At 37.9% G+C, this 71,438-nt stretch overlaps 6 protein-coding genes, 1 long non-coding RNA gene and 1 pseudogene across 12 annotated transcripts; 3 read left to right on the top strand and 5 right to left on the bottom strand.

The window, feature by feature from the left end:
- The first annotated feature begins 17,791 nt into the window (after positions 1-17,791).
- Positions 17,792-20,387, top strand: LOC137250483 (selenoprotein BthD-like; annotated as a pseudogene).
- Positions 20,388-20,408: 21 nt separating this feature from the next.
- betaTub65B (beta-Tubulin at 65B) lies at positions 20,409-25,327 on the top strand. Of its 2 annotated transcripts, none has more exons than XM_067783368.1 (2): positions 20,409-20,536; positions 23,556-25,327. In XM_067783368.1, exons 1-2 carry the CDS (start codon positions 20,534-20,536, stop codon positions 24,849-24,851), a joined length of 1,299 nt encoding a protein of 432 aa, XP_067639469.1. In that variant the 5' UTR covers positions 20,409-20,533; the 3' UTR covers positions 24,852-25,327. The 2 variants fall into 2 exon arrangements, with proteins under 2 accessions (XP_067639469.1, XP_067639468.1); XM_067783367.1 differs by having other exon boundaries at positions 20,495-20,969.
- A 102-nt stretch (positions 25,328-25,429) lies between these two features.
- Spase25 (Signal peptidase complex subunit Spase25) lies at positions 25,430-26,580 on the bottom strand. The gene is made up of 2 exons (XM_067783369.1): positions 26,428-26,580; positions 25,430-26,280 (listed from the first exon to the last, which is right to left on the bottom strand). Exons 1-2 carry the CDS (start codon positions 26,464-26,466, stop codon positions 25,741-25,743), a joined length of 579 nt encoding a protein of 192 aa, XP_067639470.1. The 5' UTR covers positions 26,467-26,580; the 3' UTR covers positions 25,430-25,740.
- A 12,663-nt stretch (positions 26,581-39,243) lies between these two features.
- Positions 39,244-44,418, bottom strand: LOC137248241 (uncharacterized). 3 transcript variants are annotated; one of them, XR_010952138.1, is made up of 4 exons: positions 43,770-44,418; positions 42,875-43,219; positions 40,536-40,920; positions 39,244-40,476 (listed from the first exon to the last, which is right to left on the bottom strand). It is a non-coding gene; the product is annotated as an uncharacterized lncRNA (long non-coding RNA). The 3 variants fall into 3 exon arrangements; XR_010952139.1 differs by having other exon boundaries at positions 39,246-40,476; positions 42,875-43,085; XR_010952137.1 differs by having other exon boundaries at positions 39,248-40,476; positions 42,875-44,418.
- Positions 44,419-45,502: 1,084 nt separating this feature from the next.
- On the bottom strand, positions 45,503-47,622 carry LOC137248240 (tRNA (guanine(26)-N(2))-dimethyltransferase-like). The gene is made up of 4 exons (XM_067779116.1): positions 46,785-47,622; positions 46,288-46,728; positions 45,842-46,219; positions 45,503-45,771 (listed from the first exon to the last, which is right to left on the bottom strand). The coding sequence occupies exons 2-3, from the start codon at positions 46,338-46,340 to the stop codon at positions 45,940-45,942; spliced, it is 333 nt and encodes a 110-aa protein (XP_067635217.1). The 5' UTR covers positions 46,341-46,728; positions 46,785-47,622; the 3' UTR covers positions 45,503-45,771; positions 45,842-45,939.
- Positions 47,623-48,273: 651 nt separating this feature from the next.
- LOC137250478 (uncharacterized) lies at positions 48,274-51,119 on the bottom strand. The gene is made up of 4 exons (XM_067783360.1): positions 50,911-51,119; positions 50,600-50,812; positions 50,386-50,542; positions 48,274-50,323 (listed from the first exon to the last, which is right to left on the bottom strand). The coding sequence occupies exons 1-4, from the start codon at positions 50,980-50,982 to the stop codon at positions 50,199-50,201; spliced, it is 567 nt and encodes a 188-aa protein (XP_067639461.1). The 5' UTR covers positions 50,983-51,119; the 3' UTR covers positions 48,274-50,198.
- Positions 51,120-55,358: 4,239 nt separating this feature from the next.
- On the top strand, positions 55,359-60,692 carry LOC137248239 (uncharacterized). Of its 3 annotated transcripts, none has more exons than XR_010952135.1 (4): positions 55,359-55,477; positions 59,616-59,816; positions 59,874-60,030; positions 60,093-60,692. XR_010952135.1 is itself a non-coding variant. In XM_067779115.1 (4 exons), exons 1-4 carry the CDS (start codon positions 59,446-59,448, stop codon positions 60,215-60,217), a joined length of 555 nt encoding a protein of 184 aa, XP_067635216.1. In that variant the 5' UTR covers positions 59,099-59,445; the 3' UTR covers positions 60,218-60,692. The 3 variants fall into 3 exon arrangements, 1 of the variants encoding a protein (XP_067635216.1); XR_010952136.1 differs by lacking the exon at positions 55,359-55,477 and adding an exon at positions 56,351-56,471; XM_067779115.1 differs by lacking the exon at positions 55,359-55,477 and adding an exon at positions 59,099-59,517.
- A 2,848-nt stretch (positions 60,693-63,540) lies between these two features.
- On the bottom strand, positions 63,541-65,173 carry Uba5 (Ubiquitin-like activating enzyme 5). Its single transcript, XM_067779114.1, has 2 exons — positions 64,822-65,173; positions 63,541-64,759 (listed from the first exon to the last, which is right to left on the bottom strand). The coding sequence occupies exons 1-2, from the start codon at positions 65,076-65,078 to the stop codon at positions 63,829-63,831; spliced, it is 1,188 nt and encodes a 395-aa protein (XP_067635215.1). The 5' UTR covers positions 65,079-65,173; the 3' UTR covers positions 63,541-63,828.
- Between the last annotated feature and the right edge of the window lie 6,265 nt (positions 65,174-71,438).

Raw genomic sequence — 71,438 nt, 5'->3', positions numbered from 1 at the left:
TTACCAGTTCTAGTAAGTGGTAACGCTGTCATCACCAAGAAACTCACCAGTGTCTGTGGAGAAACTTGAATGGTAGTTTTCTTCGCTTTCACGGTTGCCACTTTGGTCCATTTGGACCAAAAATGGTCCCTTCCAACCCCATTTGGTCCGCTGGTCCCTTTTCTTCAATTTTGGTCTGTTTTAGGCAGTAGCCACGATTGGTACTTTTCTTTCTTTTTCCTCAGGTAAAAATTCACAGTATTGCCCAAAAATTCGCCACACTTTCGTTAGCCCCCATAAAATTTTGAATTTACTTCAATGGATCTCTCACCATAAAAAATTGCTCAGTCAGTAAAATGTACCAGAACAATAAAATTTAACCTAGGATATAATTAAGCCAGGAATTAAAAAGAAAAGTGTTGGCAAACACATTGTCGTTAATTGTTGATGAAATAACCGACTAATCAAAAAAAAAACTCTTGTTTTAAAATAATATTAATAACGGCTAGATATTTCGATCGGTTATACAACACTATGTAAAATATATGAAAATAAAAATTTCTTCTCGCCTAGTATACTTTCAAACTTATACAAAGAAATTCGATGCATTACTTCTCGTTTGGAAGTTTGATATTTAAATCTTTCTCACCCAGCTCAATGAGTTCAAGGAATTCCAGGACTATTGTGGTGTTAAGCCACACAAGGTAATTGAAAACTAAGTATCTTCGAACAAGAAATATTTTAACTCGAAGACAGAAGGAAGTAAATGTAAAAGAGATTTGATTGATTTCCTTCCGAAATGTTTTGTATAAAATTATTCCCGTAGGTGCTAGCAGAATCCCTGACTCCTGGGATCAAAACTCACACTTACTGAATCTAGGATCTGATACTAAGTTTATACGCTAAGAGAAAAGGTAAGCATCTATAAAAATAGCACCAACAAAATTGCCTAGTTTCATTTATGATTTACTGAGTTTTCCACATACATAGTTCGGCAACACCAGAACGCAAATTTTGAACCGTTTCTTACTAAAACCTAACTGCACCATACATTTTATTTCATTGCCATCAACAACATAATGCTGGAACCAAGAGCTTTTTGACCAAAACGAGGTTCACAACGTTTGGTTGGAGAAAGCCATAGACTTATCCTATGTCAAAATATAGTACCATTTTTGGTTGCATGCCCATATATTTGTTTGTTCAGCTTGAATTAAAGGAAAGTTAATACAATTTTATATAGAAACATCCTAAAATTTTGTATTTTATACTAATAAAATAGAACAAAAATTTGTTTTTTTTTCGATGAATTTTGGTCCCAAATGAAAATATGGTGTGGCAACCGTGTTCACTTTACCGAAAATGTTTCACTTGTAGATACCGAATAAACGGGACGATGTGTATATGCATATTATGCATGTTAGTTTTCTACATAGGTATATTGTAATTTATTCTGTGAAAGTACATAATGTAAACAAATATGTATAGCAAGAGGCAACACTTTTTTACTATTATCTTTACTTATTTGCGCTTACAATTCTTTATTTCTCAGTTTTGCCCTTTTCTGAACAACAGCTGTTGTGTGGTTATTTCGATGTAACCACCTACTTTTGTGGGTAAACAATTATCCGGCTACTTTCGCAGGTAGAATACCAAAAGGGTGTAAAAGTTGCCACATGATTTCGTTACCGTGGCGAAGAATCCCTACAAGAAACGCTGATAGTTTTACTAATACACTCACACTTGTAATTGACAATGCTGATCCTGCAATGACGTAAACATTGATACTCAAATTTATGTATGTTCCTTTGTTCGCTTACGCATGTCCGCATGTTCCCAACGACAGCCTATAATCATGAAAAAGGACTCAAACTGTGAAAGCTTCGGACACCTGGTACAGAACAAAAGAACATACAGCAGATACCATTATGCATGTGAGACAGATACATAATTCTCAACGGAATTTTTTGTATGCGAGAACAGTTTATCCGATTTAATCAGGTTGTCACTTCTGACTGTCATATGACAATCAAATGATTATCACGGTTGTTTTGTTATTTTTTAAATTACGCCATTTTCAACCGACGAAAACCATATAAAAAATAAGTTTAAAAAATGAAAAAGAGAGCATTTCAAAGCTCCATGCTAAAAGAAAAAAAATCGAAAAATCGAAAATAATATTAAAAAATACCAAAAGCTGTCGGAATGTGTGGGGCGCATTCAAAAAATTGATACGCGAAAAATAATAGTGGTTAGTGGTGATTCATATAGCTTGAAATATTACGAGCAAAAGTAAGAGAAAAGAAAGGAACCCCCAACAGGACAAACTTAGCCAGACTTAAATATTCATATTAGATTTCGTTTTCAATTTCGGCCCAATAAAGTGGGAAACTGTTGGATCATTTTTTTTTCTCTCCCTTTATATGCTACACGCACTTACATACATTTTCATAGCGTAAATAGCTGCTCGTAGTTCAACATTTTTTTTTGTTCGGAAGTTGTCTTGGGACGATGCTATAAGCAGCCTTGTTTTGGCTTTGGAGCCTAGGCGGTAGCCCTGGTTAAGAAACCTGTACTACCGTAAAATTTTTTTTGTAGCATACATACGTTAATAATAATGAAATTTACCAAAAGCTGTCGGAATGTGTGGGGCGCATTCAAAAAATTGATACGCGAAAAATAATAGTGGTTAGTGGTGATTCATTTTTAAATGTGTTTCCGCATGAGGAAAGCGCTCTTCTGTTGTTTTGTTATTTTCTGAATTTAAATTGAACATTCTGAACTCGAATTCTTATAAAACTATTTATTTTAAACAAATAAAAAACACGTATGCTTTTATCACGTTCAAAATTAAAAACGTAATCAAATAAAGTAAATAAAAAGCAAAAAGCATTGTTTCATTTTTGGCGGAATATAACAATGGTCATTTATGATAGTATAACAGTCAAACCTGATATATACAGTAAACTATCATTTATGACACTTTTTGATAATTAGAGTGTCAGCACTGATCCAGGAAAAGGAATGAGAGTAAGCAGTACGGCTATATACTTAATCAGTAGGCCATGTTGGTGTATAAGAAGAAAACAAAAACTCACACGTACACAGTTGTTTACATCACATTTGCGCAAGTCCCCTTAAGTTCGTGATAGAAAGTTTGTATGAGGCGCTGATCGTTAGGTTGACATTGCTGACAATCAGATGATAGTCATATGATAGTCAGTATTCATGTATGGTTGCGCATTCACGAGTTCAAAATTCCTTCGTTCGGCACAACTACGTCACAGTTGACTCTTGAGCGAATGAAAAAAAGAGTGAGAAAAAAGAGAGCTAAAGGAAAAGGGACAGTTTATACGTCATAAAAAAAGGCGATCTAATGTTTACATGCGCATTGCGCAATCTTCTAGTGTGATTTGTGATTAAAGGCCTAATTAAACTTCCTTAACCGTAACGCCATAGTCGGAACCATACCCATATCCATAACCATCTCCAATGTGATCGATTAATGGTGCCTTAACCTAAAAATCGTGAAAATTTCATAAAAATGAAGAAAATACAAAAAATTACTAACATGTTCCACATAAAATAAGTCTCTTAATCATACTTTATCCAAAACAATGAATAAAATCTACAAAAAGTTATTAAATTCACCAACTCAAATATTTTTAAGTTATGGATATGTCACAAACCAAAAACCAATTGGTTGGCTATGATATGGTTATGGCGTTAGCCATAGTGTATCAGGCTAAACCAAGATGCCCACGAGGCGTAGCTTCATAGACGCGTACAATATATGATATGTAGCTACGATTTGTCTACGCTTCAAGATCTGCACACTGAGTTACTTTCGAGCGTCGCTACAAAAAGCAAACAATGTCCGTCCCCGAAACCAAAGGAAAATAGGTATTAAAAGTTGTTTGCATCCCCGTGCCTTTGTAAATTATGAAAGGTAACTTTACACCACCGCGGACTAGAGAAAAAAGTGATTTCTAGTTCCAACACTTTTTAGCCTTTTAATAGCTTCAACAATAGCAATAGCAAAATCCTGAGCCAGAAAAATAATTTTGCATGTAATTGCAACAACAACGATTTGAGCCAGATAAATCCAGATAGAAGTCTGGTTCAATTTGTGAGCCAGATAATTTGTTAATTAGTTCTTTTTAGTTTGGCAACGTTGCCTTTAATAAACCTACTTTTTCAAAAATAGATGTCGCTGCTTAGCCTTTCGCCGTATGAGTTAAATGAAAAACAGCGGTGGCATCTGCCTATCACATTTCACGTGAGCGAAAATTTTACGACATCTGTTTCCCAAGTCTCTCAATGATCCAGAGCATTCCCTGAGAATTGAGCGTGAGCCGGAGCTGTAAAACTCACTGGAAGACGGCAATTGTGTCAAGCTTTTATGGTGTTGAATATACTTTTTCGCTTTGGGCAAATACTTTTCACGCACTTTTATTAACTAAAATAATATTTTCTAACTAATAAATAAATAAAAATAAATGTAAGGAGCGATAACCGCCGAAGAGGTTTTAGGCCGAGCTTCTCTTCCAATTTGCGTCGTACTCCTTTTTAATTTTTCCTACAAATTGGCGGGACGGGACGTACTTGTTTTATGCCGACTCCGAACGGTATCTGCAAGACAGATGAGTTTTCACTGAGGGTTTTTCATGGCAGAAATACACTCGGAGTGCTTGCCAAACACTGCCGAGGGGCGAACCGGCTTAGAAAAATTTTCTTCAAATTGAAAAACGTTACTTCTAAAATTTTGATGGTGCTTTGCCCGGGGTGTGAACCAAGAGCATTCGGTGTGGTAGGTGGAGCACGCTACCATCACACCACGGTGGCCGCCACAAATTTGCATACAAAGAAATGCAAACAAACATCTTGTTCTTACTGTTTTTTACTGTTTGCTTAGCTACATCAGAGAATTTAAACACAATGAGAAGGCGTTTTTGCTAGATTCCAACTTTTTTGCATGTGAACACGTCTTGCACTTCACCACACACAATCCAATTTCAATGTTAACCAGTTAACAGCAGAAAATTCTCTGTCAACAGTTTCAGCTGGTGTATAAATTCTCTGGATTTTCTCTTAATATGATTTCTTTGTGGGAATATAGGTATTTAGTAGGATTAATTAAATTTAAATTTTATTACTTGTAGCAATATATTTGCTTGTTTTATGATTTAATATGAATTTTAACTTAATTGATATAATAATAGCAATATATTTGCTTGTTTTATGTTGATGCAAATTGCAGAAATTTTGCTTATTTCTTTACAAACAAAAACCTATTCATATACCCAAAATATGCCCTTTCATGAAATGTATGTAAATTAATCATACATTTATGAATTATCCCATCCCTTTTTGTTAATAAATTAAAATGTTAGGAAAATGTATGCAAATTGAAATATGCATGCAAATAGTGTTTTGCCGACGGCATTTGCACACTTGGAATTTCTGTGCACACGAAATCCATTGCATATTTATAAAACGTTAATTTGCATAAAATGTATGCATATTAACCATGAAGTATGAATTATTAATAAATTGAAAAATTGAAATAAAAAAATATTTGATAACAATTGAATAAATAAAAAAATATTTAGTTATTATTTGGACTATGGGTGGGAGGGGAGGTACCTATAAAGAAATTTCCTAAAGCATTTTATATGTGTTATTCAGTACAATGATGTAAGTACCTATGTACTTGAATATTTTCAAAGGCAGGTTTGATAAGCCAAGTCAAACTTAAATACATTTGACCTGCCTCAAATCAACCCTTAAATATGTAAATAAGACCAACAATACACAAAAGACATGTGCCTGTTGATCAGATGGTGAGCATTGTATCATTGAATATATATGTATGAAAATACCAGGCATGCTTAACCAACGAAACGATATCATTTCGTTACGATAATCAACGTTAATAAACGAAACGAAATGACTTCGTTTCGTTTATTAACGTTAAGATCGTCAAATTAACGAAATGATTTCGTTTCGTTTTCTGCCATATCAAAACGAAATCAAATCGTTTATGTTGATTATTAATTTCAAACTATGCTGGCAAAGCTGATTGATGGCGGAGTCATTAAAGGTGAAAGCATTAGCCAAGCTGATTGCAACTTTTCTCATGAATTTTGACAGTACGAACATTTCTCAGAGTATTTTTGACATTACCACCAACGAATTACACAAACAAATTACATAGAGTTTGTGTGTGTATGTGCGCTCGTTGTTGCCACCTTACGACTTCACCATTGCTATAGCATTGCCAGCACAATTCAAACATAAAGTATCACGTTTTTGTTAACGTTTTTAACGTTAACGAAAGCTTTTCGTTTCAGTTAAAAACGAGATACAATTTATTTTGATAATTTCTTTATCGATAATATTTCGAAGTGTTTCAACGGAAACGGTGGAAATTTTTTGATAAACGATTAGCTTAACGTTAAGGTGCATCCCTGGAAAATACAAACCAAAGCAAAAAAGTACAAATGTACATACATATATACATATTCAATAATACTCCAATTAAATGCAGACATGTATAAAAAGTTTGGTCGCTTTGATGCTGTGGCAGTGGCTTAAGTTATTAATAAAACAACTTGTCGCTTTCCGCGTTATGAAGCGACCAAATCAATTATGGCAATCCGCGTATACGGCCATGGATATGTAAATATCAATGCTCGTAGCAATTAGCCGACGAAATACAATAGGCACGAGCCAAATTATGTGTCGTCGGTGGTTAAAAGTGTTGCCGTTTATACCTTTAATAACTCACAGCTAAAAGGGGAATTTATTATAAAATTAAAATAAACGAATTTATTGCTCTTTTGCGAAATAATGTTATATTTCTTCGCAAAATTACTTTAATTTATTTCGCCGCTCCCATATATTAATTTTTATCTATGAAAATAATGTAAAATTCTTACTTTGTACTGACATGTGACAAACAAGTCAGCATATACAGTATGACGTCACAGTGCGGATTCGGGCCAGAAACGGGTAAAACACCACTCTTATGTAGCAACTGCAACACAGTTGCTGCAAATTTGGCTGCGTGACTGCGCGAACAATTTTTCGGCAGAATATGATAGGGGGTTTCAAATAGCAAATAAAAATGTCCATAAGCTGTGACAACTCGGCAATTCAGGATATGAGAAAATTATTTGCAATAATTTATATGAATAATGGATGGAAATTTTTAGATTATATTGCTAATATGTTAGTGGACATTTACTAGGCAATATCTGTGTATGTTTATTTGCATTTTTTACTACCATATTAGTACTTTCATACAGGCTTATAAATAGTTTGGTATTATTTCAAAGGAAAAGTGCGGGGTTATGAAAGTAGTTATGCTCGTCATAATGAATACCCCCAATATGCATCGAAGTTGGAATTTATAAAATCGCAAAAATTTGTCTTTTGACGATTTTATCAAATGCCATGTTGCCATCAATTTGGACAACTTAAGAAGAAGAATTTATGAATGAAAAATCAAGAGGAAGCTAGTTTTCAGGATTTTGTGCTTTACATACAAAACATGAGCATACATATGTAAATATGTATGTGTGCTTGTGCGTATGGTTGGATGGTTGAAGTGAATTTTGTTTTCTTTGTCAACATGCGAATATAAAAATATTTCTTAGCTTGCATATGAACATAGATGTGTACATATGCTTGTGCGTAAGAATAGTTTATGTTTAAAGTTTGTCTTTTATTTGAACATGTGAATGTACAAACATTTGTTAGCTTATGCATGGATATATTGGTATCAATGAAGTGGGTGGGAAATGGGGGTGTAGGCTGATCTTTAGTTTAGGAATATATGTGTGTACATATATACCAATCTAGGTTTGTTTATACCCACTCACCATTTAGGTGATTAAATTTTCAATTTCCCTACATATCAATATAATTTGATTACTCTTTCTGACAAAATAATGAGTTACCATACAATTGAACAAAAGAAATAATCAAATATGAATACTTTAGATGATCAAACACTGAATATATTTTTTCAACCACATTTTGGAATCATATTTGAATCAAATGTGTTTACTTTAGGAGATCAAAAATTTATAATAATTTTTAATTCAGCTTTCTGAATCTTTTTTGACTATATTTGTTGACTGAATAATGTATTTTATACTTGTCAAAATATTTCTTTACATCGGAGCTGCTCAACTCCTATACACTTGTAGCACTTTTGTTTTTGTTTTGCCCTGAATCATAGGCACAGATTCAAATTCACACTTTGAATATAAAAAAAAAAACAAGTAAGGACAGGACTGTCTTCGGCTGTGCCGAAGACTTCAACCTTCCAACCATCATAATTTATTTACAAAAAATCAGAGAATTCAAATTTCCAATATATTTGCTCTGATCAGAGATTTTTTGGTAACAGACGAACAGAGGAAATCGTTAAGAGAATTTTCTGTTACGTCTTGCACCCTGTTAAGTTAACATGAATTTGGGGAATAGTGGTGAAGTGCAAGACGTGACACATGCAAATGGATCGTAAGCAGTGGATGCCAAAATAACGCCTTCTCATTGTGTTTAAATTCTCTGGCTACATGAAGCTTTCATACTGTCGCTTTCATACAGCTTACGCCTCGTGTGCAGCTCTCCATTCAAGTACACGTGTTCGACATCAAAACGTACAGATTTCGTCTGCAGCATCTAATACGCGTCTATGACGCGTAGCCTCGTGTGCACCTTGCCTAAATGTGATATCTTCTGCATAGACGTCAAAATTCCAAAGTGATTGGATCACCTGATTTGTAATTGACTATCGCTGTCTCATTCTGTATCTCTTTCCATCACCCGCTGAAGATATCCGGCCCTGTGCGCCGCCATATTGAACAACCTATGCATCCCAATAACATCGCCACAACCACCCAGATGTTGCATATATAAATATGATGGAACTTCAGACTTGGCAATTGGCGTTTACTTCGCCTTTTTCATGCACACACAAATTTTCGCGCAGCACTGTTATACACATTTCCCTATACAACAAAAGCAGTTTTAATAAATGCGTTTTAATCAATCTTGTGCATTATGAGTAGACTGCCCATATTTTTATGGAGAACGGCAGATTGAGCCACACTGGTACCAAAGAGGATAAATATAATAAGAGACGTCACTCGTTACTTTGTATAATGTTTTCGTTATGGTAGTCGTAGGTTTTTTTTTGGGCGAGATGTGCTTAACTGTCTTTGTTACGGTCTGCTGTTATGGTATACGATTACGGTCCACTTGGGAGCGTTTTCGTGCGAACACACCTAGTGACTAGTGATGGGACCAAAAAGTTGCGATACAAATGTATCGAAAACAGGAAAGAAAAGATCTGCGATCACTATCGAAAAAATTGCCACGAGTTTCCAGCCGCAAGTAAAACGAAGAAGACGTGGAAAAAATGTAGGAAAAGAAAAGCAAAAAGATAGCACGTAACCCTAATTTTTGGCGGCCTTTCGATTATACAAAAGGATCGTATAACATATATTGACACAACTTCAGCAGCAAAGGCGTCAAGCACAGCTCCTGCTTCATTAACATTATTGCTTACATCAACTGCACATCCCCAACTATATTCAACTCATCGCAAAACACCCGCGTCATGCTGTGCACATATTCAAGCGAGTATTGTTGAAGAGCCAAAAGACTGCAACGAGGAATCGCAGGCCGATTCCTTAACCCAGCTACTAAAAGAACAAACGGGTGGATGCCCAGAAACTAGGAAGAGTCGATAGCGCAAAGTACCGACACAGTCCATTCCGACAAACCTCGTTTCTACTCGTCTATTTTGGGTGGTAATAAACCTTACAACGGTTGTATTGTGGTGACACAAGCTCCACGTATAGAATATCCAGTTGAATTAGGTCGGCGTTTCACAGTCACACCTAGTGAGGAAAGTTCTAGTGATTCCGATTCGGATTCGGACGGCACTAAACTAGTTGGTGATGAGAACCCTTGTTATCCGAAGATAAACCCCTTTCTCTAAGTTTACGAAGTACACTACCACCTTTGAAAAAGCGTCCCACACCACCTCCGCCTCCAGGGCCAGCAGCGTAATACAACGAACTCCAAAATTAGCACCAAGTCATCCAGATCGTAAAGGTCAACACGAAGTTTTATTGCCACCAGGTTCACTCGATCACCTCGGACCAGAGTGCAACAACCATCAACTGTACCACCACAGCGCGCCCAAGACCGCGCTCCACAATTAACAACAGTGACAAATTCGCCAGCAAAACAATATCGTCAGTAACCACGCCGGCAGAGGCCCACGGTACGTACTCTGACGGCTATGTAAGTACCAGCAATGTATAAACTTAGATATAATTAGTTAAGGAAACTTTAAGTAAAACTTAGAGAGTTTTATACAGCCCGGTTAAACTATTTCAAAAGGGTCGATTTTTTTATCTCGCTTCCGAGGATTGTTTTGAGAAAGTCTCGAAGTTTTGCGTTGGTTTCCAGTCACCTTTTTTTTTTTTTGTCCGTCGAGTTTTGCGGATGTTTGAAGTTTTGTTAGAAGAAAAAAAGAAGGGGGGGGGGCAATCAATGTTCGTTTTGAAATCCTTCGAAGAGTTAAATTGGCCAAGCTCAGAAACTGGTGACTTTTCCAAGTAAGACTGCGAGATTTTCGTAAAATTCTTTTTCCAAGCATTAGATTTTCGGTAATGGCTTCGACATGATTTGAAGATTTTCCTTTTCCGAAATTAAATGAAGTTTTTCTTTGAACACTGTCTAACTTCCAACGAAAATAAAATGAGGGGAGATAATAACCGGAAGATTTGGTATTAGTTTTCATTGCTATTTTCGTACCCACGGCTGTAAATAATTCAACGTTCTTTCCATTCAATTTAATGAATTTATGATAAATCTTTAAAATAGTATATTACATTATGTAATGCTTCAACACACGCAAGCGCATCACTAACTCAATTTTGATAAATGTAAATTATAGATAAAAATTTTACACATTTGAGTTTAGTAAGACTAAATTATATACATAATATTATTATCATTAGTTATTACAAGGGCATAAGTTACGTAAATGGTATAAGTACCAAGTAATAAATGTCTGTTGTGATCGTTAGGTTTTTTTTCTGAATTATCTAGCATGTCTTTAACAACTTTACTGACTATTTGTTAATTGTATCACACAACATTAGGCGTGGCAGTTACACCCGTACGCACATAAATGTAGAATTTTGAGACTGGTTACATATTAAGCTGTATTGTTTTTCCTACAAATCTTTTGGTGAGAGTTAAATCTAGGCATATATTTATTTCGCACTCTATTATCTTCAACATATACCCCAACCCATTTACATAAATACATTTCGATAAATGCACAAATTAACATAATTGTTATAACATGCACACGAATAAAGATGTTATGAATTAAACTAAATTTACCAAAATAAATATAAAATAAAATTAAAATTAAATGCAAATAAATTAAACTAAAATAAAACAAAATAAACTTAAATATAAAAACTGATTTTGATTAAAGAAATTGATATCAAAAATCCGAGCAAGCCTGCAAACTTGTAAATGGTTACGAAATCTCAAATACATATTAGTTTTAATTACATTATTACTACCTACTATTCCGTATTTTTCATACCTACGTTTTTTTATTTATTCTTAAAGACTCCTAAATTAAAAAAAAATTAATTCTTGCATAAATATATATGCTAATTATAACATATCTTAGATTAACTATTCAAAACCAGACGGTAAACTTTAAAACGAAATAATCAAATGTAATGAAAATATTGATGATAAGTTTTGATGAAAATTTGATGTTGACTTAGATGAAGAATTAAAAATTTAACAATTGTTTTTGTAATGCTCATGTTTTGTGTGTATTATGAGCGAAAAGAGATGGTCAAAGGAAATTATAAAAACCCAGATTTGAAATTAAAATTTGAAAATCCAGAAATTTAGTGTTTCCTTAATACGCTTTTTATTTAAGAGAACTAACGGCTTAAAAGCATTTGTTTTAATAAGTTTTGAAAGCAGGAAAGGTAAACGCTTGCGCTTACACTACAATATTCATTTACTTTCGCTTCATGATACACAAATATGCGCATACAACAGTGTAGCATGCTTTTATAAGGAAATAAATTCTGAATAAATATTGTAAAAAGGGGAATGCTGGCGTCGCCCTTTATTTAGAAGGCACTTAGGAAACAGGTGGGGGCCACCGAAATATAGGTGCGTCGGTAGCCATGGTTTTTGAGGGTGGGACCAAACACCGGGAGTCGCAACAACACCCGCGACGTCCCTATGTATATTCTACCCTTTTTGTTTTTACCCCTTTTATTTTTTTGAGCTTTTTTGTTTATTATTTTAATTTTTCAGCAATATAACCGGTCGTTTCCGGTTCGATTTTTTTGCGGTTAGATTTTGTTTTAAATTTTGAATGTTAACGGTCTGTCCGTGACATCCGGTTCGGCCGGATGTTGTTTCAGTTTGAATTTATAAGCGTTTTGAGTCGGTCTCTGCGCTTCTGTCGGTTTTTTTTGAATTTGACAGCTGCTAGTTTGATAGGCATGATATGACTTTTTTTTCTGATTATGGCGCAGGAACTGTAAGGTTGGCAAGGACCCGCCCCAGCCGACAATGACGCGCTTCCCAAGGCAGTCGGTTCTATGTACCGGAGCGACTCGGGATTTTTCCCGACCAAGGACTGTCATTTCAGTGTGACTCCATTTAATTTGTTTCGTCCCTCCCACAAATTGTCATCCTCCCAGCAGCTCCTTGCAGCAGGACTGCTCCATACTCTCTTACTCCGGGAAGGCATCGAATCCAATCGGGGTCCGTCTCCTGACACCGGTCCTGAGAAATGGTTTTGCTGCATCTGCCGGAAAAGAATCTTTTTAGGACGGTCATACTCTGTTCAGTGTGTCTCGTGCAAGGGATGGTTGCATCGGACAGGTTGTTCTGGGCTTGATCCCAAAACCCGACGTCCACGTAACTTTTATAAATCTTTTGTGGCTCCTTGCTGTTGACCCCCCCCCCCCCCCCCACTACCTTCCAGCAGCCCCGCTGCTCAGCAAGCCACAACAAGTACCCGCTGCTGCTTGCACCCCACGGCGCCAACAACTCAAACAGCTGATACCACTCATAACTACTACCTTCGTAATAGAGTTGGTAGCAATGCTGAGCATCAGCCCCTACCCCCGTCTTCTCCCCCCCCCCCTCTTTCCGGCAGCAATCGTGCAGGTCAGGGAAACAGACTCTTAGTCCCTACCCCCGTTTGCACCGTCTGCCAGCACAGAATATATAGGTTTGCGACATCCGCCCAATGCAGCTCCTGCCTTGGGTGGTTCCACTTTCCTAGATGTTCTGGTCTCCGCGACGGCAACCACACGACGGGTTTCATCGCGCCATGTTGCCAGGTCGCAAACCCAAATCATCCGGGTACCCCAATGCTTGCCCAAGTACGCCCAGGCCCAGGGCCACAACAGCAATTGCGTCCTGGCCTTCTACAACCCAGGCGTAGTCACCCGTCACTTACCCCCAGAGTGGCGGCGTCTCCCCTTATGCACTTCAGAATTCTGCATTTAGAAGATTACGGAGATAGTCGATTTCATGAAGCGGCACAACATCCGCATTGCTGCGATTCAAGAGACTAAGCTCACAGCAAGATCTGAATTGCAGACCTGCTCTGCGTATAATGTCCACTGGAAAGTCCGCGAGAGCGGAAATGGTGGCGGCCTCGCGTTTATCATACACCACTCTGTGCAATATTATACATTTGATCCTGGCATCGACCGCAGGGACAATGTTTTAGAACGTCAAGGCCTATCTGTCCGGTCAGGCGATGCAAACCTAGAAATCATCAACATCTACATCCCTCCTGCCACCTGTTGCCCCAGTGGATACCGCCCTAATATCAGGGCCTTACTCACTGGCAACAATCGCATTATCTTAGGCGATTTCAATGCCCATCATGATCTATGGAATTCAAACTTGCGGGCGGACAGTAGGGGTCAGATGTTGGCGGATCAAATAGAAGAAACGACGTTCTGCACAATAAACGGAGACGCCCACACACGTATGGTAGGAAGCTGTCACAGCTCGCCAGATATCTCAATCGTGAGCGCAGAACTCGTAAACTGCGTCAACTGGCAGCCGATGGTAACATTGGCATCTGACCACCTGCCCATAATTATTTCGCTCGAGCGTACCGCCGACTTCATCGCCACTGAAAAACGCACTTTCATAAACTTCAAAAAAGGAAAGTGGGAAGAATATAAATCCTTTACAGACAACCGCTTTGCTGCCCTCCCTATCCCGACTGATGCCCGCCAAGGGGAGCGTGCCTTCCGTAAGGTCATTGAATCCGCCTTGGCATGTTTCATTCCCGCCGGGAGAATTCCCGAAATCCGGCCCCACTTCCCGGCGGAGGCCGCAAACTTAGCGAGAGAACGTGACCTTATAAGACAGCTTGATCCAGGCGACCCCCAAATAAGGGATATAAACCAACGCATCAGACTGCTTGTGGATGAACACAAGCGGGCGAAATGGGAGGAGCACCTAAGAGGTTGTAACCTCTCTACCGGTGTGGGTAAACTTTGGTCCACCGTAAAGTCCCTATCGAATCCAACTAAGCACAAAGACAAAGTTTCCATCGCCTTTGGCGACAAAGTGCTGTCGGATGCGAAAAAATGCGCGAGCGCTTTCTGCCGACAATATATAATGCATCCTACGGTCGACAAAGATAGACGGAGAGCCAATAGACACACACATAAACACAAATTCAGCGCGTCACCAATCACCATCACCGCTAAAGAGGTTGAGGACGCCATTGGTCGTGCTAAACCATCCAAAGCATTGGGCCCAGACGGCATAGCCATGCCGATGCTTAAAAGCCTAGGGAAAGATGGTTTCAAATATTTAGCGCATGTCTTCAACCTGTCTCTTTCCACCTTTGTCATACCCGAGAAATGGAAAATGGCCAATGTGTCCCGCTACTAAAGCCTGGGAAACCAGCTAACATAGGTGAGTCGTATCGTCCGATATCTCTCCTATCGCCAGTGGCAAAGACGCTTGAAGCCATTTTGCTCCCTTATTTCCAAGCAAATTTGCAGCTAGCCCCTCATCAGCATGGCTTCAGAAACTCCATAGCACTACCACCGCGCTAAATGCCATTAGCACCCAGATAAATTGCGGTTTAAATCAATACCCCCACCATAGAACAGTACTCGTAGCGCTAGACCTATCAAAAGCTTTTGATACGGTCAACCATGGCTCGTTACTGCAAGACCTGGAGGGTCTACCCTTTCCCACATGTCTTAAAAGGTGGACCGCAAATTATCTGGGTGGTCGGCAGGCATCGGTGCAATTTAGAAACGAAACATCAAAACCAAGGAGAATTAAACAAGGGGTGCCACAGGATGGTGTCCTATCCCCACTTTTGTTTAATTTCTACATATCTAAGCTACCTTCACCACCGGAAGGAGTCACAATCGTTTCCTACGCCGATGACTGCACAATAATGGCCACAGGCCCAGGCCCAAAGATCGATGCGCTATGCAATAAAATAAACGGCTACCTCCCTGATCTCTCCAGTTTTTTCGCCTCGCGAAACCTGGCATTATCACCGACTAAATCTTCCGCGACCGTATTTACAACATGGACGTCCCAAATGTCGACCATTTTGAACATCCACGTCGATGGCACTACGCTATCGACTGTCCTACACCCCAAAATCTTGGGTGTGACGTTTTATCAGGATCTACATTTTGGTGAGCACGCAGCCGCAATTGTTCCGAGAATTCAAAGCCGTAACAAAATCCTCAAATCCCTCGCTGGAACTACCTGGGGAAAAGATAAAGAAACGCTCATGACTACATACAAAGCAATTAGCCAGCCGATTACGTGCTACGCGTCACCCATATGGTCGCCAATCCTAAAAAGTATCCACTGGAAGAAACTACAGGCCTGCCAAAATACTGCTCTCAGAATCGCCACGGGCTGTCTTCTTATGTCCCCAGAACACCATCTGCATAATGAGGCGAGAATACTCCCCATCAGGGAGAGAAATGAGATACTGACCAAACAGTTCCTGTTGAATACCCAGAAACCTGGGCATCCCAACAGACATCTGATTGATGAACCAGCACCGCCTAGGGGCTTAAGGAGCCATCTCCGTAAGCATTTGAGGAAATACGGCATCTGAGAACCCAGCCGTATTAAGTGAAAAAACACAAGCAGGTCCTTGGTGAACTCCATAAACAGGCGTCGGACCTTTATGCCGGGAATTGCCAGGTGAATCCAGTACTTAAAGAAAATTATCCAAAACTCGCGGAAGAGGAACGCATACTCCCCAGGGAAACGCGTGTCACTCTTGCTCAACTTCGTTCTGGATACTGTAACAGGTGAAACTCTTACCTATCCAGAATCAACCCCGACATACAAAATGTATGCCCCGCTTGCAATGTGTCCCCACATGACACCAACCCTCTCTTTAATTGTAATGTGGAACCAACGTCTCTAACACTCCTTTCCTTATGGTCCACCCCTGTTGAAACGGCAAATTTCCTTGGACTCCCGTTAGAGGATATTGATGACAATTTGTGATGGGTCGCGGCTATTAGGTGGGGCGAGCATTGCTACAACAAAAACAACAACAGCCGACAATGACTAGCCACTGTGCACCACCACATCATGCCGACCGCCTTCCTTACTGCTTCCCATAGAAGACGTGTTTCCATAACATCTTCTATACATATTCGTGGGGTATTTGTGTTTATTTTCTTCGACCGTATTTAATTAATTAATTAATTCGCATTAATAAATGCGAGACAATTGACAATGTCCCTCTTGGAAAACATTAGGCAGCAATTTTTTTTTTAATTTCCAGCGAGTTATTCGCCACTCGTAGCACACCGGTGGCTCTTATTATGTTTATGCTCTTTGCTATCACCATTTAATATGAAAAGTTAACCAACTCCAAGCTTTTGTTGCAAGCAAAGCATAAGAATTTGACGGTTACTTTGCCTAAGGGGGCTGGCAAATTTTGCAAGTGAAATTATTTTTCTCACTCGTTCGTAACGTTTCTATAAATTTTCGCAATTAAAAACTTCGATATAATAAATGATCACCACACAAAATATGTTAGCAAGTTATTTTGTTATATAGGGAGAACGTTAAAAACAGTGTTTCGCGAAATTTTATATGTGAATGGGCAAGGCGAAATGGACTTCAATTGCTAAGTCTGAAGCTCCCTCATATTTCGTGATTCCAATTGGAGATTACATTCTAGAGTATTTTATTTTATTTTCTGGTGTAGTAATTTTACACAAAACGCATTGGCAAATACGCAACATCAAAAACCGTAGTTTAATTTTTCAATTTTGAATAGCAAATTAACAACTGTCAAAACAAAATATGCACAGAAAAAAATTTTAAACCAAAAAAAGTTGTTCACGATACGTAGCTCGCTTTTGTTAACGTAACGCTTTTAGTAACGTTTCCAACACCAAATACAAAAAATTCCGAACTTCCTTAATGTGTTTTAACTTTTTGAGTACAATTTCATTCAGCGATTCCGGAAAAACGGCACTCTATTATGAGCACAAATCAGTTGAGTGCTGCCAACTCTCATGCTGCTGAAACGGCTCGCTCCAATGAGATTTGATCGTGATCCATAGCTCAATGGAACGCTAATTTATCGATAGTTCTGGGCTTCCACATCTCTTCACCAAAGCAACCATTACAACGGAACCTTACAAGGTGGCAGCATGGTGGCCTGCCTACAAACATAAATATAAGTTCCATGTACTTTGTTTTTGTAAATTCGATGGGCTAATGTCAAAATCGTACTGCGTCGGAAGTTGATGTATCAAATCAAATAAAAAAGCACACACTCAGCTGTCCCGTGCTGCCACCTTGTATAGTTCCGCCATGGAAGCAACTGCTTAACAATAAAAGATGCCGCGCAAAAATTTGGGGAAATTTTGAAACTTTTTAAAAAGTGAACAATGGCACCAAAACGCAAGCGTAAAGCACCAGCAAAAAGCAAGGTAAATTTATGAATTTAAGGTAAAAGTCTAGTTGAGGGGTCGACTACTAATACGCTACCAAAAATATCGCGTATTAATCTCGAGAACAATGATCCGAAGGCGGAAAAGAAAAATTTTATCTCTGTTCGGAGATATTTGCGGTTGAAGTTAGCGATTTTCATGTGGTTGTTTTGTGTTGTACCCACAAAAAAAATTGTGCATCACTGTGGCGGTAGCCACGATTATACCATACACCCGGACTTGGCATGGCGTAGCCCAGGGTTATGTTTTATAAGCGAACCGAAGGCCGCCAACGCAGAAAGGTGTTCTGCGCAAAAATACTATGGATCCCACCCCCGGTTTCGGAGGTACCCGCGGGTCTTTTTTCGATTTTTCGTTAATAATTCCGGTCTTGTCTTTTCGCGCGAGCGGTCGTTCGGGTCATCCTCTACTCAACGTCAATTTTCGGGCTTTTTGCGTTGAGTGAAAAATTAAAATAGGCCACAAGGTTGGCTTCTGCGCTTCCCTCGGTCGTTTTGGCGGAGTTAGGAGATACGTTGCCTCCCTGACCTGGAGTTGGGGTGGTTTCTGGAGCTCATAGCAGGAATCAAAAACTTTTGCATATTTAATAACTGGCGTGGCGCCATGAAAGCCAATTCGCTTTAAATACATACATAATTGATCGTAACGGGTCGCGAAAGACACTTGGCAACAGGCCACTGAAAAAACGTTCATATACATACATATGAAAATAAAATTCTTGAAAATAAACGGGACAATTTAACGGAGTGTATATACTTGATGCTGAAAAAGCATGCTCGATTTACATTTTATGCAGTGTCATTGCATACATCTAACTGCAAATTATTGCAAAAAGACAAAAAGAACAAATAACGGGATTGAAAATACCCTTATTATATACTAATATAACGAAAAATAATTAACCAAATTGGACAAAAACCAACAATTGAATGGATAATTGATATCTAAAGTCAAATTGAAATAAATAAGACAAATTGAATAATTGGCGTGGTGCCAAGAAAAAACCGAATAAATCCCAGATCGCAAGCTGCTACACATGGTTCTGGCCAGTTGGTATTACCATTGTGTACTAGTGGAGCCAACATTACATACATACTTTGGAAAGTTAATCCAGAAATTAATCATCTTATGCATTGGACAATAACCTGGAACTTGGACTTTCAACGATAAGAAGGTCCTCCTCCATGCAATCAAATCTCTAAAAAAAAAAAAAACAAAAAATCGTTAATATCATTTGAACGAGTTGAAATTTTTATTTATTTATTTTTTTTAATACTGATGTCAATACGCGTCGTTTGACACTTCTCTCGATATTAGTAGCGTATTAGCAGTCGACCCCTCAACTAGACTATTACCGAATATAAACTTATAGAATATCTGTATTTAATAGACCTCGAGCAACGGGTCTCTACCAAAATGGAATCCTGCAAAACCTGAGGATCTAATAATGGACTCCAATCAGCCAGTCTTGTATATTGAACATTGCCGCTCCTGAAGTGTATTTCGCCGCCGTGCTATTCAAGTGCACGCAGATCTCGTTGAACGTTTGCGAACTGTAAAACCGTCCATAGAACTGCAGTTGGTATTGAATGGTGATGAACCACCGAAACGTGGTTCTTTCGAAATAGCAATTGCAACAAAACCTTTGGAACAACGTCAACAACTATGGTCCGGTTTAAACCGAACTCCACGTGCACAAAAATTTCCAACCATCGATGAATTATTTGAAGCAGCTGGTCGAGTGTTGTGCCTTAACGAGGGTACTACTAGAGTCGAGGAGGCAAGCTGCAGTAATGCTAATAACGGCGGCGAAGAAAAACGCGTTGGCGTAGCGGCAAAGAAGAGAAAGCGTTCCAGTTAAAAATAAATTAACTACTCACAAGCGACGGATCCTAGTAGCTTTTATGACCAGTATTTTAGTAAATTCTTTAGCAAGAAACTGAATACTGTGATGTTTTTTTTTGCTCATGTACCCGATTTGTCCTTATATATGGGATAACTATTTGTATGCCTTATTCATGTTAGGCAAATTTTAATTGGTTTTAGCTTCTTTGCAGACATAAAACCTGATTTTGTTATATTGGCACTTAAAATTGGCACCTATGACTGAAGTTGAGCCAACCCATTTTCGGGACCCAACTTTACGATATACAAATTTTGCCATTTAGTAGCTAGAGCGAGTATTGGGTGTATTCATATAAATATATTTAAATTATCTCACTGAATTGTCTGATCGAAAACTACCACAACTTATTACAAACATGTAATGAAGCTTTGTAATGTACTTGAATTTTCAACTAATATAATGATCATTAAACCTTAGAATCGGATGTGGTGTTTGGAAAGTCGTTTTTTGGGAACAAAAATTATTTACGGCCATTAGGAATTTATTGATTGGTGTATTACTGCCGGAAAGCAGACCTCAATTAGTCTTTGGTTGCGATGCAAGCGCTCTTACAAATGTAATCCGGATGGTAAGTGCGATTTAGATTTTAACATTGTGCGGTATATACGACTACATAGTATTAGAGCTGAAGTCTGTGAATATATGAACATAATAGGATAAGTAAGAATTTTTTAAAAAATGCGAGTTATTTTTTCTTAAATTTCTTTGGACCAAACTAGGCAATTGCAGAATATATCCATTTTCTAAGCAACTCTACCATACTTTACTTTCAATCATGATGAAATTAGTATTATTGCACAATGACTCAAAAAAAAAAAAATTCCAAAATTAAATAAGAAAACTCAAAACTGTAATAAACCATTTTTGATAAAACTTGCAAAAAAGCACAATCATCAAAATTGTACGTTAAAAAGTTTAGATAAACACAAAACCAAAACGAAAATATGCGCGAAATTATAACGGTTCAAATTGGTGGGAGCGGTAATTCAATTGGAGACTCCGTAAGTTAATTCAATCAAGTGTATTATGGTTGTCGTCTACGAAGGGCAATAATTGTTCTTGTAAGTAATGATAATGGTATATAACCTTACTCAGCGGACTCATTAGTGCAGGTTAGGTCTAATGTTGTTGTTGTAGTAGCGATGAAGTTGCTCCCCGAAGGCTTTGGGGAGTGTTATCGATGTGATGGTCCTTTGCCGGATAAAGATCCGGTACGCTCCGGTAACACAGCTCCATTAAGGTGCTAGCGCCCGACCATCTCTGGAACGATTTATATGGCCACATTAAACCTTCACTGAGAAGCTTTTTATGACAGAAATACACTCGTGGCCAAAAGACCGCTTGAAAAACTTTATTCTAATTGGAACAACGGAGCACGCTACCATCACACCACCATTAAAGTGTATTATTGCACAGATATTTGTGATACAGAGGGTGCTTAGATTATGGAGGGACCACTTCTCTCTCGGGAACGATTTATATGGCCATCCCTCCCTCTCCACCCCCAAGTTCCATGAGGAGCTTGGGGTCGCCAGAGCCTCGTCTGTTAGTGAAACGGGTTTCGCCGCTCGAAGGTGAGGTTGACGATTGTGTTTGGAGAAGCTATATATTGCGCTGGCAACCTGAAAAGGTTGCGCTACACAACCCCTGGAATCTGGTATTTTAGTCGCCTCTTACGACAGGCATACCTACCGCGGCTATATTCTAACCCACTAACCCGCTGAGGTCTAATAAAAACATATTTTTGAGGCCTCGTGTTATAGAGGCCAATTATGTAAGCAAAATCAAAAGGCGGTTCAGCAGAAGAATAACTTGAGTAGACAGATCCCTATATTATTTAGGTGGCCGCCGTGGTGTGATGGTTGCGTGCTCTGTCTACCACATCGAAGATCCTGGGTTCACTCTCCGGGCAAAGCAACATCAAAACATTAGAAACAAGCTCAATTAGAAGAAAATTTTGGCAATGTTTGGCAAGCACTTCGAGTGTATTTCTGTCATGAAAAGGTCTCAGTGAAAACTCATCTGACATGCAGATTTCGTTCGGAGACGGCTTCAAACAAATAGGTCCCGTCCCGCCAATTTGTTGGGGAAAATTAAATGGAGCACGACGCAAATTGGAAAAGAAGCTCTGCCTAAATCTCTTCTTAGTCTATTCCGCCTTACATATATTTATTTAAAAGTAAGTTCCACATTTGTCGAATACCTTAATCTCATTTGAAATAAATCCAATATGGGAGTTCATATTGTGGTCATAAGCGTTAACCTTTAAGTGCCAAAGTAAAGACCGACGTTTCTACCCCTACATATGTATATCACAACTGAGTACGTCAAGTACCCCTCGATTTTGCTGGTCTGTGGATTACAACATGTTTCAAAATTACCCGCAGCGGGTTAGGGGGCAAAATATACCCGCTGTAGGTATGCCGGTCGTAAGAGGCGACTAAAATACCAGATTCAAGGGGATGTGTAGCGGAACCCAGATTGTCAGCGCAATATATAGTTTCCCTAACCCAATTGTCAACCTCACCTATCCGCGGTGAATCCTGTTTCACTAACAGACGAGGCTCTGGCGACCCCAAGCTCCTCATCGAACTTGGTGGTGGGGAGGGAGGGATGGATGGCCTGAAGGTTTAATGTGGTCATATAAATCGTTCCCAAGATGGTCAGACTAGTACCTTATTGGAGCTGTGGGTAATTGTTTACTTTAGCTCACAACTGCTAAAACTCGTCCAAAATATCAGGAGAGGTGTATTTCGTTTCGGAGATATTTGCATACAAAATTGAAAATTTTCATGTGGTTGTTGTTGGTTTGATGATATTTTAGTACCCACAAGAAAAACTGTGGGTAAAAGTGTTTTGCGCGGATATAGTTTTGTTCTCCAAACCGGTGTTGGACCCACCCAGGGTAATTTTTTATAAGCGCGGCCGAAGGCCGCCAATGCAGATAGGTGTTCTGCGCAAAAATACTATGGATCCCACCTCCGGTTTCGGGGCACTCCGGGGCCATTTTTCAGTTTTTTGGAAATAACTTTTGACAGAAATAAAATTTTGAATTTCCGCTCTCGGATTCGTGGTCCTGGGATCAAAACGCGTCTTTTGACACCTGCCCAGGGTTTTAGCAGTTGTGAGCTAAAGTAAACCATTACCGAGCTGTGTTGCAGGAGCGTACCGGATCTGCATCCGGCAAAGGACCATCACATCGATAACACTCCCCAAAGGCTTCGGGGAGCAACCTTATCGCTACAACAAGAACATGTTTCAAAACTTATTAGGGGCATTATGAGACAGTCTACTTTTTTGCTTCTATATTTTATGTCGACGATGGCAACCATAATAAGATTGTTTATGGTTTTGTTAAAATCTTCAATAACTGCCGTAGTAGCGTCTTACAAAGATACATACAAATAAGCATTGTGTATAAATTTTGAAAAGCTTGACATTTATACGGAAATAAAAGTTTTCGTTTCAGTACTGCCAAGAGTATATATAAATATATACTCTTTGGTACTGCTGCTGTAGTGCGGCATTGATTGAAGCTCCGAACAAGCCCTACTTGTCAAAATTCACTTACACCATCCCTTTATTAGTTCTGGCATGTTATCTCGCACGAACATGGGGTTGATTATGCATCTGGACGGTTTCAAGGTACTAGTGCCTTACAACTCGAACGTATCAACGTATTCTTCAATGCCACAGCGAGTAAACGCTTCTACGCACGCGCTATATGTGTAGACACAGAAGTAACTAGCATCGAAAATCTACATAAGCGCTCATCACTATACAGACCAGAGAATTTTGTTGCGGGTTCAGATAGCGCTGGTAATAACTTTGCACGTGGTTATCACACAGATGGTGCCGAAATTCTTGATGCCGTCCTAAATTCTATTCGACGTGAAGCGGAATCGGTAGATTCATTGCAGGGATTCCAAATTTTGCATTCGATTGGTGGTGGTACTGGTTCTGGCTTAACAGCACTCGTTATGAATGCTTTGGTGGATGAATATCCAGATAATCTTATATCTAATTATGTGTCAATACCATCTCCACAAATGTCTCAAGTCGTTGTTGAGCCCTACAATGCGCTTTTGAGTATGCCTTCGCTAATACATAATTCACATTTAACATTTTGCCTGGACAATGAAGCGCTCTTTCAAATTGTTGCACGTAATTTAAAAATGGCTGTAAGCAGTTATGAACACATTAATCATATTGTGGCATTGACCATGTCCGGAATAACGACTTGTTTACGATTTCCTGGGCAATTGAATGCTGGTTTGCGTAAGCTTTATGTTAATATGGTACCATTTCCACAATTACATTTTCTCATACCCGGATTTGCACCGTTAGTTAGCTGCAAGCAAAAAGAGTTCTCTCAAGGCACAGTTGGCGAGTTAGTGCAGCAAATCTTCTCGTCCAATAATTTATTATGCGCTGTTGATTTACGTCATGGTAAACTTTTAACTGCAGCTGGTATATTTCGTGGAAGGATGTCACCACGTGAGGTGGATCAGTTAATGACGAATGTACGAAATAAGAATTTGAGCAGTTTCGTTGAATGGATACCAAATAATATTAAGACAGCTATCTGCGATATACCACCACGTGGTCTGAAGATGTCAGCAACATTTATTGGTAATACATCAGCAATTCATAAGCTTTTGCAACGTATTTTAGATGGTAGCAATATTATGTTGCGCCGCAAAGCACATCTGCATTGGTATACGGGTGAGGGTATGGAGGAACAAGAATTCATAGATGCACAACACGATCTACAAGATGTACTGGATTTGTATAAACAAAGTGGGGAAGACGGCGGGGATGTTGAATTAAGACAAGATCAAACTACTTGCGAACCCTGTAATGATACACCCGACGCTAATTAGTTAAATATAGCTGATGTTATTCTAGGGATTATAATATAATTGGAATACGAATTCGGGTAGGAAATGGGCTGAACATCCCATTGCAGATACACAATTTTTAATTCGTTGCATGATGGCAAAATTTAAAGCCTCAATGCAGCTTTCAAGAAAACACAGGAATTGTTTCTGTATTCGCCTTGCAAATGTTCATACCTATCACGGTATCCGCCAGCTGACTTTCGAAGGGATTTAAGTTGAAAATTTAAAAAATTGTAATTCTTAACCAGTTTTTCTGAATTTATTTCTAGTGGCAATTTAATTATATTTTGAGCTCGGATGGGGCATTTATAAAAAAAAATTGCGACAAAGCGTTCTTCAGCCAAATTCTGAGAGAGCGTATTTTTGATAAGTCGACTTCGGCCTTTGCTGACATACTATCCAGTTTGGTTATTTGTACGAATCGTAATTGAACTACCTAATCCTTCGGAACCTTAAGACCTAACTCTAGCGTATATGTATAGTGGTAAGGTAAAGTATGGATGAAATAGTTTTGAATGAAATTTCAGCTTAAGCCTCTAGACGGTTTCAACGAAAAGCTATACAATCAAAACCTTTTTATTGGTAGTGCAAATTCTTACTAATGAATGCATGTTTAAAAATCCAAAAATTTCTGACAAAAATGTAATTATTAAATTTTAATTAATTAAAATGCTTTATGTATATTTATGTTTGTAATTGCAATATTACATGAATGATGGTTCCAGATGTAAATTGGCTACATGCATGCTGTATTTAACTTCTACCGTATTAACCGCATCATCACCACCATTACTGCCAATGTGCTGCTCACTGATACTCTGTGTACTATAATTTAGATGTATATACTGATGTTCCATAATTGTTCGCTCGACTACTCATCCTTTTTTCCAGATGATAATGAATTGAATAAACGATTGACTTCGTTGGCCACCAAATTATCCAAAACAACACCGTTAGCATCTATAAAGTTAGCGCAAGATTTTGTGCTACTGGCCTCACGCACACCTTTGGCATCTGTTACACTCAAAATAAGTGTATATTTATCATCGTATTTTTTCATATCAGAGCTAGCTTCCCAAGTACGAGTGGTATTATTGCCATTTTTTTGTAAAGCAACAACAAAAGTGCCCTTTTCACGGAATGTTGTGTGTAAAGTTAGTATGCCCATGAGGGCAAAGTATGCAATAACGCTAAAGAGTAAAACAGGACGTGATTGCGGAAATGGATGTGTATAGTCCCAGCCATGTGCCAGCACAGCAACACCAACAGCTAGTGAGCACAACAACAACCGAGTGTTGATCAAACCGAATTGCTCTTTCAATTGTGGTCGGTCACACAAAAGACAATTCTTTACCGCATCATCCAATGCATGCTTTACAGCTGAACCATCCCATTTGTTGATTTTTACAACCTGCGGAAGTACAAGGGAAAAGAAGATGTGTTATAGCAAATAATCTTGATATTAGTTGGCCGGTTGACGTGGACTAAAATAGGCCCCAGCTAACTCAAGCAAAGTTCTCTAAGAAAGTTTCTACATATGTGATATTTTGAAATATACCTCAATTCCAATAGGTTTCTCTTCTTTTTTATTAGACATTAGAATATTTGTTTCAGCTGGTTTTGCTGAAAATGTTAAATTTTGGAGCAACGTAGCAAAACGCAAGACACGACAACAAGAACTACCGCTTGACAGATTATGGGAAGGTGTGTTTAATAACGACCAAAACCAAGCTGTGTTTAGCAGGGTTGCATGAATACGGTCGCTTTCACAGAGATCGGTAACGATTTGTGCCACAAGAGAATAAAAGCCTACCCTGAAAAAATTGTTGGATTACGTGTTCCATATTCTTCATGTTGGAATACTCTAACAATACTTAGTTACATAGGACAAACAGGACGGAAAATAAGAACGAGGATCAGAGAACATATTAGAGATTACAACAAAAAAATACGGAATCCAAACATTATACCCGAGTCTAACTTCGCGAATCAGATGGTCGAGAATGAATGTTCCCCAGCAAACATCAATAAAACAGTTAGGGTTCTTCACATACAAGAAAAGGGCCGACGTCTCAACGTACTCGAAAACATGGAAATCTACAAACAAAACGTTCGACGGTAGAATAATAAACGAACAGGTAAACACAATTTCTGACACAATATTCGAGCCTTTAAAACTTGTATACAGGAAACAACTTAATCACACAGGTACAACAGACAAACACACAACAACAAATAAACACAAAAAAATTAACACACCAAAACAAAAAACCGACAAAGAAGGTCAAACAACTAAAATCACAGATTTCTACCTACCCCAGTCAGCCACGCAAATCGATTAGTAAACCACCCTCGGTTCTGAACGAACACACAGCACATACACATAACTAAATATACACAAGCATCAATTTGACAATACCTGCTCATATACCTACGAACTATAAATACAGGACAACCGACAACAACAGATCAGAACGAAAATCTACACTGATGATGGCACAACGCCGAAACCGGTTTGTCTCAAAACCAAATTTGAGAAGGGATGACGGAAAATCGTTCCAATATACATCATTTATCCACCCTGTCGGAAAATCAACCAAACAAGATAAGTCTAAAAATACTCCTTTGCAATGCGTTTGCGGACCACCATCAACCGATCATTGCTCGTTTTTTAACGACCGTGATCACGACACGATGACGATCGAACAGAGTTGCCATAAGTAAAATATTGCATACAAATAACTGATAACAAAATTTTACTATGGCAACTCTGATAAAATGCAACCGCGCACTGGTTTTATGTATACATACTATAGTATGTATAGGAAATATTACCCTTCAAAAACGCGAGTACCCATAAATAATGGAAGGAATACTCCTTTGGGAGTATAGGAGTGTTCCAAAATTAATCTGTATTCATACAAAAAATGTGCTCCAATTAACATTGCGATGTCCTAGGAGAGGAGTAGGTGATCCCACTCTCGCTTTGTTTGTGAGTATTCCATAGAGTACATACGTGAGAGTACTTTCCAAAGTACTTTCACTGTAATACTCCATGGAGCACCCACAGAGGATCATATGCCAAAGTACTAATGAGGAATTGTGTCGGAAAGAATTATCGGAGTGAATTTAATTTAAAATGAAAGTAAATGAAAAGGGGCAATATAACTTTTATATTTTATACTACGAATATTCTTATGTTATTTAGCATTTGCGTGAATAAAGAAACTAATATTTCTCTATACTATAGTATGTATACATAAAACCAGTGCGCTGTTGCATTTTATCAGAGTTGCCGTAGTAAAATTTTATCACCAGTTATTTGTATGCAATATTTTACTTTTGGAAACTCTGTTCGATCGTCATCGTGTTGTGATCACGGTCGTTAAAAGCGAGCAATGATCGGCTGATGGTGGTCCGCAAACGCATTGCAAAGGAGTATTGTTAGAGTACTGCAACATGAAGAAAATGGAACACGTAATCCAACAATTTTTGCAGGGTAGTTTCTTTATTCACGCAAATGCTAAATAACAAGAATATTCGTAGTATAAAATACAAAAGTTATATTGCCCCTCTTCATTTACTTTCATTTTAAATTAAATTCACTCCGATAATTCTTTCCGACACAATTCCTCTTTAGTACTTTGGCATATGACCCTCTGTGGGTGCTCCATGGAGTACTACAGTGAAAGTACTTTGGAAAGTACTCTCACGTATGTACTCTATGGAATACTCACAAACAAAGCGAGAGTGGGATCACCTACTCCTCTCCTAGGACATCGCAATGTTAATTGGAGCACATTTTTTGTATGAATACAGAATAGTTTTGGAACACTCCTATACTCCCAAAGGAGTATTCCTTACATTATTTATGGAGTACTCGCGTTTTTTGAAGGGTAAGTCCTCAAGAACGCATGTAACTTCGCTTTGTTTGTGTATGCAACGAAAGGAGAAGTTAGGCTGTTATCGCTAAATGTTGCATACTTTTCTGCGCACTTGATTTTGTTTTACAGATTTTTGGCGATGGAATTTTAGCTAAGCGAAAGTTGGAATTTTATTTTAAAACAGGGCAGAGATCTGCAATGAGTAGCTGTAAACTGAACGCGATATAGTAGTCACAATAAAATATGATTTTAAGTTAGTTAACACTCGAATCGAAGAACTTGACTGTTCAAAGTCGACTTCGAAGAAACCTTATAATGTTGATGCATTAAAAGAAATGGATAGTATGAGAAATGTTACAAATAACTAAGTAAAGATTACATAACTAATTCAAACAATGTTTTACCCTACTAAAAATTAAAAAAAAATTGATATTTAAATTAAATTTAAGAAAAAGCTTTTCTAAGAACAAGCTTTTATTACTTTTATTAAAACGAACTAAAAAGTAAAAAATTAAATTAAAGAAAAAAACTTTTTTAAAAATAAGCTTTTATTATTGGTTAAAAAAATTATTTAAACAGTAAAAAATAAATTGACTGTAAAGAAATATAACACTTTATAAGTTCATTGTAACCTTTTACGATAATTAGGCTTCTTCGTCTGCGATAAAAAAATTCCATATTGTACATAATTATATATTTTTAACATTAAAACTTTACACCTAAATTATTAAATCTTACAGTTTATATCACAGCCATAATTCTTGTAATAAAAGCATGTTACATTGTGATAGCAAGAAAATGAGGTCCTAAGTGTTCTTAATTATACCATCAAAATTTAACACTTTTTTTATTAGAACAATTAGGACTGTGATATAAACTGTAAGATTTAATAATTTCGGTGTAAAGTTTTAATATTAAAAATATATAATTATGTACAATATGGAATTTTTTTGTAGCAGACGAAGTAGTCTAATTATCGCTAAAGGTTACAATGAACTTATAAAGTGTTATATTTCTTTACAGTGAATTTATTTTTTACTTTTAAGTTAATTTTATTAACCAATAATAAAAGCTTATTTTTAAAAAAGTTTTTTTTTCTTTAATTTTATTGTTGATACGTTGCAAACACGTTTCCGTCAGTTGAGTGATAAAAATTTGTTCTCTGAACAGCTAGTTAGGTTAGGTTAGGTTGAACTAGCCGGTCCATGAGGACCTCACATTGACTGAATAAATCCGTAGTGTTACCAGAAGTTTGTATTAACGACCAAATTGAAAAACCCTATCAAAAACCAGGACCTATGTTATAAAATAACTCCCTCCTCTTGGCAAATACTAGAAGCTTCCTAAGATTTAAGCCACTTGCTGCTTCTAGATCTGACAGCTGTATCACTTCTAATAGCTGGAGTCTTAGCCTAGCAAGCGCAGGGCACGAGCGAACGTGCTCGATCGTTTCCTCCTCCAGCCCGCACTTCCTACATCTGCTATCACTGACCAAGCCTAATTTAAAGGCACGTGACGCCAGAAGGCAGTGTCCAGTCAGAATACCCGTCATGAGTCTACAGTCCTCTCTTTTTAATGATAGAAGCAACATTGTTAGTCTAAGGTTGTAGGACCTGCACATAATCTTCGACACTTTACAGCCCCGCGCTTGAACCCACGCCTTTCCTGTTTGGTCGATCATGTGCACCTCTCGCCTTAGATTAATTTCGCCCAGTCTAGTTGGCACGTCTACGGAGCAAGCTTCAATGGATGCGCCCTTTTTAGCTAATTCATCCGCTTTTTCATTCCCATCTATTCCCATATGCCCTGGGACCCAATATAGATGTATGCTTCTCCCTGTCCCGATTCTCTCCAGGGACTGCTTACACTCTAACACGCATATAGATGCTGTGGTATGCGGGATTATTGCCTTAATTGCTGCTTGACTCTCAATATAAAAGTTAACACGATTGCAGCTTGGGCTATTTTCTTCGAGGGTTTCCACTGCTTTGGTTACGGCTACTATTTCCGCTTGGAAAACGCTACAGTAATCCGGCAGCCTGTAGGATCTGTTTATTTCCGGATCAGCACAGTATACCGCAGATCTTACTCCTTCCACTACTTTCGAACCATCTGTGTACGCATGTATCGCCTCGCCCGCCATTTGAGCACCCTTGCGCCAACCGTCCACTATTTTGGCCTTAAGATAGCTCTCGAAGCGCAGATAGGGAATCAGGTAGTCTGTTCGTCTTGTGATTGATGACGCTATACTACTATGGCCGTATGGTCGGCGCTCAAGCTGCCCCGAGGCACCGAGCCTGGTTGCAGTTGTTAACGCTATGTTCTTTGCTACCAGGTCTACAGGTGGAATGTGCAGAATGACATACAGTGCAGATGTCGGGGTTGTTTTCAGGGCTCCCGTAATGTTAAGAATTGATAGTCTGCATACCCCTCTAATTTTTTGAGGTAGGTTGCTTTTTGTGTGGCTTTCCACCAAACAAGAACTCCATAGTATAGGATAGGGCTTACAAACGCTATAAAAACTCAATGAGAAAGAGAGATCGATAAGCCACACGTATACCCCAGTATTATTTTATATGCATAAAGTACCGTTGAAGCCTTCACCCTCTCCTCCACGTTAAGCTTCCATGACAGCTTACTGTTTAGGATGATTCCTAGATACTTTGTGCAAGGTTTCTCCTGTAGGCACCCCTCCTAACTTAGGCCTGATCCAATTTGGGACTTTGTACCTCTTTGTAAACAAGACCATATCCGTTTTATCTGCGTTGACTTTGAACCCGACATTTGATGCCCAGGTATGAATATCCCGAAGCGCCCGATCCATCAAAGTGCTAATCGTTGGAAGGCACTTTCCACTTATGGCAATTGCAACGTCATCTGCGTAAGCCGTAAGTTTTACGGATCCTTCATCAAATCGCCTGAGCAGTTGGTTGATGACCAGCGTCCACAGCAGAGGTGATAGCACCCCTTCCCTGCGGCGTTCCCCTGTACACTGATTTCGTGGCCTCGTACAATCCCCATTGTGATGTAATCTTCCAGAAATTTAACATGCAGCCGATCCATCTGGTTAAGGCTGGATGTACTTTAATGTAATTAAGACCATCCATAATCGCGCATTTAGAGACATTATTGAAAGCCACGGCAATGCCTAAGAAGACTTTTAGAGCATATTCCTTATATTCCAGGGCTTTCTCTACGCTTATTATCACCCTATGCAATGCGATGTCTACCAACTTGCCTATGCTGTACGCATGTGGTGTTGTGGAGAGCAGCTTTTCATCCACGTTGGACTTTATGTACACATCTATCAGCCTCTCAAAGGTTTTGAGCAGAAATGATGTTAAGCTAATGGGTCTATAATCTTTGGCATACACGTGACCGATCTTTCCCGCCTTTGGTAGGAAAACTACACGAGCAGTTCTCCAAGAGCGCGGTACATCATTCAGTCTTATGCACCCATCGAATATTATTTTAAGCCATTCCACGACCGCCCTACTTGAGACTTGTAGCATGGCCGGCAATATACCATCTGGGGCGGCGATTTAAACTTAGAAAACGTGTTCACTGCCCACTCGATCTTGGTACCGGTCAGCAAGCGCGGCACTACCCGCTCCGTGATCGAAGTGTGAGTGCTGTCTGCTGACTCTTCTAAACCATCTCCCGGTGGGAAATTTGTATCGAGAAGCACCTCAAGGGATTCCTCACTATTACGTGACCATTCCCCGTTCTCTTTCTTTATTATTCCCTGGACCATATTTCCCTTTGCTAGGACTTTTCTCAACCGTGCTGTTTCGCTGAAGCAATCTATGTCCGTACAGAAACTTTTCTATGCGATTCTTTTCGCCGTGGAAATTTCACGCTTGTAGATCCTCAGTAGATCCCTGTACTCGTCCCGACACGCTTCGCTTTCCGCGGTCTTTGCTAGCTTAAACATTTCTTTTACCTGTCTACTTAGAATACTCAGCTCATTGCTCCACCATGGCGGCTTTGCTTTTCCTCTGAATCTTCTTAGAGTGCAAGCTTTGTTATACGCAGTCATAAGCGTCCTAATTAGGAATTCATTAGACTCCTCCAGTTCTTCCACATTGGCAACCTCTTTGGGTTGTCCCAGTTTCGTTTCTACCTGTTTCTGGAATTTAGTCCAGTTTGTTGACCAAGGGTTTCTAAAGGTTCCTCCCTTCTCTACCCTCTTTAAGGGGATGCTGAAGCTGATATACGCATGGTCGGAGAAGGATGGTCTATCAAGAACCATCCAATCATACCTTGATATATCACGTTCGGAGCTCAGTGTAATATCCAGAACATTGCTGGATGTTGGACCAATGTATGTAGGGACATTTCGCCTGTTGGCTATCTGCAAATTGGTTTGCAGGATGTAACAAAATGGAGATTCGCCTCTCTCGTTCGTATCTGCTCCTCCCCACGCATTGTGGTGCGCATTTGCATCCGCGCCTATGACCGACCGCCCTTTGCGCCCTTCGTCCTGTACTAGCCTCTTGCACTCCATCGGTGGAACCTCCGCAGTATGGGCCATGTAGCAGGATGCCAGGATATGTGCCTGCTTATTCCTTTGGTCAACGGCCACCACTACGAGGTCCTCAGTAGTGTAATTAGGCAGCATATATGAATGCAGCTGTTTCCTTACCATTACTACAGCTCGCATCCGTTTGCGCATAGTAAACGCCAAATCCGCGCGCGCTAAGTCCAGAAACCTTTCCTCCCGATGAGAGCCACGGCTCCTGGATCAGCGCCACGTCAAACCAACCCTCCTCAAGGGTTAGGAGGAGTTCGCTCGATGCCACTTCACTGTGTTGGAGGTTTATCTGCAGCACCATTGGGCTGTTTGTCCCCCTCCAGCACCTTCGTCGTGACGTCGTCGTGCTCCCCTTTCGCTTTTGGTGTAGAGTGTTCGAACCCCCCTTCAGCCTGTAACTGTTGTAACGGGTGTTCCTCTGTGCGACTCCCAGCACCATCTGGCTGTTGGTCCTCTTCTAACACCTTCGTGGTGACGTCGGCTACATCCACCTGTCTTTTTTCCCTTAGGCTTTTGACTCCTTTTCGACTTCGCCCACTTCCAGCGTGTTAGGATTTTTATCCTCGGGACTTCTTTTCGTGATTCGCATATAAATTTTGCCTGTACCAAAGGACATTTTTCCATGCTGCGTGTACAATATATCCTCCGCCTGCTTGTTTATTTGAAAGATGTAGAACTGACCTTCCTCCGTAGGCCGAGATACAGTAAGTACCTTCCAATCCTGCGACGGTATGTTCGGATTCTGAGTCTGCAGAAGTCGCAGTGTATCCTCCAACTTCATCACGCATGGTATCCATACCTTAACTTTTGGTACCGTGGGGATTTGCGCTTTACCCACCACCTCAAACCGCGCGTTCGTGCCTTGCCTCTGGAGGTTTGGAACCACTTCCTCCAGCCACCGCAAGCTCGCGATGTTGTTGTCGCACGCTATCATCTTCACACCATTATACCTTCCCCCGAACCAAAGGTTGGAAGGGGCTTACTTGGTTGTTCCCGCATCATCTTAAGCATTAAGCTAATAAGTTCCCTTTCTACAGATCTCCACCTTTAAGCAGTCATCTGTCCGAAAGGACTGCTACGATCAACCAGCGCCACTTAGCGGTATCTCCCTTTGGCTTATCTCCTACTTCCGTAGTTGGAACTTCCCTCTGACTCGCAGCTTTCGAGGTAGTTGCTACCTCGCTATTGGGGCCCATCTGTCTTAAGGTACGTCCACACCGGTAACGAAATAGCAAAGTTGTATAACAATTGTTTTAAAACAACTTGCAACTTGTTATACAACCAAGTTATCTAATTCCGACAACCTCTGGGTAGCATGTAACCTGCTATAAAAACAGAAAAAAAGTTACACAACATCGTGTTATACAACATTTTGCAGTTGAATTCCTAACAATTTACATAACACTGGTTTTATAACTGTTTGTAACATGTTTTGTTACTGCTGTGGACGCGCCTTTACAGCTTTGGGCTTACTTGTCTTGTCTATGCGACTGCCCTGCCTCGCGGCTCTGGGACTGGGTCCTTTCTGCCTCTTGAAAGCAGGCTTGTCGCCTGCCGCCGAACGGTGCCTCTTCATTCTGCCATTCGACGCTTCTTCCTCGTACCGGTGGCAGAACCGAGGATTTCTAGCAGCAAACATTTTGAACTGCCTTCGACCTACTTCTACCGCCTCATGGGCCCATTCCAAGCGCTCCATCTCCACTTCTGTTGGGTCGACCACTGCTCCCAGGCGTTGGACAATTCTTAGTGTTGCACGGTACTGCGAGACAGCTCTTTTACTTCCTCTGCTCCGTACCCTTCTCCACTCTTCTACTCCGTTTTCATTTGTGTGCTTTTCCAAAACGGAGTTCATTGAATCAGCACTACTCTCGCTCCCCGAGTCCGACACATCGCTTAATGCGTATTCGTCGTCCTTGGCTTGCGACTCAGTCCTCCTTATATAATTTGGTAATGATTCGTTCATCTTGGTAGTACACAAGGCCGACTCAGCGGTCCAGTATTATATGCGAGGAAAGAACCGTCAGCCACAGCAGCGCCCTTACTGTGGTAAGGCCATCAATACTTCCCGAGGTGGCACGGTATCGGGAAGGCTCCGTTCAAATACAGCCGAATTTATCCCCTGGCTGCAAAACGTCCAATAGGCACGGTCCGCATAACACAAGAACAGCTAGTTGAGTACAATGCCAAATCAAATAAAATCCTTAAATTTTAAGAAAAAGGACTTAGGGATTAGTTTTTCATGCTTCACTATAATGTTAAGAGTAAAAATTTTATTAACAACCAATACTGTAAAATCTTAATGAACTGTCGATAAAAGCATCCGCGATTTACCACCAGATTGACTGAATTTTGTGTGTGTTAGTGCAGTCGGGTGGCTTCATGGTTCAACTATATACAGGTTGGCTCATCTGTAAAGCAACAAAATATGTCTGTTCAAATTGTCAAAATCTGTGTATTGGTGTTGGTGCGAATGGTATGGAATGGAAACATAAAACCATAGCGGAATGATACAAGGTGGCAGCATGGTGACATACCTACAAACATAAATAAAAATTCCATGTACTTTGTTTTTGTAAATTCGATGGACAAATGTCAAAACCGTACTGCGCCGTAAGTTGATGTATCAAATCAAATAAAAAAAGTTTATAATCAGCTGTTCCATGCTGCCACCTTGTATCGTTGCGCCATGCATAAAACTTAGCAGTTTTTGTATGTGTAAGTAAAATGTTGCCAATGTGTTGGTTTCATTTTGAGTTTGCCATCTCCTTTTGACAATCCCTTCGACCATGCAATGACATAAATAAAATCAGTTGATGAGATGAGCCAACCTGTACATAATTGAACCATGGGTGGCTTCGTGACACACGTATTTGGCTACACGTTGATGAAAATCAAAAATTTTTGATTTTTTCATTTGACGCTAGCTTATTTGATAGTCGCGGGGTGTGATTGACAAAACGCAGTGTTGTATTTAGTTTGTGCCGACATTCAAAATGAACAAGTGCGCGGAAGAACGGCAATTCATATTAAAATTTATTGAAAATTATCAATGTTTAGCAGCTTTATGGATTGTAAAGCTTTTATTATTATTTATTAAAATTTTTATTATTTAATAAAACTGCTTTAGATGCAAGTAAAAAAAGTCATCATCCGATGACGACATATTCACGTCCGAACGCTACGGTTTCTCAATGCAAATCATTGTTTACTATATAGTTTGGCAGCTTAAGTAGAGGTTATGTTGCGAATAGAGTGGAAGGCAGTGGACTAGGCAGTCGAATGTCATATAATGAAGGAATGGTGTTCGGAGTTTTTTCAAAGTTAAAAAAAAAATGATAAAAGCTTTAATATAAATAAAACTATTGTTTTAATAACAACAAAAATGCCATATATATTCTGTATACATAAATTTATAAGGATTATCTCACTTTAAAATTTGAATTAAATAATCTAAAGTTTTTTTTTTGAAACTGAGTCGAGAACTGTGCGTGTGAATGTGCGAATTTTCAGCGATCAGCTGTTAGTTGCGCTACTTGGTAAAATTTACAATGATGCAAATGTTCATTGTGAATGATGACAAAGTGTGATCTCTTCTGCATAAACGTCAAAATTCCAAAGTGATTGGATCACCTGATTCGTATTTGACTATCGCTGTCTCATTCTGTATCTCTTTCTATCACCCGCTAAAGATAGGCGCCGCCATATTGAACAGCCTGTCAAAACGCTGAAAAGTAGCCATATTGAACAGCCTGTCAGGCAGTTGATACCTTGTAAAAATCGTGTGACCAAAAACGCACACAGCCACACGAATTTTTGACAGGGGTGACGATTTGGAATGAAAAATTGTGCAAATGAAATAGCATGCTGACAAATTTTGCTTTCCCACAATGTATCGTGCCCTCTCGCACCTATTATTTTCATAGGGATAGCAAAATACGTCATTTTTGCGTGCAAAAAATCCGCCATTTCTAATTCTGCAGAAAAGTGGAAAATTTTTTCAATTTGTGTGATTTACATTTTGCAGAAATTAATATACGCATTCTTTAATATTTTTTGGTATACTAAAGTGTGTTTTAGCAAAAAAACTCATATCAATGTGTGCATGTTTATAAAGAAAGAAAGTGAAATATGTATTTGCATAGTATAAATAATCGTGAGCAATTCTAATGCAAAATAGTAAATTTTGATTTCCACATACATACAAGAAAAAAATTCTTGTTACCATTAAGATTTATTATCCAAAATTGAAAAAAAAAAGATTAGAAAATTCGGTGTAAAAAAACGGCTATGTGTGCAATAAAATAGCCTCTCTTATTGAGATACCCCTCCATGGTCTCCATTAATTATTGTGACGGAGGTGTGTTTGCAGCAGCAAAGTGAACCCAAACAGTGTAGGTCGTGGTGGTTGTTGTTCGTGGTCCGCATCAACTTGACCAGGTGGGGCAATGACGCCACATCCAGTTATACCAAGGTATATACCACAACAGCAACTGGGTAATGCAAGGCCACGATAGCAGCAGCAACAACCTCCCAAGGCTGGCTATCATCGTTGATTTATAAAAAAACAGTGTTGTGCATCTTTAATGCTTAAATATTTCCTCTGTTGAAACAGTTTCCACGATTCACTGTTCAACGAAAGCGGCATACGCTGGCCCACCACCGAACAGCTGATAACAAAAACTTGGATGCACAGCAGTTTAAAGACAAGTAAGTTTCAACTATCCCACTTAAGTATTTAAACTCGAATAAATCAAATTTTTTCCTTCTTACTTAATTGGTGCTTAACCGTTTAAACGGCTATGTCCGTTCAAAAAGGCGCGTCAGTCGCTTTTTCAGAGGGTTAACTGGCACCAATTGTTCACACCAAATTGTTTCTTATATTCCCAAATATAGATGGGCGGCCACTTTGGTCGCATCCCATACATGATCCAACGTTTGTTGAAGAATTGCTACAAATCATAGAAGAAAAACCGCTTAGTGATTTGGACACACAACGTCGTTTAAAAGGTGTGTTATCGGCGGTATGCCTGAACTTGTATTGGGTACATGAGTTTTTGTGTAAAAAATATTCATCATATCCAACATCAATACCTCGCATTCAATTGTGGACGCTGTACGCTCTACATTGGGTTCACGTAATATGGACAAGCATATTGTTGATTCCAGTGGTAAGGCCACAATTTCAAATGATGGGGCAACCATTAAGAAACTATTGGATAAAATAATAACACAACGTAGCGTGCTCAAGTGGTATAAGCTTATCTGGAAAATAAGTTCCAATTTCATGTACATATATAATAATATTGAAAATAATAAATATTGAAAATTCAATTTTTTTGTTCATATTTTATTCATATGGCTGCTCCAGGTAAAGTAAATCTGCAGGTAAAATACACGTTATATGGCGGTTATATAAATGGTAAAACCGCAGTAAAATTGATTGTCAAATGGCTCGAAAATGTAGAGTGAAATGACGGAAAAATGGCCGCCATTTGACGAGCATTGTGACGTGTGTGAGCAGCACAGTGCTATGCTCACATCCTATAAGTGCCCTGCAAAAACGCTCCACGTCATTTTACTAGTCATTTTACGGTCATTGTGACTTTCTGCAGCGGTTATATTCATAGTCATTTTTGCGTGGGGCGATTAGGTTTTGTGACCAAATTTTCCGTTTCGTTCCTATTAATGTGATCATGCATTCCGCTCCCACCTATAGGATGTGAGCATAGTAGTGTGATGTTCACACACGTCACAATGCTCATCAAATGGCGGTCATATTCTCCGTCATTTCACTCTACATTTTCGAGTCATTTGACAATCAATTTTACTGCGGTTTTACCATTTATATAACCGCCATATAACATGAATTTTACCTGCAGATTTACTTTACCTGGAGCAACCATATGATTAAAATATGAACCAAAAAAATTGAATTTTCCATATTTATTATTTTCAATATTATTATATATGTACATGAAATTGGAACTTATATTAATACAGTTCATATAAAAAAGAAGTAAGTACTTTAATAATAAATAAACTCGCTTAATTGGTTTTTGTTTTCCAATTGAAATCTTTTCTAAGCGAGCAGAAAATAATTTTAAGCTTTAGAAAAAACTCCAATTATTTGAATAATCTACAACTTAAAGCTTAGTAGAAATTCAGATTAGGTTTATTTTTTTTCAGATCAAGAATATTCAAAGGTGTCGTGGAATCAGATTGCTGTCGTAATTGGTGAACTTAAAAATGTACTACTAGTAATTGAGTCAGACTTATTATTGTTCTAAATCTAACCATTCCAGCAATAATTCTGCAACGCTTAGCAGAAGTATTGATTGGTTTCCAATCTAATTACAACAGCAATCATACCACGACATACTTTATTATATATGTACATGAAATTGTAAATTAAATTAATACAGTTCAAATAAAGAAAAGTACGTATTTTAATAATAAATAAACTCGCTTAATTGGTTTTCGTTTTCCAATTGAAATCTTTTCCAAGCGAACAGAAAATAATTTTAAGCTTTAGAAAAAACTCCAATTATTTGAATCAATTTAAATCTACAACTTAAAGCTAATTAGAAATTCAGATTAGATTTACTCTTTTTTTCTGATCAAGAATATTCAAAGGTGTCGTGGAAACCGATTGCTGTCGTAATTGAATTTGAAAGTAATAAAGTAAAGTAAAATATGAATTTAAAAATGTAGGACTAGTAATTGAGTAAGACTTATTATTGTTCTAAATCTAATCATTCCAGAAATAATTCTGCAACCCTTAGCAGAAATATTGATTGGTTCCAAATCTAATTCCAACAGCAATCGTAACACGACATACTTTATTGTATATGTACATGAAATTGTAACTTAAATTAATACAGTTCATATAAAAAAGAAGTACGTACTTTAATAATAACATAAACTCGCTTAATTGGGTTTCGTTTTCCAATTGAAATCTTTTCCTGTGCAAGCACATCGCTAACCTGTGTTGGCAAAAGATATGATTATACTGTCTTCGATAGATAGTCGGACGAGCCGCTACTCGGCGAAGTAGAGATGACCGTTGTGTCGGTGGCAGCAGTTACAACAGCAGATTCTAACTTTGCACCATCCGTACAGTGTGATGAATGCTTCACTGCCTTTTCCAATTGCTTGGCGCCAGCAATTTTTGCTGTTTGTAAAGCTTTAGCTGTAATGCAAATATATAGATGGGTTAAAGTGGTTTTCGTATGTTATTCAACAACTCACCCTATACCATCATCACAGCGTTCTCATCGATTTTGAATATGTGTACTGTTTCAGTATTCAGACCCAATTCGTTTGGTGCAATATTTTCGATTTGATGAATATGTATACTATCAGTTAGGCAGACAATTAGGTGCGTTCGATTCATTCATATACTGTGTGGAATTGAGCCGTAGACGCAATGGCAGATATTTTGATTCTTTTTGAAGTGTAACATTTGTAAACAGTTGGGGTTCTCTGCTGTTCCATCACCACTAGAGAGCTATTGAAGAAACGCTCGACCAAGATAATATGTTGCGATTTACGCGCATAGATTTCTTCCACCTTGTCACAGTTATTGATGGAGAAAATGCGAAAGCCATATTTACCATCCAATACCGAAATGGAACTGTAGAGGAAGAAACATTTATTAAAATTTAATAAAATCAAAAAATGATAGTTGTGCTAAAATGGGGTAACGTATTGTATGTTAAAGTATAGCGAAATCTCAGCGGCTTTGTCCTGGTCAAAATTGAGTTTGAATAGGCTTTATTCTTCATTCTTAGAAACATGTACGAAGGTACCTGGTAAGATAATAAAAATCCTCAACGCTTTTTTTGCAATAACTTAAAAAAACTCATATTCAAACTTCTGCTTAACTTCTACATATCAATAGCTACCTTTACCACCAGGAGTCACTATTGCTTCTACGCCTATGCTATTGTTTCCAACACCGATGAGCTTTGTAATAAAATAAACAGCTATCTCCCCAATCTTTCCATTTTTGTCGCCTCGCGAAACCTGATATTGTAACCAACCAAATCATCGGTGATCTTATTTAAAACATGGCCGCGCCAAATGTCGACCATATGACATTACCCTACCGACTGTCTTACACCTTAAAATTTTGGGTGTGACTTTCATCAGGATCTACATTTTGGTGAGCACGCAGCCGCAATTGTTCCTAGAATTCAGAGCCGTACCAAAATCCTCAAATCCCTCGCTGGCAGTACCTGGGGAAAGGATAAAGAAACGCTCATGACTACACACAAAGCAATTAGCCAGCCGATTAAGTGCTATGCGTCACCCATATGGTCGCCAAGCCTAAAAATTACCTACTGGAAGAAGCTACAGGCCTGCCAAAATACTGCTCTCAGAATTGCCACGGGCTGTCTGTAGGGATTTACTACACGTTGTTATGAAATACTTGTTATTGTTAAAACTTTAATTTTTCTTTAAAAATCGCATTTCAAATTTTTATATTTCATGTTATATTTGATGTGAAAATTTTTATATTACTTTACTTTTGAATTTATCATTAAACGAATATATAATTAAAATGTATCGTGAATATTGAACGAATAAATTTATTGAACAATTATAGATACCAGATGAGTTGAATATCCATAATAACGTATCCTGAATATCCACAATAACACATCCATAAAATTTAAATTTAATGTTTAATGATAAATTCAAAAGTAAAGTAATATAAAAATTTTCACATCAAATATAACATGAAATATAAAAATTTGAAACTCGATTTTTAAAGAAAAATTAAAGTTTTAACAATAACAAGTATTTCATAGCGTTTTTTTTTTTTAATTTTAATTTAAGCGTTTATACAATAAAATAACATTTACAACTAGTAGCACTAAAAAAAAAAAAAAAATTAAAGTTTTAACAATAACAAGTATTTCATAACAACGTGTAGTAAATCCCTACACTGTCTTCTTATGTCCCCAGAACACCATCTGCATAATGAGGCGAGAATACTCCCCATCAGGGAGAGAAATGAGATGCTGACCAAACAGTTCCTGTTGAATACTCAGAAACCTGAACATCCCAACAGACATCTGATTGGTCAACCAGCATCGTCTAGGTGCCTAAGGAGTCATCTCCGTAAGCATTTTGAGGAAATACGGCTCTTGAGAACCCAGCCGTATGAAGCGAAAAAACACAAGCAGGTCCTTGGTGAACTCCATAAACAAGCGTCGGACCTTTATGCTAGGAATTGCCCGGTAAATCCAGTACTCAAAGAAAAGTATCCAAACCTCGCGGAAGAGGAACGCATACTCCCCAGAGAAAAGCGAGTCACTCCAGCTCAACTTCGTTCTGGATACTGTAACAGGTTAAACTCTTACCTATCCAGAATCAACCCCGACATACAAAATGTATGCCCCGCTTGCAATGTGTCCCCACATGACACCAACCATCTTTTTAATTGTAATGTACGCATAAGTCATGCAATAGACGTTGCAGTGATTTTGCTTCTTCATCTATTTCTTGTAGTTCTAAGATTATATTATTAAATTTATACCACGCAATCTTATCAACTTTCAATATGTTGTATATTCACTTACCTTGTTTACAAGGGATTTTAAATTAGTTTCCATCGGCGCTGCGCTTTTTAGCATCTTCTTTAACCATATCCTTGTTCTCGCTGTGTATATACTTAAATAGTGTGCTGTCAGGATCGGATGCTGTTTTATCACACATTTTTTCCAAAGCCATAAAACTTTCATCAGACCTACGTTGCTGTTGGCATTCGAATATAGTTTCGTCACAAGATGCCTTAGTTGAAAAATTATAAGGAATATTCTTTATAGTGTTTGCATTATTGGATTTATTTTCATCCTCCATTTCAAATATTTTGTTCATTGCATTTCCGCTAACAGCAACGTTACTTTCGTGTTGATCCACATTCGCTACACGAGAGTAAATTGGCTTACTATATAAGAATTTGAAATTTTTCCAAATCTTTGACTAAAAAGTAGCTACTAGCTTCTAGAACTTTATTACTTTACTTTGAAAAAGATAAATCACTTTAGCATGGTAATATATACCTATTATTAAAAATTAATACAAACAATATCTTCAACATTTTTTTCTCGATTCACGAACACATTTAGAAAGGCTACAACGCCTGCTAAAGAGCCGGTATCTTGCCAACGCTTTAGCTTGGATTTAGAGGAGGATCTACAAACTTTGCTAGAAGCACGCGCAGCTGCATTTATTAATTTTTTTTTAATAATAGGTATATATTACCATGCTAAAGTGATTTATCTTTTTAAAAGTAAAGTAATAAAGTTCTACAAGCTAGTAGCTACTTTTTAGTCAAAGATTTGGAAAAATTTCAAATTCTTATATAGTAAGCCAATTTACTCTACAGTATTTAAAACATCCATCTCCATGCTCACTCGAATGGCTCATCATAAACAAGCATATAATTTTAATGATATATTTATAAGCATTTACCGTTGCATGACAAGTAATTTCTTGACTTTTGCACGCCAAGCTTTATTTGCTTGAAATTTTTCCAATCCAGACATTTGTATTCAGGAAAATTGAAAAAGAGCAACAAACATCCAAGTTATATTTTGTTGAACCACAGTAGACAACGCGCGGTAATCTTCCAGGGTTTTCGTTACGAAATATCTTTTCTAGATAATCTTATACCACTTGAGCACGCTACGTTGTGTTATTATTTTATCCAATAGTTTCTTAATGGTTGCCCCATCATTTGAAATTGTGGCCTTACCACTGGAATCAACAATATGCTTGTCCATATTACGTGAACCCAATGTAGTGCGTACAGCGTCCACAATTGAATGCGAGGTATTGATGTTGGATATGATGAATATTTTTTACATAAAAACTCATGTACTCAATACAAGTTCAGGCATACCGCCGATAACACACCTTTTGAACGACGTTGTGTGTCTAAATCACTTGGCGGCTTTTCTTCTATGATTTGTAGCAATTCTTCAATAAACGTTGATCATGTATGGGATGCGACCAAAGTGGACCGCCCATCTATATTTGGGAATATAAGAAACAATTTGGTGTGAACAATTGGTGCCAGTTAACCCTCTGAAAAAGCGACTGACGCGCCTTTTTGAACGGACATAACCGTTTAAACAGTTAAGCACCAATTAAGTAAGAAGGAAATAATTTGATTTATTCGAGTTTAAATACTTAAGTTGGATAGTTGAAACTTACATGATGTTTATCACCCCTACAAGAAACGCTGATAGTTTTACTAATACACTCACACTTGTAATTGACAATGCTGATCCTGCGATGACGTAAACATTGATACTCAAATTTATGTATGTTCCTTTGATCGCTCGCGCATGTCCGCATGTTCCCAACGACAGCCTATAATCATGAAAAAGGACTCAAACTGGGAAAGCTTCGGACACCTGGTACAGAACAAAAGAACATACAGCAGATACCAGTATGCATGTGAGACAGATACATAATTCTCAACGGAATTTTATGTATGCGAGAACAGTTTATCCGATTTAATCATGTTGTCACTACTGACTGTCATATGACAATCAAATGATTATCACGGTTGTTTTGTTATTTTTTAATTCCGCCATTTTCAACCGACGAAAACCATATAAAAAATAAGTTTAAAAAATGAAAAAGAGAGCATTTCAAAGCTCCATGCTAAAAGAACAAAATCGAAAATAATATTAAAAAATACCAAAAGCTGTCGGAATGTATGGGGCGCACTCAAAAAATTGTAACGCGAAAAATAATAGTGGTTAGTGGTGATTCATTTTTAAATGTGTTTCCGCATGAGGAAAGCGCTCTTCTGTTGTTTTGTTATTTTCTGAATTTAAATTGAACATTCTGAACTCGAATTCTTATAAAACTATTTATTTTAAACAAATAAGAAACAATTATGCTTTTATCACGTACAAAATTAAAAACGTAATGAAATAAAGTAAATAAAAAGCAAAAAGCATTGTTTCATTTTTGGCGGAATATGACAATGGTCATTTATGATAGTATAACAGTCAAACCTGATATCTACAGTAAACTATCATTTATGACACTTTTTGATAGTTAGAGTGTCAGCACTGATCCAGGAAAAGGAATGAGAGTGAGCAGTATGGCTATATACTTAATCAGTAGGCGATGTTGGTGTATAAGAAGGGAACAAAAACTCACACGTACACAGTTGTTTACATCACATTTGCGCAAGTCCCCTTAAGTTTGTGATAGAAAGTTTGTATGAGGCGCTGATCGTTAGGTTGACATTGCTGACAATCAGATGATAGTCATATGATAGTCAGTATTCTTGTAGGGACCGCAATGCGCACAATTTGTATTAACATTTGGTCCAGTTGGTATACCGAATTTTACTTCCGCATTGCATTTATCTGAGATCTTGCTTTTTATAATACCCATAGGCTGTAGCGTATAGGTATCACAACCAGTGCATTGAAATACCATTCATTGTTTGCTGTGTTCATAATATAAAGATATGGTAAGTAATTGGATTGTGGTAAAAGGCCAAAATGCTGTATACCAACCTCATGCTATATTTACACTTCGCTTGACTACTATGCATACGCACAAATACGCGTATATAAAAATTGGCAGAAATGCTCAAAAGTGGCTCAATATATTTTCAATAACGATTAGAGTGCTTTTCAATGCAATGCAATAGTATACGCAATCCCATCTCATGGCAGCATTTCATACGCAAAGGCACATAACTATATTTGGTATTGCAGGCTTCAGGCGTATTGGCTGCCAGCACAGTCATATCATTCGCAGTTACAAATAATGAACCGCCACTCGTCAGTGATTGTATAGCGCCATCCAGAAAGCGATTCGGCCAACCATAAGGATCTAGGTCTATAACATCGAAACGTTTCTCATATGAAGTTGAAAGGTACATGAGAGTCCTATTGCGAATTTTATTATTGATTATTACAGTTAAATCACTAGCTATTGATTCGTATATCAAACCTACATTGCATCCCCTTCGCTTGGCACAATTAAATGTTCCACTCCATTGTGTCGCATATTTACGCTAATGGAATCTACTGCCACCTTAGATAGATCATTTGCAACAATTTCACGCACGCCTGCTACTTCTTTTGCATAACTTATGCTACGTAAACCTGTTGCAGCAAGCGCTTCCAATATTCGCAGTCCATCGTCCTATTTTACACCTTCAGCCGTGTATGGTTTCTTGTCATTAGCATTGCTTGCTTTCCTTTGTATTTTGTGGATTTTTATGCGCCGCCACTTCCCGCTCTCTTGTCAACCGCTTTGAGTATACATTAAGTACTGAAATACTTAAATCACGATTAAATTCTTGTACTGGATTGTAGAATACGGCCCCGCCGGCAATAATTTCTGTAGTGCTTTCTTTGATCACACGTTCGGGTGCTTTGTCGTTCGTAGCGATCTGTTAATTCATAAAATTTAGGGCGATTTTGTTAATAACGCGAAACATATATTTACCTTATTTTCAGATATTTCCTCAACTTCCATTTTAGCTTTAAACTGCTGTGCATCCAAGTTTTTGTTATCAGCTGTTCGGTGGTGGCATACGCTGGCTGCTGCTTTCGTTGAACAGTGAATCGTGGAAACTGTTTCAACAGAGGAAATATTTAAGCATTACAGATGCACAACACTGTTTTTTTATAAATCGACGATGATAGCCAGTCTTGGGAGGTTGTTGCTGCTACTATCGTGGCCTTGCATTACCCGGTTGCTGTTGTGATATACACCTTGGTATAACTTGATGTGGCGCATTGCCCCACCTGGTCCAGTTGATGCGGACCACGAACAACAACCACCACGACCTACACTGTTTGGGTTCACTTTGCTGCTGCAAACACACCTCCGTCACAATAATTAATGGAGACCATGGAGGAGTATCTCAACAAGAGAGGCTATTTTATTGCACACATAGCCGTTTTTTTACATCGAATTTTCTAATCTTTTTTTTTCAATTTTGGATAATAAATCTTAATGGTAACAAGCATTTTTTCTTGTATGTATGTGGAAATCAAAATTTACTATTCTGCAGTAGAATTGCTCACGATTATTTATATTATGCAATTACATATTTCACTTTCTTTCTTTATAAACATGCACACATTGATATGAGTTTTTTTTTGCTAAAACACACTTAGTAGACCAAAGAATATTAAAGAATGCTTATATTAATTTCTGCAAAATGTAAATCACACAAATTGAAAAAATTTTCCACTTTTCTGCAGAATTAGAAATGGCGGATTTTTTGCACGCAAAAATGACGTATTTTGCTATCCCTATGAAAATAATAGGTGCGAGAGTGCACGATACATTGTGGGAAAGCAAAATTTGTCAGCATGCTATTTCATTTGCACAATTTTTCATTCCAAATCTTCACCCCTGTCAAAAATTCGTGTGGCTGTGTGCGTTTTTGGTCACACGATTTTTGCAGGGTGGGAGCGGAATGCACGATCACATTAATAGGAACGAAACGGAAAATTTGGTCACAAAAATTCATCACGCCCATGCAAACGTGACTATGAATATAACCGCTGCAGAAAGTCACAATGACCGTAAAATGACAGGGAAAATGACGTGGAGCGTTTTTGCAGGGTAGATACCCAGCAAAAATGTGCCCGTAAATTGACTAGGAAAATGACTAACAGCTGTGTCGATGGAACACGTAAATCGTTAAGTAGCATTTGTACAGGGCAGCGGTAACTTTCGTGACCAGTCCATTTCGTCGTACCTATTTATGTGATTGTCCATACTGCTCACACATATACGGTTTTAGGTTATCGAAATGTAAACAAACTATAGTGCTGTACTGTTCTTACATTCACGTTCTGGCAATCATTTTTTGAGTTATATACCTGTAACTTTACGAGTATTTTTACGTTAATATGACCGTCATTTTACTAGTGTTATGACCGTTTTTTTACTTGGATTATACTGCTATATAAATAAAATATTTCTTTAATTCAAATCTATTAACATTTCTTTTATTAAACATTTTTACAATATATTACATTATTTATAATAGTTGTAAATTATTAACTATAAGTCTTAAGGAATAGTTTTTCAGTCTTGTTGGTGACCCATAAATACAAATTTTATTGTATGCGATTGTATGCATACAAAGTTAAGGGAAACTTAAATAAATTAATTAATGATATAGAAAACAAAAGAAAAGAACTAACAGAACTATTTGTTGCAGTAAACCATCAAATCGTGAGTAGGCAATTCACAATTTGGGTAAGTTGACTTGTAATTCGCCAATTTTAATGCTATAACTTTTTTATTTTAGTTCAGAAAGCTGCAATTGAGGTTCGAAAGTTACAATTGAAGTTCAAAAATTTCAATTCAAGTTCAGAAAATTAAATTCAAGCTCAGAATTTCAATTTGTAGTTCAGAAAATTAAAATTGAAGTTCAGAATTTCGGTTTGTAGTTCAGAAAATTATAATTGAACTTAAATTGTTATTTTCTGAACTTCAGTTGTAATTTGCTGAACTGCAGTTGAAATTCCTGAGCTTCAATTATAATTTACTGAACTTCTATTGAAAATTGTGAACTTCAATTGTAATTATTTGAACTTCAATTGAAATTTCCGAGCTTTCAGAACTTCAATTGCAACTTTCAAATTTTTTTTACATAAAATGAACAATTTAACATTTTATTGACAGTTAAATTGGTGAATTGCCTACCAGTGGTTTGAAACCACTTACATTCGTATTGGCGCTTCTCTATATCATTAATATAACAATATCTTTTTAATAATTCAATTAATACACAAATATAAATTTTTTCCATTTACATTTTAGAACTGTGTACAAAAATATGTAATTTTACATATCACAACCTAAACCAAAAAGCATTTCAACTCATAATCAGAGAAGATTTGTGTTGAATGTTGATTTATACCACGAAAATAACAAAATTGGTAACAAAACCAGGCTAAACGATAACGTTAACTACCAAAAAAAAAGTTATTTCACGATGCTTTCATGGATCGATTTACAGTTACATACCGATCTGAAATTTTTTTAAGTTTTCATATTTTTTAGTTTAAAATGCGATATATGCATTCTGTGGCATAATTTTAGATTGAATGTACTTCATGCAATTTTCTTTCTTCGTGATTTTGCAATAATAAACGTAGGTACTCATAGTAATTTTTTGTTTTGAATTATGTGATTACAATATTTATAAGGACTATTTAGTTGATGGTATTGGTACTGTCAGTTAAATTCATCAGCAATTATTTATATTCAAAATATTTTTTTGTTATACATCTATTTTATAAATTTTGGTTAAAAATTATTGACAAATTCGTTGCAATTAGATTGCTTTAAAAATCTTTGCAAACTTTGTGCGATTGTTGAATATTCAGGCAGGTTCTGAAATTCGAGTATTATTTTAATTAGAGCATAAAAAGAGTAACGTAGGAAAAAACTTAGAATTATTTCAGTTAAGTTCATCACAAATATTTATAGTCAAAATACTTTTTTCTTATACATTGCATTTAAATTGCTTTAAAAATCTTCGCAAACTTTGTGCGATTGTTGAATTTTATTTTAATTAGAGCATAAAAAGCTTAGGTACGTAGGAAAAAACTTAGAATTATTTCAGTTAAGTTCATCACAAATATTTATATTCAAAATACTTTTTTCTTATACATCTAGTTTATAAATTTTTGGTTAAAAATTATTGACAAATTCGTTGCAATTAAATTGCTTTAAAATTCTTTGCAAACTTTGTGCGATTGTTGAATATTATTTTAATTAGAGCATAAAAAGCTTAGAATAGGAACGTAGGAAAAAAAGAATTATTAGGTTCTTCTATAATTTTTAATCAAGATTATTTCAGTGTGTCTTGTTCGTTTGTTGTAGGTAGGTTTATGCTGTTGCAGAGCTGGATTTATTGATCAGATACCGCCTTTGTTTATGCCGGTTGTGGCTCAGCGTTAAACACCGTCTCATGCTGTCTTCGAAGTTGATCCTGCCTTGCAGTTTGAAAACGTCTAAATTAATAGGAATGGACAATGTTAGTAATAACATTTTAGAGCAATTTAAATTACACTACCAAAAAATACGCTGTTCACGAGTTTCAGTTTAGATAAAGATCGTTTGCCCTGTACTCCGTCCCAGTTAAAATTGAAAAGAACGTTGTCAGAGAAAAGTTTTCTCATTACTCCAATAATGTCTGATAATGCACCTTTCAGCATAAAGATATATGATTTCTAAATGAAAACCACCAATTTAAGTTATGAAACACAATTAAAAATATTCAAAAATACCATTGATTCTTGATAATCATCTGAGTCCAACTTTTTCTCAATGTCATAAACTGAATCCAGCGATGTTAGTGGCATAACGATAGAGAGCTCGGTGTGAGTATCATTTTCCGTTTCTCCGCTGATACGGCATACTATTTTGTGCGTTTTCTTAATCAGAACTTTTGAGTCACGCATGACCTTATAGATAGCCATGACTTCTGCCAATTCTGGAAGCTGAAATGATAGCATAAATAATAATTAAAGAGAATCAAGGTATTGCGGCTACAATTGCTAGGGTTTCACAAATAACAGTTCAATATTTCACTACGCACCTTTTCTTCAATCTTAGTCAATCTAAATTCCAGGTCGATATTCTTCTGTAATATTGTTTGTAGTATTGCCATTATATTTTCGTTTGTTGTAGGGAATGTTCCTTCGTTGGTTAAGGAAGTAGCCGCATTATTCAAAACGGTACTCGTTGTATTTAAGGAAGAGTAAAAGGACGCGCTGTGTTGTGCTACATCGATGAAATCGGCGTTTGCTGAATCGGAATTGGAGGGAAGTAAATCAATCAATTTGTTGTGTGTTTGGTTGGTACTAGAGCTGGACGAATTATTGAAATTGTTGTTTATAGCTTTTGAGCTAGATGGAAACGGTTCGCTGTGTTGTGCTACATCCACGACATGGGGGTTTGTTGCAATATAATTCGAAGCAAATTCATCGACGGCAGAAAGAGCTTTCGGAGGTGGTGCCCCACACATCTGTCGCAACTGCATTAAAATCAGCATCTGCCCGAGCAAATTTTGAAATATTGGCGTATTCGGCTACACTGCGCTTAAATTCTTGATTTTCCTGACTGCAAAGGTTATAAAACGTTCTTCTCTTCATATTTCTTACCTGATATAGGACACGTTCAGAAACACAAAAATAGCGCGGACCCAAACACGCGAGCGTAAAAATTCTGCTTCCACTGCTGATATACTTAACCTTTTCCAAAGTATATGCTTGCCTAAATATTGAATAAAAAAATGTAAATGTTAGCCAAATCACTGTGTAGGGGCGACTCTGCTTAGAAAAACTTTTGAAATTGAAAAAACTTGTTTCTAAATTTTTGATTTTTTCAGACTCAACTTTATGGACTTGAATAAATTATAAACCATGTCCCTCAAACAATCGTGCCTCCCTTCAACCTTGAATTATCTAACTCTACACTGGATACAACAATATCCGAGCCAAGCAACTAATTGATGAGATTGTGAATTGAAAGTATATGTTATTTATAAGCTGCCCGAAGCCTTCAGGCTTGTTGCAGTTGCTAACGCCATATCTTTGGCCATTGTGGTTAGCATTATTAATCTGCAAACCACCTCTAACCTTTTGGTATGCATACTTTTTTGTGTGTCTGTCCACCATAGTCAAGGACTTTTCACCTCCTTCTCCACGTTGAGATTCCATGAAATCTGAATATCTAGAGGGATTACTATATACTTTTAAACTATAAGTTTGCGCACTTATATATATATATTTGTGATCGGGAGAACTCCCTCTTTAATTTGATATCAAGTTCAACCCAGAAATCGGGGGGTGCTAAACTAAATCGCTGCCTTGATTTCATATTATAATGTAAGCATACGTGCTGGCATCCAATTTAGGTGCACTCGGTGGGCGCATTTTCCTTTTCCCTTCATCTTTTGGTGGGCCTTGTGTGGTTTCAATCTTGGGCTTCCTCTCCACACTAGATATAAAATTTCACTTTGTAAGAAAGCATGGCAGCGATTTAGTTTAGCACCCCCGAGTTCGCGGTTAAACTTGGTATCAAATGAAAGAGGGAGTTTTCCCGATCACAAATATATATAACTTAAAGTGCGCAGACTTATAGTTCACGAGTTATTTGATGTTAAAGTTTGCAAATTTAGCAAATTTCTATAGCACTCTCACTTACAATTTACACATCTTTCAAAACTTTTATGCTCATAAATACCTATATAAATTGGCAACGATACACTTGAATTTCATTTTAGTATATTTCACATATAATTCTTGCATTGTTTTTACTTAATTTAAATGTTTTTTTTAAATAAATCGCGCTTTTGTAGCAACATTCACATTTATGTATGTATATATTTTATCGATGACATTACAAAGCTGTGCTGCCACATCAACAATAGCCGACAATTTCTTAAATTCTTCATCTGAACGACGAGCTACTTGTTTGAAATTATATGTACAAATTATCTGTACAATTTACTTGTTTGAAATTATATGCTGCTTGCAAATTATCTGTACAATTTATGCATATAATTTTTGGAAGATTATCAATTGATGTTGCGTGCAACTATGGTAAACGGAATGGCTGATTCGCAGAAAATTTTTGTGACGTATTTGAGGGTACATAGCATGTAAGAAAAGGCAAGCATATATGTATCGGGCATTTCAATTAGGCCATCTCATTCTGCCATACTAACAATTGTGGAACAATGTGGGATATTTTGTTGTTGGTCGCCATCTTTGGTCACTAGATTTTTGCTGGGTAAGAGCTCACACTTCGTCATCATTCACAATGCAAATGTTGATTGATGGCTTTTTATTTGATTGTCGCGGGGCAAGCGTCAAATACCCGACACGCACACATACAAAAATTCAGTCAATCTGGTTGTAAATAGCGGAAGGCTGTAAGGGCCAATTAATTGTGACTTATAACCATAGAACCATAACCAGATAAAACAGCTGATCGAACCTACCTTATGGAAATCAATGTAATCGATTAATGGTGCCATACCATAACGCTAACGCCATAACCATATCATAGCCAACCAATTGGTTTTTGGTTTCTCGCCATATCCATAACCTAAAAATATTTGAGTTGGTGAATTTAATAACTTTTTGTAGATTTTATTCATTGTTTTGGATACGTTATGACTAATAGACTTAGTTTTTGTGGAATATGTTTGTAATTTTTTGCATCTTTTTTATGAAATTTTCACTATTTTTAGGTTAAGGCACCATTAATCGATCACATTGGAGATGGATATGGGTATGGTTACGACTATGGCGTTAGGGTTAAGGGAGTTTAATTAGCCCTATAGCTGAATAAACACGTTAAGCATAAATACTCAACCGTACGTTCAGAAAATTCAGGGGCCGAAACTGTTATTCCTTTAATAATATAATTCCTTACAAAACTATTAATTTTGGACTTTTAATATATTTGGATCAAGATAAAAATTATTTTGGAATTTTTATTTTTTGAGTCCGAAAGAACTAGTTAAACTCGGACTTTTAAAAATAAAAGTCCGAAAATAAAAGTTAAATCCGGACTTTTATTTTTTAAGGCCAAAATAAAAGTCCCGCTTGATAACAAAGAAACGGCTTATCCGAGACAAACAATTTTTTTTTTAATTCGGATAAGCCGTTTCTTTGTTATCAAGCCGGAATTTTATTTTTAAAAGTGTGAGTGTAACTAGTTCTATCGGACTAAAAAAATAAAAATACAGATTTTACTTTTATATGTGGACTTTTATGGAAAAAGTTCGAAAAATAAAAAGGATGAACAGTGAATCGTGGAAACTGTTTCAACAGAGGAAATATTTAAGCATTACAGATGCACAACACTGATTTTTTATAAATCGACGATGATAGCCAGTCTTGGGAGGTTGTTGCTGCTGCTATCGTGGCCTTGCATTACCCGGTTGCTGTTGTGGTATATACATTGGTATAACTTGATGTGGCGCATTGCCCCACCTGGTCCAGTTGATGCGGACCACGAACAACAACCACCACGACCTACACTGTTTGGGTTCACTTTGCTGCTGCAAACACACCTCCGTCACAATAATTAATGGAGACCATGGAGGAGTATCTCAACAAGAGAGGCTATTTTATTGCACAATACCGTTTTTTTACATCGAATTTTCTAATCTTTTTTTTTCAATTTTGGATAATAAATCTTAATGGTAACAAGAATTTTTTCTTGTATGTATGTGGAAATCAAAATTTACTATTCTGCAGTAGAATTGCTCACGATTATTTATATTATGCAATTACATATTTCACTTTCTTTCTTTATAAACATGCACACATTGATATGAGTTTTTTTTTGCTAAAACACACTTAGTAGACCAAAGAATATTAAAGAATGCGTATATTAATTTCTGCAAAATGTAAATCACACAAATTGAAAAAATTTTCCACTTTTCTGCAGAATTAGAAATGGCGGATTTTTTGCACGCAAAAATGACGTATTTTGCTATCCCTATGAAAATAATAGGTGCGAGAGTGCACGATACATTGTGGGAAAGCAAAATTTGTCAGCATGCTATTTCATTTGCACAATTTTTCATTCCAAATCGTCACCCCTGTCAAAAATTCGTGTGGCTGTGTGCGTTTTTGGTCACACGATTTTTGCAGGGTGGGAGCGGAATGCACGATCACATTAATAGGAACGAAACGGAAAATTTGGTCACAAAAATTCATCACGCCCATGCAAACGTGACTATGAATATAACCGCTGCAGAAAGTCACAATGACCGTAAAATGACAGGGAAAATGACGTGGAGCGTTTTTGCAGGGTCCCAGCAAAAATCTAGTGACCAAAGATGGCGACCAACAACAAAATATCCCACATTGTTCCACAATTATTAGTATGGCAGAATGAGATGGCCTAATTGAAATGCCCGATACATATATGCTTGCCTTTTCTTACATGCTATGTACCCTCAAATACGTCACAAAAATTTTCTGCGAATCCGCCATTTGTTATTTTCAGCTTGAAACACAACAGCAGAGTAAAAAAAATTTATTTACAAATAATTTCGGATATAATAAAAACTAAATTTAAATTAAGTGTTGGGTGCGCTACGGTATTTGCATTTATATTTTCCACAAAGGAACCAAAATCAAGTGAGTTTTAATGGATGTAGGTTATTGCATTTTTGGTAACATCTGCGTACAGTGAATAATTCAATTCGTGCATGCAATTTCTTTTGTGATTGTGGAAAAGATGTTGTGGAGAAAATGTTTCAATTTATGTTGTCTTTTAATGCATGTTTATTGGAAAGCCAAGAAAAAATAGTCGCTCAGCATCAGGTGGGGTAATGGTTTTTGTATATAAATGAACATTGCGAAAAATGTGACTATCGCTGCTTTGATGAAGGTGGTCGTTGTGAATATTTTTCCCTATGGTAATAGTCTAGTTGAGGGGTCGACTTCTAATACGCTACCAAAAATAACGAGAGGGGTGTCAGAAGACGCGTATTAATTAATCGAGAACAATAATCCGAAGGCGGAAAGTAAAAATTTTATCTCTGTCCGGAGATATTTGCAGTTGAAGTTGGTGATTTTCATGTGGTTGTTGTTGTGTTCGTGCCCACAAAAAAAACGGTCGTGGCATGGCGTAGCCCAGGGTTATTTTTTATAAGCGCGGCCGAAGGCCGCCAACGCAGAAAGGCGGTTTGCGCAAAAATACTATGGATTCCACCCCCTGTTACGGAGGTACCCGTGGGTCAATCAAGGTGGTGATTGCAATATTTCTAAGAGTTCCAAAAAAGGAATTAAGTTTAAAGGAACTTTACCACCAAAAAGTCCCATCGTGATTTCGTCGACCACATTTCACATGTTGATCCTATCGACGGGGTAGTTTTAATCGATCCCGAAAAAAGATCGCAAGGTGTTTGGACAAGTACTTGTTGCTTTCAGATATGGACGTGCGGATTTGGACGTGCTTGGTCTGACATTTCGTAAAGACTTGTATTTAGCGCATGAGCAAATATATCTGCCACAACAAACTGAACGTTTGAAGTTCCTCCTTATTGTCCAGTTTCTGTGTCACTACAACCCGCGCCTGGCGATACGGGTAAATCTTGTGGCGTTGACTATGAGTTAAAAGCCTTTGTTGGTAAGTATAATTAACAGTAACCAATAGCTACATTGTAAAAAAAATAATACACAAGTATATTAAAAAAAATACTATTTGGAGCCTGAGAATCAGATTCACTTGGGCAAATCATAAGAGTGGTATTCGTGTAACATTTTCAGTTGTTTCCATTGTTTCAAATATATAATTTGTTTAAATCATAGGGTAATTCTTTACTTTAGCTCACAACTGCTAAAACTCGTGCAAAATTATTGGGAGGTGTGTCAAAAGACGTGCTTTGGGCCCAGGATCACAAATTAGAAAATTTTCATGTGGTTGTTGTAATTTTGATTATTTTGTTGAACCAACAAGAAAAGCTGGGTAAAAGTGTTTTGCGCAGATATAGTTTTGGTCTCCAAACCGGTGTTGGACTCACCCAGGAAAGGTATTCTGCGCAAAATTACTTTGGATCCCACCCCCGGTTTCGGAACTCCCCAGGGCCATTTTTCGGTTTTGGAAATATCTTTTGACAGAAACTAATTATTTAATTTCCGCTTTCGGATTCGTGGTCCTGGGCTCATAACGCGTTTTTGACACCTCGCAATATTTTTGGACGAGTTTTAGCAGTTGTGAGCTAAAGTAAAGAATTACCATAGCTTCTCCAAACCCAATTGTCAACCTCACCTATCCGTGGCGAGTCCTGTTTCATTAACAGCAGAGGCTCTGCGACCCCGAACTCCTCATGGATCTAGGGGGTGGGATGGCCTAGAAGGTCGCATGTGGCCATAACAAATCGTTCCCGAGATGGTCGGGCCTGGTACCAGAACGTACCGGATCTGCATCCGGCAAAGGATCATCAACATCGATAACACTCCCCAAGGCCTTCGGGCCTCACCTACCCGTGGCGAACCACGTTTCTTTAGCATCCGAGGCATTGGCGACCCCAAGTTCCTCATAGACAGTAGAACGTGACCGAACATAATTTATTAGACATAATACTAATATAGAGGTGTCAATGTAGGTCTACAAGTCTTTAAAATATAGAAAATAAGGTAATGGAACCAAAAACTCCATATTTACACGAAGCCTAAAATAAAGGGTCTCTATTATACCTACTTTTGGGCCGATAGTCAAATGTATGTACAATAATTATAAATGTGATTAATAAACCAAGCTATCCAATTTAAAAAATATATTCGCTCAAACCTCTTAAAATATTAACTATAGACATAAAATAATGTTTAAATTTTTCGTATTCAGCCCAATTCTATACAAAAATTCCGTGCGAGTTTTTTTCCCTTCTCCCATTCCTCGTATTCAGACTCTTTAAATGCTTCAAATTCAACAAGTGTAACATAGCACACCTTAGTTGCAAATGCATTGTCCGATTTATTGGTTATTTGATATAAAAGTGGATTCTTAGTTGGCTCATCTGGATCTACTTTAAGTGGTCTTGGTGTTGATAGCTGTTGGTAATGTATGAACTAAATTAAAAATATTCAGTAACTCGTTAATTTTAATCTTACTTGCTGTCTTCTGTGAAGCAACGGCACATATTTATTGGAATTTGTTGAAAATTTCCGCAACATTACGAAAGCAATAGGAACCTCGGTTCAAAACAAATAGAACAGCTGATTGCGGTGATGTGATGCCGTACTGTAAATGGCCTCGTCAAAATGGCTGCGTCACAATCGGCGCTTTCAGGAAACTTGTGGTGAGCAACAATGCAAAGAGGATAAATAAAATAAGAGCCACCAGTCTGCTACGAGTGGCCAGGAACTGGCAGAAATCAAAAAATATATGCCGAATTTTTTCTAAGAGGGACATTTTTGAATTGTCTCGCATTTATTCCTACAGTGTATGCACTTTATGCAACTGTTGTTTTTGGAAAGAGAATTAATTAGTTAATTAAATACAGGCGGAAAAATAAACGCAAGTACTCCACGAAAATGGTTAGAAGAGATTTTATGCACATCTCGCCCAAAAAAACCAGCGACTACCTCTTAGAAAACATTGAGCATATGGCTGCGAGTAACGAGTGACGTCTCTTCATAATTTATCCTCTTTGCTTTGGCTTTTTACGTTTATCGCAGGGATGCACCTTAACGTTAAGCTAATCGTTTATCAAAAAATTTCCTTCGTTTCCGTTGAAACACTTCGAAATATTATCGATAAAGAAATTATCAAGATAAATTGTATCTCGTTTTTAACCGAAACGAAAAGCTTTCGTTAACGTTAAAAACGTTAACGAAAACGTGATACTTTATGTTTGAATTGTGCTGGCAATGCTATAGCCATGGTGAAGCCGTAAGGTGGCAACAACGAGCGCACATACACACACAAACTCTATGTAATTTGTTTGTGTAATTCGTTGGTGGTAATGTCAAAAATACTCTGAGAAATGTTCGTACTGTCAAAATTCATGAGAAAAGTTGCAATCAGCTTGGATAATGCTTTCACCTTTAATGACTCCGCCATCAATCAGCTTTGCCAGCATAGTTTGAAATTAATAATCAACATAAACGATTTGATTTCGTTTTGATATGGCAGAAAACGAAACGAAATCATTTCGTTAATTTGACGATCTTAACGTTAATAAACGAAACGAAATGACTTCGTTTCGTTTATTAACGTTGATTATCGTAACGAAATGATATCGTTTCGTTGGTTAAGCATGCCTGGTTTATCGCGTCAACTAAAGCTGCAGACATTGGTGCTTTATCGGTAACCATATCGGTAACCTTGTAACAGCTGATTCGACCAACCTTATGAGAATCAATGCAATCAATTATTGGTGCCGCTAAGTTCGTAACCGTATCGTAGCCAACCAATTGGTTTTTGGTTTACCGTCGTAACAATAAACAGCTGATTACGTTAGGGATACGACTACATCATCGATGTAGCACAACACAGCGCGTCCTTTCACTTCTCCTTAAATACAACGAGTACCGTTTTGAATAATGCGGCTACTTCCTTAACCAACGAAGGAACATTCCCTACAACAAACGAAAATATAATGGCGATACTACAAACAATATTACAGAAGCATATCGACCTGGAATTTAGATTGACTAAGATTGTTGAAAAGGTGCATAGTGAAATATTGAACTGTTATTTGTGAAACCCTAGTAATTGTAGCCGCAATACCTTGATTCTCTTTAATTATTATTTATGCTATAATTTCAGCTTCCAGAATTGGCTCAACATAAAGTTATGCGTGACTCAAAAGTTCTGATTAAGAAAACGCACAAAATAGTATGCCGTATCAGCGGAGAAACGGAAAATGATACTCACACCGAGCTCTCTATCGTTATGCCACTAACATCGTTGGATTCAGTTTATGACATTGAGAAAAAGTTGGACTCAGATGATTATCAAGAATCAATGGTATTTTTGAATATTTTTAATGGTATTTCATAACTTAATTTGGTGGTTTTCATTTAGAAATCATATATCTTTATGCTGAAAGATGCATCATCAGACATTATTGGAGTAATGAGAAAACTTTTCTCTGACAACGTTCTCTTCAATTTTCACTGGGACGGAGTACATGGCAAACGATCTTTATCTAAACTGAAACTCGTGAACAGCGTACTTTTTGGTAGTGTAATTTAAATTGTTTTAAAATGTCATTATTTTCATTGTCCATTCCTATTAATTTAGACGTTTTCAAACTGCAATGCAGGATCGCCTTCGAAGACAGCATGAGACGGTGTTTAACGCTGAGCCACAACCGGCATAAACAAAGGCGGTATCTGACCAATAAATCCAGCTCTGCAACAGCATAAACCTACATACAACAAACGAACAAGATACACTGAAATAATCTTGATTAAAAACTATATAAGAACCTAATAATTCTAAGTTTTTTCCTACGTTCCTATTCTAAGGTTTTTATGCCTAATTAAAATAATATTCAACAATCGCACAAAGTTTGCAAAGAATTTTAAAGCAATTTAATTGCAACGAATTTGTCAATAATTTTTAACCAAAAATGTATAAACTAGATGTATAAGAAATAAGTATTTTGAATATAAATATTTGTGATGAACTTAACTGAAATAATTCTAAATTTTTTCGTACGTTACTAATCTAATCTTTTTATGCTCTAATTAAAATAATATTCAACAATCGCACAAAGTTTGCAAAGATTTTTAAAGCAATTTAAATGCAACGAATTTGTCAATAATTTTTAACCAAAATTTATAAAATAGATGTATAACAAAAAAATATTTTGAATATAAATAATTGCTGATGAATTTAACTGACAATACCAATACCATCAACTAAATAGTCCTTATAAATATTGTAATCACATAATTCAAAACAAAAAATTACTATGAGTACCTACGTTTATTATTGCAAAATCACGAAGAAAGAAAATTGCATGAAGTACATTCAATCTAAAATTATTCCACTGAATGCATATATCGCATTTTAAACTAAAAAATGTGAAAACTTAAAAAAATTTCAGATCGGTAGTTAAGTGTAAATCGATCCATGAAAGCATCGTGAAATAACTTTTTGGTAGTTAACGTTATCGTTTAGCCTGGTTTTGTTACCAATTTTGTTATTTTCGTGGTATAAATCAACATTCAACACAAAGTTACTCTGATTACGAGTTGAAATACTTTAAGGGTTAGGTTGCGATATGTAAAATTACATATTTTTGTACACAGTTCTAAAATGTAAAGGAAAAAAATGTATATTTGTGTATTAATTAAATTATTCAAAAGATATTATTATATTAATGATATAGAGAAGCGCCAACACGAATGCAAGTGGTTTCAAACCACTGGTAGGCAATTCACCACTTTAACTGTCAGAAAAAATTTTAAATTGTTTATTTTATATAAAAAAAATTTGAAAGTTGCAATTGAAGTTCTGAAAGCTCAGGAATTTCAATTTAAGTTCAAAAAATTACAATTGAAGTTCACAATTTTCAATAGAAGTTCAGTAAATTATAATTGAAGCTCACGAATTTCAACTGCAGTTCAGCAAATTACAACTGAAGTTCAGAAAATTAAAATTTAAGTTCAAATATAATTTTCTGAACTACAAACAGAAATTCTGAACTTCAATTTTAATTTTCTGAACTACAAATAGAAATTCTGAGCTTGAATTTAAATTTTCTGAACTTGAATTGAAATTTTTGAACTTAAATTGTAACTTTCGAACCTCAATTGCAGCTTTCTGAACTAAAATAAAAAAGGTATAACATTAAAATTGGCGAATTACAAGTCAACTTACTCAAATTGTGAATTGCCTACTCGCGATTTGATGGTTTATTGCAACCAATAGTTCTGTTAGTTCTTCTCTTTTGTTTTCTATATCATTAATTTATTTAAGTTTCCCTTAACTTTGTTTGCATACAATCGCATACAATAAAATTTGCATTTATGGGTCACCAACAAGACTGAAAAACTATTCCTTAAGACTTATAGTTAATAATTTACATCAATTATAAATAATGTAATATATTGTAAAAATGTTTAATAAAAGAAATGTTAATAGATTTGAATTAAAGAAATTTTTTATTTATATAGCAGTATAATCCAAGTAAAAAAACGGTCATAACACTAGTCAAAAGACGGTCATATTAACGTAAAAATACTCGTAAAGTTACAGGTATATAACCCAAAAAATGATTGCCAGAACGTGAATGTAAGAACAGTACAGCACTATAGTTTGTTTACTTTTCGATAACCTAAAACCGTATATGTGTGAGCAGTATGGACAATCACATAAATAGGTACGACGGAATGGACTGGTCACAAATGTTACTGCTGCCCTGTACAAATGCTACTTAGCGATTTACGTGTTCCATCGACACAGCTGTTAGTCATTTTCCTAGTCAATTTACGGGCACATTTTTGCTGGGGTAGATAAGAGCTCACACTTTGTCATCATTCACAATGCAAATGTTGATTGATGGCTTTTTATTTGATTGTCGCGGGGCAAGCGTCAAATACCCGACACGCACACATACAAAAATTCAGCCAATCTGGTTGTAAATAGCGGAAGGCTGTAAGGGCCAATTAATTGTGACTTATAACCGTAGAACCATAACCAGATAAAACAGCTGATCGAACCTACCTTATGGAAATCAATGTAATCGATTAATGGTGCCATACCATAACGCTAACGCCATAACCATATCATAGCCAACCAATTGGTTTTTGGTTTCTCGCCATATCCATAACCTAAAAATATTTGAGTTGGTGAATTTAATAACTTTTTGTAGATTTTATTCATTGTTTTGGATACGTTATGACTAATAGACTTAGTTTTTGTGGAATATGTTTGTAATTTTTTGCGTCTTTTTTATGAAATTTTCACTATTTTTAGGTTAAGGCACCATTAATCGATCACATTGGAGATGGCTATGGATATGGGTATGGTTACGACTACGGCGTTAGGGTTAAGGGAGTTTAATTAGCCCTATAGCTGAATAAACACGTTAAGCATAAATACTCAACCGTACGTTCAGAAAATTCAGGGGCCCAAACTGTTATTCCTTTTATAATATAATTCCTTACAAAACTATTAATTTTGGACTTTTAATATATTTGGATCAAGATAAAAATTATTTTGGAATTTTTATTTTTTGAGTCCGATAGAACTAGTTAAACTCGGACTTTTAAAAATAAAAGTCCGAAAATAAAAGTTAAATCCGGACTTTTATTTTTTAAGGCCAAAATAAAAGTCCCGCTTGATAACAAAGAAACGGCTTATCCGAGACAAACAATTTTTTTTTTAATTCGGATAAGCCGTTTCTTTGTTATCAAGCCGGAATTTTATTTTTAAAAGTGTGAGTGTAACTAGTTCTATCGGACTAAAAAAATAAAAATACAGATTTTACTTTTATATGTGGACTTTTATGGAAAAAGTTCGAAAAATAAAAAGGATGCATGATTCGACATGATATTGCTATAGGGATACCTGGGAACTCAAACATTTTCACCTAGAACACAATTTTTTGACCAGGACTTTTTCGACTCCAAAAAAAATATTATTTTTTCCGTCCCTGAGAAAATTATCACTCAGACTGATCAACACTTGTGTTCGCTTTGGACATGTATTAGTAGTCGACCCCTATCCCAGAGTTGTCCCAAAAACGAATTTAACTAAAAACTCTCTTTCATTTATTATATGTATTTTACAGAGCACTTTATAGAAATAGGTATTTGAGTTTAAAAACATAATTTACAGACATACGTATATAACTTTAAATAATGGAATATTCAGTTTTTGCCTTCTAGACTTGATTAATTTAAATAACCACTATAGTCAATCCACAAAACGAAGAGAAATTTTGTATTTTCATCGGCAACGGGGGGCTGTGTTTACTTAATATTAATGCTAGGTATCATCTCTTTTAGAATACTAACACTTAACCCTATAACGCCTTCATTTGGGCAAATAATTCATCTAAATCTACCTCATTTCCAGAAACAGCTCCAGCATCTGCGAATATAGTCTTTACAGGAGCTTCATAAGCTAAACGCAGGCCATCTGCAACATTACTTCCAACAGACACCGTAGCAATCGAATCTTCTACATCAGGCGAGTCATCCATAAGCTCGATACCCCATTCATTTGTTTCATGTATGGGCAGATCGTCTGCTACAACGCCCTCTTTAATCACTGCTTTAGGACGCGCCTGATATTCTTTCTGTCGGTCCTGACAATGTCGATCATCACATTGTGGATTTGGTCTTAAACTCATACGAGGGAAGAAATCATTCATTGCATTATAACCCAAATAGTCTGATACTTCACCAAAATTGAGTAGATATTTAAGAGTATTTTGGACTAACATCCCAGCTGTTATACCCATTGTAGTGGGTAAAGAAGCGGCACATACACCTTCACGTTTCAATGTACGCTCATTAATATTTTCTGCTACAACAAGTGGTGGTGCACAACCGAAGCAAGCAGTTTCGCCAGGACGTATAAATTGTATATGCCCTGAAACGGCATTCTCAGATACACCGGATTCGAACCAATTCAAGTTGAGCTCATTGCATGCCGTATTAATGGCCATGCGTGCTTCAAAATTGTCTACACAACTTAAAACCAGATCGACTGGCGTATTTGATTGTATACCACCATGGGCTATAGTATTTAAGAATTTATCAAATGATTCCACAGTAGTTATGTTGTAGTTGTGAGTTACGATATTAACATCAGGGTTTATGAAGCTCAATGTACGCGCTGCTGCTTCCACCTTGGATAAACCTGCTTGATCGGGTGTGAAAAAGAGTCGATTCATATTTGCCAACTCAACTTTATCATAGTCAAATAATATAAGTTTCCCAACTCCACATCTGTTAGTAAATTATGACTTTATAAGAAAAGGAACGTTTATTAAAATTAAAACTATACTAACCTCGTTAACATATCAGCCGTAACACTTCCGACGCCACCAACTCCAACAACAGCAATGGTTTTTTCGCGTATGCGTTCATATTCCTTTACAATGCCCATACGTTGCAGTGCCATAAGGCGACTGTAGGGATTAGAGTCAACCACTTCGGAAGACATTTTGTCAATACGTTCCCTCGCCGCTCTTGTTTCGCTCTTTTGCAGCTGCAACTGGAGATGTAGTTCATCAATTTTTGCTTCTAATTCATCGATGGCCGACATATTTGTATAATTTTATATTAATACTAAATTGTTTTGCTTGTTTCTGGCTTAAGCTGCTAAACAAAAATTGTTTGCGTGTCACTTTATTGCTGTCAGTAAAACAGCTGTTCTTGATCAGTTTAGGGCTGCCAAGCGATTCCCATTTGTAACAAAGCAGTCGACGGGTTAAAAGGCGCTTCCCAAGGCAGTCGGTTCTATATACCGGAGCCAAGGCGAATCCATACCAGGTGGTGGCAAAGCGAATTCAACCAATTCGCCGTGCAGAAGAATGTCAAGTCAAAGGAGAATTTTCATAGATTTCGATTAACTGACATTTTGTTGTACAAGGCTTTGTATGGAAAATTATCAAGAAGAAGCAATCAGCTGTTGGGATAACACCACCTCTACTGAATTCGTCTTGACCGGAGCGACTCGGGATTTTCCCGACCAAGGACTGTCATTTCCGTGTAACCCATGTTTCAATTATATGGTTGGCTCATCTCATCAGCTGATTTTATTTATTTCATTGCATGGCCGAAACCAACACATTGGCAACATTTTCTTACACATACAAAAACTGCTAAGTTTTACGTTTTCATTCCATACCATTCGTACCAACACCAATACACAGATTTTGACAATTTGAACACACATATTTTGTTGCTTTACAGATGATGCAACCATATAATTGAACCATGCGTGTAACCCTATTTAATTTGTTGTGTCCCCCCCAACAAATTGTTATCCTCCCAGCAGCTCTTTGGGTAATTTTTTACGACAGCATGACACTGATAATACGCGTCAAAAAATAACGAGAGAGGTGTCAAAAGACGCGTATTAATCATAGTGTACAAGTACAAGTGTGTTGACTTATCTGTCAAGCATTCTGACAGGCACTCGCTGGATTCGGAATGACAGCGAATTCAAAATGGATACCATTACCGAGTGCGCCGAATGATTGAAAAATTGAAAAAGTCGATACGATTGGTAGTCAAAAATGTTGTCGTTGAGACCAAAAATGCGACTCTAGACCTGAGATTTCCATCAGGTGAGCGAGGCTGTTTGTAGTTTTGACGTTTATCGCTTAGTGAACACACTTGGTATAGGTACACTATGGTATTAATCGCGAGAACAATAATCCGAGCGCGGAAAACAAAAAAAATGGTAATAGTCTAGTTGAGGGGTCGACTGCTAATACGCTACCAAAAATATCGAGAGAGGTGTCAAACGACGCGTATTATTATCTCGAGAACAATAATCCGATGGCGGAAAAGAAAAATTTTATCTCTGTCCGGAGATATTTGCAGTTGAAGTTGGCGATTTTCATGTGGTTGTTGTAATATTGGGGAACCCACAAAAAAAATTGTGAACATAAGTGTTTTGTGCGTATATAGTTTTGGTCTCCAAACCGGTGTTGTACCCACCCAGGGTAATTTTTTATAAGCGCGGCCGAAGGTCGCCAACGCAGAAATGTATTCTGCGCAAAAATACCATGGATCCCACCCCCGGTTTCGGAGGTACCCGCGGGTCTTTTTACCGTTTTTCGTTAATATCTTTTGAACGAGTTGAAATTTTAATTTTCCGCCTTCGGATTATTGTTGTCGAGGTCAAGACGCGTCGTTTTTTGGAGAGTTTTTCTTGTGGGTACCACAAAATCATCAAAATTACAACAACCACATGCAAATTTTCGATTTTGTTTGCAAATATCTCCGAAAAGAAATAAAATTCCTAATTTCCGCTTTCAGATTGGTGGTGCTGAGATCAAGACGCATCTTTTGACACCTCTCACCTCTAAAGTAAAAAATTACCAGGGACTGCGCCATTCTCTTCTGCTCCGGGAAGGTATCGAACCCAATCCGAGTCCGTTTCCTGACCCCGGTCCTGAGAAATGGTGTTGCTGCGTTTACCGGAAAAGAATCTTTTTAGGACGGTCATACTCTTGTCAGTGTGTCACGTGCAAGGGATGGTTGCATCGGACAGGTTGTTATAGCTAGATCCCAAAACCCAACGTCCTCGTAACTTTTATAAATCTTATGTGGCTTCTTGCTGTTCATGCCCAAGGGCGTCCCGTAGGCTACGCCTTAGCGCCCCCACTACTTTCCAGCAGCTTTGCTGCTCAGCAAGCCACAACAAGTGCCCGCTGCTGCTCGCGCCCTACGGCGCCACCAGCTGATACGGCCGCTCCCACTCATAACTACAATCTCCGTAGTTGAGTCGGTAGCAATGCCGAGCATCAGCCCCCGTCTTCTTCCCCCTCTTTTGCGGCAGCACCGTTTGCGGGCACAGAATATATATGTTTGCGACATCCGCCCAGTGCATCTCCTGTCTTGGACGGTGTCACTTTCCTGATGTTCTGGTCTCCGCGACGGCAACACCCCGACGGGTTTCATTGCGCCATGTAGCCAGGTCGCAAACCCAAATATACCGGGTACCACAATGCTTACCCAGGGACGTCCAGTCTCAGGTCCACAACAGCAATTGCGTCCTAGCCTTTCACAACTCAGGCGTAGTCACCCGTCACTTACTCCTAGAGTGACGACGTCTCCCCCGCTGCACTTCAGAATTCTGCAGTTAAACTGTAATGGATTAACTGGGAAAATCACGGAGATAGTCGATTTCATGAAGCGGCACAACATCCGCATTGCTGCGATACAAGAGACTAAACTCACAGCAAAATTTGCTCTGCAGACCTGTTCTGGGTTCCGCGAAAAGATCGCGATAGCGGAAATGGAGGCGGTCTCGCGTTTATCATACACCACTCAGAGCAATATCATATATTGGATCCCGACATCGGTCGCAGGCACAGTGTCTTAGAACGTCACGGGTTATCTGTCCGGTCAGGCGATGTAAACCTAGAAATCATCAACATCTACATCCCTCCTGCCACCTGTTTCCCCAGTGGGTACCGCCCTAATATCAGTGCCTTACTCACTGGTAATAATCGTATTATCTTAGGCGATTTCAATGCCCATCACGATCTATGGCATTCAAACTTGCAGGCTGGCAGCAGGGGTGAGATGTTGGCGGATCAAATAGAAGAAACGACGTTCTGCACTATAAACGGAGACGCCCTCACTCGTATGGTAGGAAGCTGTCACATTTCGCCAGATATATCAATCGTGAGCGCAGGACTCGTAAACTACGTCAACTGGTAACCGATGGTAACATTGGCATCCGACCATCTGCCAATACTTATTTCGCTCGAGCGTACCGCCGACTTCATCGTCACCGAAAAACGCACTTTCATAAACTTTAAAAAAGGAAAGTGGGATGAGTATAAATCCTTTACAGACAGCCGCTTTGCTGCCCTCCCTATCCCGACTGATGCTCGCCAAGGGGTGCGTACTTTCCTCAAGGTCATTGAATCCGCCTCGGCTCGCTTTATTCTCGCCGGAAGAATTCCCGAAATTCGGCCTCATTTTCCGCCGGAGGCCGCAAATTTAGCGAGAATCCGTGACCTTATAAGACAGCTCGATCCCGGCGACCCCCAAATAAGGGATTTAAACCAAGGCATCAGATTGCTTGTGGATGAACACAAGCGGGCGAAATGGGAGGAGCATCTAAGTAGGTGTAACCTCTCTGCCGGTGTGGGTAAGCTTTGGTCCACCGTAAAGTCCCTATCGAATCCGTCTAAGCACAACTACAAAATTTCCATCGCCTTTGGCGATAAAGTACTGTCGGATGCAAAACAATGCGCGAGCGCTTTTTGCCGACAATATATAATCCATTCTACGGTTGACAAAGTTAGACGTAGGGCCAACAGACGCGCACATAAACATAAATTCAGCGCGTCCCCTATTACCATCACCGCCAAAGAGTTTGAGGATGCCATCGGTCATGCTAAACCATCTAAAGCAGTGGGCCCAGACGGCGTAGCCATGCCGATGCTTAAAAGCCTGGGGAAAGAGGGTTCAAATATTTAGCACATGTCTTCAACCTGTCCCTTTCCACCTTTGTCATTCCCGAAAAATGGAAAATGGCCAAGGTGGTCCCGCTACCAAAGCCTGGGGAACCAGGAGACTCATATCGCCCGATATCTCTCCCATCGCCAGTAGCCAAGACGCTTGAAGCCATTTTGCTTCCCTACTTCAAAGCAAATTTGCAGCTATCCTGTCATCAGCATGGCTTTAGAAAACTTCATAGCACAACCACCGCGCTAAATGCCATTAGCACCCAGATAAATTGCACTTTAAATCAAAACACCCACCACGGAACAGTACTCGTTGCGCTAGACATATCAAAAGCTTTTGATACGGTCAACCATGGCACGTTACCGTTAGACGTGGAAGGGTCTACCCTTCCCCCAAGTCCTAAAAGGTGGACCACAAATTATCAGGACGGCCGGCAGGCATCGGTGCAATTTAGAAACGCAACATCAAAACTAAGAAGAATTGTGTTATCCTATCCCCACTTTTGTTTAACTTCTACATATCAAAGCTACCTTAGCCACCAGAAGGAGTTACTATCGTTTCCTACGCCGATGACTGTACAATAATGGCCACAGGCCCACAGATCGATGAGCTTTGCAACAAAATAAACGGCTACATCCCTGATCTCTCCAGTTTCTTCATCTCGCGAAACCTGACATTATCAGCGACTAAATCATCGGCGACCTTATTTACAACATGGACGTCCCAAATGTCGACCATTTTGAACATCCACGTCAATGGCACCACGCTACCGACTGTCTTACACCCCAAATTTTTGGGTGTGACGTTCGATCTACATTTTGGTGAGCATGCAGCCGCAATGTACCGTAATAAAATCCTCAAATATCTTGCTGGCAGTACTTGGGGAAAAGATAAAGAAACGCTCATATCCACTTACAAAGCAATTGGCCAGCCGATTGCATGCTATGCGTCCCCGATATGGTTGCCAAGCCTAAAGACTACTCACTGGAAGAAGCTACAGGACTGCCAAAATACTTCCATCAGAACAGCCACGGGTTGTCTTCTTATGTCCCCAGAACACCATCTACATAATGAGGTGAGAATACTCCCCATCAGGGAGAGAAATGAAATGCTAACCAAACAGTTCCTGTTGAATACACAGAAACCTGGTCATCCCAACAGACATCTGATGGATGAGCCAACACTGCTGTTCTTACTTTAAAAAGCTTGATTTTTCTATTTAAAAAATAAGTATTAAGAAAGGTTTTATTTGGATGTATTTAAGGAAATCAAAGTTTTGGGCATTTCGGAAAGATCCGGGGTTTTTGCCTCAAAAACTCGCAGATAGTCCAAAATTCTCAGTAGTAGGTCTTTGCGGAGGGATTGTCCCTCGCTCACTTACTCCAGGGAGGCTTTGAACCTAACCCCGGTCTTTGGAATTGGTACTGCTGCGTGTGCTGAAAAGAAATAGAGATACGTAAAATGGTCACACTTTTCTCTGTATATCTCGTGCAAAGCGTAGTTTCACCTGGGGTTAACTCCTAATAATCGTCACGAGCACAATTTCTTTGAATCATTTCTGGCTCCGTGGCGGTCACGCACAAAGGCGACTTACGGTTGCTATTCATGGTCTATTAATACTTATGCCTCTCGTGGTACAGGGCGCATCCAGCTTTCCGAGCTACAATTCCCGATGATTAGGAGCTATATGCCAGCACAGAAGCTATAGGACTGAGACTTCGAACACATATGTACCTTCGTCGACGTCACTTTCCTAAAAGCTCTAGGTGTAGTTCCGAAGACTTTCTAACGGATGTTTTTGTCGCGCTATGCTGCCCAGCTACACTAGAGAAACACCTAGAAGCGTTAGGGAGTAACTATTCGGCCAAAGATGCCGCCCTCGAAATCATAAGCAGTCTAAGTGGATGTAATTGCGTAACTCATGGGTGAAAATCGTATAATCCTCGGCGCATCTACATAATTAAAATTTTACAAGGGCCCTGGATACAATTTTTAAAATGTAGATCAAATTTTGCAGACGTCTGTGTTCACAACATTGATTTCAATAGTGTTCGTTAAATGAAAACCATATTTTAGAATGGATGACCGCGTAGCTTCAGTTTTCAGACTAGTTCGACTGTCCACTACGTTAGGGTAGTAGCACACGCGGTCTTTAGTTCGACTGTCTTGGGAAAGCTTTTGTCTCACCATTTTGAGTGTTCTTGCGAAGGAAAAAGCCTCACCTGGTAAATATATGTGCCTAAGTATTCACATTTGTAAAAGGAGCCGTAACGCGTAGGTTATACAACAATGTTATTCACTCCAAGGGACTAGTTTTGCATAAGGGTCGCCAACTTTAGGAAATGTCAAACCGGCAGACTTGGGTATTGAAGGATGAAGTGTGAAAATCAAAATTAACATTTCAGACGCTATTGTACTACTAAAGGATTTTGCAACTGATTCGCTTATTCCTTCAGCCAATCGCAATGTA

Source organism: Eurosta solidaginis, chromosome 4 (genome assembly GCF_040869045.1).
Source record: "Eurosta solidaginis isolate ZX-2024a chromosome 4, ASM4086904v1, whole genome shotgun sequence".
NCBI lineage: Eukaryota > Metazoa > Arthropoda > Insecta > Diptera > Tephritidae > Eurosta > Eurosta solidaginis.
This window is presented reverse-complemented; position numbering and strand designations above follow the sequence as displayed.

Bases quoted from the DNA above. Each gene is read 5' to 3' on its own strand.
- betaTub65B (XM_067783367.1), top strand. From the start codon at position 20,913: ATGCGCGAAATTATAACGGTTCAAATTGGTGGGAGCGGTAATTCAATT. The intron at 20,970-23,555 runs GTAAGTTAATTC...TCCCTTTATTAG, and splicing joins GTAATTCAATTGGAGACTCC to TTCTGGCATGTTATCTCGCA.
- Spase25 (XM_067783369.1), bottom strand. From the start codon at position 26,466: ATGTCTAATAAAAAAGAAGAGAAACCTATTGGAATTGAG. The intron at 26,281-26,427 runs GTATATTTCAAA...GTACTTCCGCAG, and splicing joins AGAAACCTATTGGAATTGAG to GTTGTAAAAATCAACAAATG.
- LOC137248240 (XM_067779116.1), bottom strand. From the start codon at position 46,340: ATGCGACACAATGGAGTGGAACATTTAATTGTGCCAAGCGAAGGGGAT. The intron at 46,220-46,287 runs GTAGGTTTGATA...AATTCGCAATAG, and splicing joins CCAAGCGAAGGGGATGCAAT to GACTCTCATGTACCTTTCAA.
- LOC137250478 (XM_067783360.1), bottom strand. From the start codon at position 50,982: ATGGCAATACTACAAACAATATTACAGAAGAATATCGACCTGGAATTT. The intron at 50,813-50,910 runs GTGCGTAGTGAA...CTATCATTTCAG, and splicing joins TGACTAAGATTGAAGAAAAG to CTTCCAGAATTGGCAGAAGT. The intron at 50,324-50,385 runs GTAGTGTAATTT...CTATTAATTTAG, and splicing joins CGTGAACAGCGTATTTTTTG to ACGTTTTCAAACTGCAAGGC.
- LOC137248239 (XM_067779115.1), top strand. From the start codon at position 59,446: ATGGCGATACTACAAACAATATTACAGAAGCATATCGACCTGGAATTT. The intron at 59,518-59,615 runs GTGCATAGTGAA...CTATAATTTCAG, and splicing joins TGACTAAGATTGTTGAAAAG to CTTCCAGAATTGGCTCAACA. The intron at 60,031-60,092 runs GTAGTGTAATTT...CTATTAATTTAG, and splicing joins CGTGAACAGCGTACTTTTTG to ACGTTTTCAAACTGCAATGC.
- Uba5 (XM_067779114.1), bottom strand. From the start codon at position 65,078: ATGTCGGCCATCGATGAATTAGAAGCAAAAATTGATGAACTACATCTC. The intron at 64,760-64,821 runs GTTAGTATAGTT...ATTTACTAACAG, and splicing joins ACGGCTGATATGTTAACGAG to ATGTGGAGTTGGGAAACTTA.